This window comes from Caretta caretta, chromosome 26, assembly GCF_965140235.1.
Source record: "Caretta caretta isolate rCarCar2 chromosome 26, rCarCar1.hap1, whole genome shotgun sequence".
In the NCBI taxonomy this organism is placed as follows: domain Eukaryota; kingdom Metazoa; phylum Chordata; order Testudines; family Cheloniidae; genus Caretta; species Caretta caretta.
This window is the reverse complement of record NC_134231.1, coordinates 15,024,253-15,077,804: the sequence shown is the minus strand read 5'-3', so window position 1 is coordinate 15,077,804 and position 53,552 is coordinate 15,024,253. Positions and strand designations below refer to the sequence as shown.

Below are 53,552 nucleotides of genomic sequence, written 5' to 3'. Positions count from 1 at the left end.
TACACATAGGTATTAGATATTAGTTATTGGTCATAAATCAAATTGTGTTATAATAAATGTGACGTCTTGTCTTGTCCCCTGAAACGATCCTGTGTAGTTTTGTCTGCATAACAATCCGCCCCACAGCACTCGCTGGTGGTGCGGCTGGGAGCTAGGGAAATGGAGCAGGCTGGGGCCGGTCCGGGCCTGGCTACAATCTTCGGGCCTGGGGCAGAGCAGGGGCGGGGGCTGGAGCAGCACGCAGCTGCTCAGGGCACCAGGAAATTTGGTACCCCAAATTTCCTGGTGCCCTACGCAGCTGCGTGCTTTGTGTATGGGTAAGGACGGCCCTGGGCAAGCAGCAGCAGGAGGCTGAGCCGCAGCATAGAAGGTCAGCATTAAGGCTGAAGCACCTGTGTACCAAGCAACATACTCCGGAAGCTGGAAAATTCAAAATGGGGAACCAATCCAGCAACACTAAGAGCCACCCTCCTTGCACTTTGCTATTTGATGGCTGAATATGCATGGCCGGTGGGGGAAAGGTCGGTTCACACAAAGCAGCTGGCTTGTGTGCTGAATGGACAGCTGCCGGTCCGTCCTAGGATGTCTAAAACCAACAGATGTGAGCAGCCTGTAGTGGCTTGCTGGAATTGCTCCACCAGACATTAGCAGAGTGGTCACTAGCAAGATGGAATGATTAGGACGAGTTGAAGATGCCAGACAACATGGCCACACTATGGCAGTTTGCCACCTGAAATAGCAAAAAGCTTCCTAGTTGCAATGAAACTGCTCAAAAAAAAAAAAAATCAGACAGGTGCATGGCTGGAAATGTGATGCCCACCGCTCAAAATACTCACCAAGGACATCAAAATGCACATGGACTTTACCTTCCCGCAGGTGCGGAGAAGCATTAGTTGACCTGGAGATGTTTAAATTGCCGCTGAACAAGAGTTAGCAGGCCAAAAGCCAATATCCGGCAGTGGGATTATTCCAACAACTCACACACTTGTGACTGTGGTGAAACACAGACCTTGGAACATCTGTTGGTCTGCTAGTTCCTGGAGGAACCGTACACCATGGGAGATCTCACTAGGGCTACAGACCAGGACGTATCATGTGCCCAACACTGGGATATCAGCCAGTGGTTTTACCTGCAATGGAATTGCCTCCCTCTGCAGTCTGCTCCCATCAGAAATAAGCTTGGCCATGTTTAGAAAGATGGATTGATACAGCTGTTTGCCTACCACTGCTTTGTGTGACTGGCAAGGTCTCTCTCCTTTCTCTGTATTTATAACTGCAGGGGAGCGTCATGGTTTTGCTTCTCAAACTCAAATGTTAAATATCAAAATTTAAGCAATGCCATGAAATGTGGGTACATGATAACAGGCCCCTTAAAGGTATGCAATGGTCCACAATAAAATAAGCTTGGCAGAAGCATGAAGGAGAAATTGACTGTCAAATATTTTTGTTGGAAACCTGTGTTTCGAAATAATGTCCTGTCTGCCTTAGAGAACTGCTTGGGATCAGAAAGTTCCTATTTATTTTTTAATACAAAAGTAATCTGTTCTCTTGTTTCCACCAAGAGCAGTTGCTATCCTACTGCCCCACTTACTGGCCTCCAACTGCATCAGCACCACAGGGTCCGATTGCCAGCTAGTGTAAATCAGCGGACTTCAGCAGAACTATGGCAAGGTACAGCAGCTGGCCTGGTGCTCTCAGATGAGAAGGAAAAGAAAATAGTTCTGATTCTCTAGTGCCCTGCACCTTGGCCCCACTTTTCAGAAGGGCTTTCTCAGCACCCATTTATGCCCCTAAATTGGTAGCCAGATTTTCAAGCTCACTTGTTGAGCACTGAGCTCTTTTGAAAAATCTGACCATGTGTGTCAAAATAGAGGTGCTAAATGCAGGCTCTTTTGAAGATCTGACCCCTTGCATGGTCATTACCACCCGTGGAAAAAGCAGAGATTCAGCTTCAGCAGCATTTTGCATCCACTCTGCACTTGTGTAAATGCCTGCACATGGGACGTGGCAACGGAGATTCAGACTCAGTGACCTGGTGCCTAAACATTCCCTGGCATGTTTTTAAAGACAGAGCAGCTCTCCCATCCCAAATTCCAACGTGAGTAATATATCTTGCCCCTACACTCTATCATCCCAGCTGAAAGAAGTGCTTTCGGTTCCTATTCCAAACATGATGGGAGCTGTTACACATCTCCTGCGGTTTAGTGGTGCATGAAGTGATTACTGTATATAGCAGTTTGCAAAGAACTTTGGTAAGGCAGTGTTAATTATTATACATAGACCAACAAAAACAACATTTCACAATTGCAGTAAGACTTACACTTCATTATATGCATTCGCACTGCACTTCCCTGCTGCCAGGAGACTTCAGTAACACATTACAATTCATGCCTCGTCACACCTGTTAGTGTTTCCTAAATGAGACCCTTAAGTAGATCTAAAGGAGCCAACGTGTTTGCCCATTTAGCCAACACTGAGACGATATTTAATAGATACTTTCTAAGGCTATAAACCTCTAGTCCAATGGAATAGGAAGCACCTTAGACAAATACATAGGAAGAAAGCACGTGTCCCCAGGTTCACATTTTTATTTTCACGTGATCCTCAGCCTCTCGATTTATACAGCACCAAGGGACATTTCATCACAGCACTGTGCACCTTTCCCTTGGTGGGCTCAGAGCGAGTGAATGACAGAGTAAAACAGCCTGCCTCCATGAGGCTAAGATTTCCAGGGGCTGACTGTTTACTTGCTAATGCCAGACTCATAAAGCTGCCAGATTTTACCTGCTTCTCCACTGGACACTGATGGCAGCTAGTCTCTGCCAAGGAAATCCTACCATGCAGGTGGGTAAGGTTGCATGTCAGCGTGAAACTGGCATCTCCAGCGCTCCCCACCTCACTGAGCAAACACACAACTCCAACATCTTCGACAGGAACCAGCTCCTGATGCAATGGGTTTACCAGAACAATGGGCCAGGGCATGTGATTTGCCAACAGAGGTCAGCAAATGAAAAAAGGGGAAAGATTAGAAAAAGCGTTTGGAATGGAGGAATACCCACCTCACCCCACCACAGCTAACAAACACCACCACCAAGGATTATGACTGGTGTGACTTGGGTACTGGAGCAAAGGTTTGGAAGACGAGAGAGTAAAACCAAAGCTGTAAGTGAGAAAATTAACATTCTCACCTTGGATACAAGAGAACAAGCTGGGTCAGAGCTAGAGCACACATTCAGCAAACCAGTGAGCCCAAAACTGCAACAGAGAAATTAGATGATATGGATAATCAGACATACATAAGAACACCTCGATCTCCAAGCAGACAGCCAGGGAAACTCCTGTACATATCTTGCACAGTGGATGCTCAGAAACCAGAGAATGAGACAATTCAAACTGAAAGGACACACTGGCAAAAACAAGTGTGAGACTACATAACTCCCTCGACTAAGAGCGGGTTCTGGTGCCACTGTTCCAGTCTCTGCCTGAATCCTCTTTCCATGCAGTATATGTATATATATATTTATTTGAGAAGGGATCCCAAGGAGAAGAGCAGAGCTTAGTATGCAATGCTTGCCTTCCTACACGACTCCTGTGAAGGCCACAGAGGAAGAAGCAAGAGCAGGATTTGTTGGCGCTGGAAACCAAGGCATGGCAGCAGCTGGAAAAGTAACTCGTGTCCTTTGATGGAGTCGTTAGGCTCTTGTAATGAATTTGCATACCAGGATGTGGCAGTAACATAATTCAGTAGTAAGCTTCAGAACAAGAAGTTGTTACTCCTGACTAGCCACTTGGGGGCGTTGAACACCTGCAGGTGTTTCAGAACACACCTGATGGGATTTTCATCTAGGCTGACCAGTGACCAGACAGCAAGTGTGAAAAATCGGGACAGGAGGTGGGGGATAATAGGAGCTTATATAAGAAAAAGACCCCAAAATCGAGACTGTCCCTATAAAATCGGGACATCTGGTCACCTTAACCATAACATACTTGCAGAAGGTTTCTTTTTAACCCGGTTATGTCAGGATTCTGCCAGGAGAGAGACCCCATTACAAGTGGGATTCCTCAGGTTAGAGTAGTGGTTTGTAGTAACTCTGCCAAACTAAGCCCGTGCTAGATGATGTAGCATTCACCACCTCCCATTCACGTCACCTGAGGCTGTTCTGAGCCCCAGCTAAGACCCTCGGTAAATCGGAGCATGCATGTGTAGAGCTGGTGGCCAGAGAGAGACACTGACCTACTACATGAGGGTCACTGGTGTAGCACTTACAGCAGCAAAATCAGTGAGCATCCCTGCACTGATCTTCAGTGCTTAGCGAACTGGCCTCATGTTGTCCAGCTGCAGGGCTATTGGAAACCTAACCCTGAACTGCAGTTAAATACATTCATTCAAAATAATAGCTTGACAAGGAACCTTAAATACTGCACTGGGGGACTGAAAACAGACAAGTCATTTTCAAGTAACTTCTAAGAACAGCCTAAAAAACAAGTCTAAAGCCCTCTCAGCCAGTCACAAGTTCCTCAAAATAGCATGTTATTCTACAGTCTCTAACATCATGCTAACTCACAAGACAACTCTCACCTTTGTGCCCAATTTTCTCCACCTTCATAGCCCTCAGCAACTCCCATTAGCAGAGCACGTGAGTGAGCAGGAACGCTGGCCACAGGTCTGGGTGAAGCTTGCCCAGGGCTCTGAACAGTAACCGCTGTATACTTTGACCCATACCTAATTATACAGTGGCCATAAATAGATCCAGTGCTGGAGCCTTCGAATTCCACCTGTCCTGCTGGGAGGGAGCTCTCTGGTTTGTTTTCACAGGGCCTCAGGGCTGCATGGGGAAGTTTAGAACTTGTAGTGCTGTAATGGGATGTCTATATGGAAATTTGTCTACAGCGCCCTCTCAAGGAAAGCATCTTGAGCTACTTCAGTGCATCTACACTTCACCAGCGGGTGTGCTGGCACCCAACAGTTACAGTCAACTCTTCTGGAGCTAGAGCATGTGGGTCTGGCCATGAGAAGTTGTGGATAGGCTCGAGACTAGTCTGTTTTCCAACTTGTGTTCTTTTCAGCTCCAGAAGAGGTGCGTCAAACCCAGCAGAGAAAGCAGCACCGTGGAGCAGGAATTAGACCCAAGGCCAGGAGAAAGCACATGAGAATGGAGCAGCTTTCTCTGAAACACATGGGGCTCACCTGAATAAGGCACTTGTTTAGGATGACCACAGGGCCCCTTAGGGTGGAGGCCACCAGGGCTCCTTGGACTCAGGGTGGGAAGCATGCCACTCAGCCAAAGGCTGCCCAGTCTATTCTCCCGGCAGAGAAAAGGCTGATTTGCAATGAGGTGAAGGCCCCTGTTCAGTGGAATTAGCAGATAGCTCTAAATGGGTAAGAAAGTGGATAAAACAGTGACCATGCCCCCTTATGCAGTGAGAGCCAGCTTCCCCAAAGGTCAAGGGACATTTGGGTCCATATCTAGTTTAGACATGACCCCTTGAGTGCACGCAAGGCATAGTTCAGAGTCCTAGAAGCGCTGCGCTGTGCCTCAGGCAGCATGGTATTTGTGCAGAAATAAAGGAGGGGGCAATGCAGGCAGCATTCCTGCAGCAGGAATGCTTCACAGGAGACACTTGGGGGCCGACCAGGGGAAGGAATGCCTTTCATCTTTAGGGATTTAGGCCAGTCTGCTGGTAACACGATCCTGCAGAATCGGATGAGCCTGAGAAGGCTGAATACAAGGCCGAGTAAGAGACAAATAGAGCTTGTCTCTTTTGGGAATGCGTGGCTAGGTCACCTGTCCATCTGGACACAATTTCTCTATCCCTTACCTACAGCAGCATTTGTTAACACTCCCATCTCTACCCACTCCTGATCTGGAAGGCTCAGATCCCACAGAGACTGTGCTGCTAAAATAGTCACCAAAATTGCCAGTCCCATTCCCTGTTTCCTATCACAATATGCAACAATGACCTGCCTGCTTTGAGAACCCTGCAGTGAAAAGCTGCGCTCTTCTGTTACCACCCCAGGAACGGGCAGTGCTGGCATGGTCAGCGCGAGAGAAGCAGCCTGTAAGCCTGAGCTTAGCCCCTTCAGTCCCAACTCTAGTGGGGGGGGAAAACAGAGCCTGAATTCAGATATTTTTTTTAAAATAAAAACCAAAAAGCAAAAAAAGCAATGGCTGCAGTCGAGAGAGGATGGAAGTTGGAATCCCTGGGCTTGATACTCCTCTTACAACAGTGACTAGTGTTACTAACCAACACAGGGGTAAGGTCCAAGTCTGGTTTAACTTGTACTCCCATAACAACTTGGTACATGTATCTACTGTCCCATCAAAGGACCGGAGAGAAGGGTGAAGTAAAATGGCAGGTGATTCTCTCTGCCACCTTTGTGTTGATGCTTTTCTTGCTTCCTTCCTCTTTTCTAGTCTCTGGCCACACGAGCCACAGCATCTTAGACTCAGGCCTGGCCTAGCCTAGGATTTAAAGGGGTGCTGTTAGCTAGATGGGAGCCAAGACCTAGGTCATGTGAAGGTACAACTTGCCTGGTCTTGATTAGGCTTTCAAAGATGCTGGTTAGTCCGAGCCAGCTGACACGATCTGATACGGCACCTTTAAATCCTGGTCTAGCTGAAGCCTTGTGGGGACAGATGCAGATGAGCTGCGTGAGGTGAGCTGCGTAAGTTACATGTTGGCAAGCGGCTGTTTGAACTAGTGCAACACACACAAATGGAACGGAAAGTATCAGTCACACCGCTTCAGACTCTTGGACACTCTCACCTCCGAAGTTGTCCCTGCACTCCCGAGAGCTCTGTGGGCTGCAAAATCCCCAAAGGCAGAAGTTAGGCAGCACAGGACACTAGCCAGAGTTCCGGGGGCGGGGAGGGGTGTCACTGAATTAGAGAAGAGGGTTTGTTCGAGGAAGCTGAACCAAGGATTAGAAGGAGAGTCCAGATATGCCCTTCACCAACACTACACAAGGGAAGGATGGCCAGAGGGGCAGGCAGAAATTCCCATTTCTAACATGCAGGAGGCATTGCAGTCGGAGCAGTAGTTTTGAACGCGGCAGCACTTGCAGAAGCTGAGCAACTCCCAAGATCCCACAGCTGAGGTGGCAAAAAGTCTTAGTTTCCTGCCAACTTTAAGATTCTGCATCTTTAACTCTTTCAAGGCCTTGAACTTGCTCCCACTGAAGTCAGTGGACAGGTTTGGCATTGAAACAGACAGGAGCAGGAGTCAGAATTCACATCTAGTCCCACCAGTGTGATTAACCCCGCTGAAGTCAGTGGAGTTGTACCAGTGCTTACACCCTATGTGAGGACAGGCAGTACCGTTTGCTGCTCACTCCTGCAGCAGCATCCAACCACCTTCTTGCAAGGTGGTGCCAGCCTGTTCCCAAGAGAGCTATTCCTCACCAGCCCTGGACATAGTGCTGGGTCAGCAGGTCCCCATCACATGTGCTTCCTTAAGTGACAATGCAATCATCACAAAGCATACGCACCGCACACACTATTTGCTTAGTATTGACCACTCTTGATGGGTCTCTTCCTCCTCCCGCCACAGTCCCAGAGATCACACAGACCCCAAACACTCTACCCATTTTGCACCATCTTGGGCAGTTTTATTGTAGACCACCTAGATGCTTCCAATCAGACCAACGCAGCCTTTGGAGAGATCCACAGGAGCTTCCACAGACAGTGTCACGTTGGGATGGGAGTAGCTTGGGAACGTCTCAAAGCATTTCAGGGCTCTGCAAAACCAATGGGTGTTTTAACTCCCTTCCCCCAAGCCTCTGGAAATTTAAACCCATGATTCCTGTCCTTGAGGCAACTCAACTGAAATAAACTCGCACTGTTTTAGATCAGAAGAGCTAGTGCTCTGTAACATGGATCATAGAGCACCCCAAAAACTCAGCTGGCAAACTGGGATACTCTAGAAACAGTACTGGTTAGTTCATTTGAATTTTTCTTCTCTCCCTGTCTTTACACTCCTATTTTCAGTCCTGCTATTAAGGATCATGGACTGACAACATCCACGTTCGCGCTGCACTTTGGAACCTACTTGTCTGAGCGATTACAAGATGGATGGGGTCACCTCTGGCATTAAGAGGAATCTCCAGAACCTATTTTGCTCCCGTTTTTTTTTTTTTTTTAAAAACCCACAACACGTGTGTGTTGAAGTCCCCAGCGTACGATGTCAGTTACAAATAAAGCTCAAAGATCAAGAGTAAAAATGATGTGGTCCACACTGTCCATATATTCTCTGATTGCTTTGCAATACAAGGCCACGGGACTGAGGCAGCTCCAAAGGCGAGATGCAGCACAGCTGCAGTGTTACTGAGTGTCCTACTCCTGCACCATGGCTGGCTGGGACCCACTCCCATCAGTAGAAACCTCTCTCTCCACAAGTGACAGGGTCCATGCCAGTGGCTACAGCTTGTTGTTCCGGTGAAAGGTGGTCCCGTGAGGGGAGGCGTACGTTGGCTGATTGTGCCACGTCGACACAGGGTACAGCCTCTGGCGCAGTGAGCTGTCGTAAGACGTAGGGTAGTGCACTAGGCTGGCAGCCAGCGGCCGGCAGAGGTCTGAGGATTGAGTGGAGGCAGCTAATAAGTGGCCTGGAAACGCAGGGATGACAAATGGGCTGACAGAGAGCGAAGGAATCAGTGAAGAGGACTGGCCCTTTAAATGGTCCGCGGGGGTGCCAAAGTTCACCGGGAACCTCAGCATCGTCCCTTTGTAACTATCCTGCCCTGCAGCAGAGGGGAGCGGTGCTGGGAAGCTGGGGCTTGGCACCACGGCCTGGGGCTTGGCCAGGCCCTGCTGGAAGCTCGGCGACTCGCCGCGTTTGTCCTTTGGCTCCACTCCCTTGATGAGAGGCGAGACAGCCTTTAGCTTCTTCCCATGAACAAAGCCCTCCTCCTCCAGACTGCGCTTGCTCCTCGGCCCGTGGCCCAGGGCAGGGCTGCCCACCTGGTTCTGTGGGATGGGCTGGACGAGCCCGCCATTCTTGGGCAGCGGGGGACTGGCCTTGGCAAAGCTGGCCATGGGTGGGACCCAGCAGGCTTTCACACTGGCAAAGGGAGAACCTCTGCTCCCCGCAGAGCTGCCTTTATAGAAAGCAGAGGGTCCCTGGCTGTCTCTGCTCCAGGAGGGCGGGGCCTGGCTCGCTTTGCTGCGCAGATCTTCTGGCTGCTCCACACAACCCTCCGTACCCTCCTGCCTCTTCCGAGTGAGGTTGGCTGGCTGCAGGTCCTTGCCTGGCTGCTGATAGATGGAGAGAGACTCTGGGAAATCCTTGAAGCCCCGAAAATACTCCATCGGGCCTCGTAGGGGGTGGCAGCTCACAGGTTTCAGAACCTCACTTCTGTACGCATGGAAGTGGCCAGTGAAGATGGCAGGAGCAGGGGAGAGGTGGCGCCCTGAACTCCCGTCCTCTGTCCTCGGAAATATCTGGCTGCCTCTGGGGCTCAGAGATCCCTTTGGGCACGGTGCCCCCTCCCCTTTGTTAGGGGGGAGGCACGCTTGGGCTGGGTCATTGGCATCATCCCCCTCTGGCACAGGGCTCCTTCCCTCTTTGCTCTGATGAATGACTGATGGCCTGTTGGAGTCGAGCTCTGGGCTGGGGCAGGGGAGCCCTGCAGACCTGGATTTCTTGCCTTCTGGGCAATGGCTCAGATGTCTCTCATGACAGTGCAAGGATTCAGCCTTGCTCACTTGAGCCAGCAGCTTCTTCTTGGCCAAGGGAGACATGATGCCATGGTTCCCCTTGAAGTAAAAGCTGGAGAAGAGCCGTTTGTAGGCCTCCGAGCAGCCGTGGGCCCTGCAGTTGCTGTGGCAGCTCATGGATGGCTGGCTCTTGGCCAAGTCCTTGGTGTTCGAAAGGGGGAGCCCCTCAGCTCGGTCTCCTGGTCGGCTCTGCTCGGGGCCATCTGTCACAGTCTCCCTGCCCCGTTTTGGAATGGCAGAGGTATCCGGCTTCACCTTCTCAGGCAAAACCTGCAACCCAAGGGATGGGACCATGAGCGCTGGGAAAGGGCTGAGCACACTCCTGTGAGCAGAGCCAGGGTAGGGTCAGAGGGGACACAGGACACAGCGCCCACTCATCTGCTAAATGCAGAGGGGCGCTCCCAGGCCAACCCCTGACCTGGGTGAGCAGCTCCCACTCCTCCTCAGCCACTATAGTAAGAGCTCCCCATTCTAACCTGAACTTCTAACTACAGCTGTCCACATCCACCAACCAGTTGGAGTCCCCCCTGAAAGCCATGGGGGGCCAGCTCTCCAGCTCCCACACTTGCCCACTCCTTTGTTCTCTTCCCCCAGGCGTCCAGTCACAGCCTCCTCCTCCTCCCTGCTGCTCCACAGCCCATTGCAGTTCTGTTCTCTCAGAAGCTTTTCTCCCTGCCCAGTCCCTCGCCCCAGCATAGCCCCCAGTATCTCTCCTTGCAGCATGAGCACTGTCAGGAGCAATGGTCTGGAGACTGCTGTTGAGAGACCCTGAGGAGGGGTTGGCCCAGCTTGGCCCAGTCCTGCACCTGATCTCCGCTTTTCTCCTTCTTGACTCTCTTGCTCTTTTCAGCTGCGTCATCGCCCTGCTCCCCACGGGGCTCCCTGGAGACCTTGTACTGCTTCCGGGGCTTGGCAGGGGGCAGGGGCTTGTCATCCTCGCCCTTCAGGTGTCGCACATACGGGAGGACCAGCCTGCAGGACAGAGAGGCCAAGTGCATGAATCAGGGACAGTGGCCCAGAGGAGCCCAGTTCCACTGAGACAGGCAGGCCCTCCCCACCCTAACCATGACCCACTGCAGAGGACTTGGCTGGGCTCGGGCAGAGCACAGCAATGGCACTAGGCCTACGCAGCAGTACCTGTGTTCCTAGGAGGAAGCACCAGATTCCGGCACTGCTACACCCTAGCAGGTGCAACCAGCATCCTCAGGGACCTGTATGTCCGCCAACAATTGGGCTGCTCCCCCCACCCCACTCTTCTCTGGTCCCTTCCATTGGAGGATCCGCAAATACCTCAAACATGGTTGGGTGCATCCCTGCCACAACCTTCAGAGTAAGGGTGGTACCACACACCATTTTACAGATGGGGAAACTGAGGCACAGAGCAAAGGGGCAGGACTTGCCGGGGTACCCAGTTTACACGTAGGGTGGGCACAAGGCGGGAAGCAGCAGATGTAGGGTGATGTTAACTGGAAGCTACTGATCTGGGGACCCAGGAGTGGAAGAGTGACCTCAGCAGGGGTCAGACCTGGGACCACTGGATTGAGGAGCAGGAGTTTCTGCTGCCTGCACGAGAGGCACAGTAACCAGCTCAAACCTCATGTGCCGCAGAGGGAGCAAGCCCCCTGCTGTGTTAGTGTGGGCTCAGCACCACAGACAGTGCCGGTCTCCAGGACAGACCTCACAGCCTGGCTGGCAGGGCGGACACTCAAACCAAGGCCTCAAGGGCAGCCGTCCGTGGCTGCTCCTGGTGACACTGGCAGCTAGCTGAGGTGAGGCACTCCAGGAGGGCTGGCTGCTCTTCCAGTTTGTGCCTCCAGGGCTGTGGCATGGGCAGGAGGGCCAGTACCTCTCGTAGTGCCTCCGGGTGCAGGTGGCCGCGCTGGTGCTTCCAGGGCTGCCCCCCAGCTCATCATACACGTTCTTCCAGAGGCGTCTTCCTGTGACCTGCAAAAGGAGGGGAGAATGAGACCTACTGGGGACGCTGTGTCCACAGCATCCAGGAGCACCTTGCACAGCCTGCCTTACCCCAGCGATGTGCCCTGCTGCAGAGCAGGGAGAGGCCCTGCCAGCACAGGAATCTGGGGTGCCTGGGCAGGGCTGGGATGGCGACAGCAGCTCCCCTCCAAAGCTCAGGGTTGGGGAGCACCCAAGGAGCTGACCGCAGGTTCTGTGTTAGAGCTGGCATCCTTGGGCCTAGGTTCTGGGACCTGCTGATGGATGCTCATTGCACTAACGCCTGAGACTACATCCAGCCCTCCATGGAGCCTCACAACAGGGCCATGGCTGAGGACAGGATACCAGCACACAGATCACGGGACACCTGTTGGGATCCAGCCTAAGGCTGTGACCGTCATGTTTTACAGCAGGGGAAACCGAGCCACAGAGCAACAACGGCACAGCTAGAACAGAACCCAGGCTTTCCAGTTCCAGCGCAGTACTGGTGTACAGAGGCACAACCTGTCAGCACCAGTGCAGGCCCTATTGCTTATGCTGGGACCTCCTGCTGTCCTGCTTTGACCCCCAAGCCATCCTTCCCCTGAGCAGCAATCAGCACCGTGCTGCACTGGGAGCCAGGAAAGAGTTAAGTGATGGGCGCTAATTAGATCCATTCCCCTCACCCCAGGGTGGGTCATCTGCAGGTGGCAGGGCTTTTGGTCAACTTGCTGAAAACACCACATGCTCCATCCCACTGGTGTCTGGAGCTGGAGAGCCCCCTTGCGGGCTCCAGGCAGCCTCCCCTCCCCATAGCGCTCCACACAGGTGCTGGCGCCAGCAACTCTCATTGCTGCCGTTCGCAGGAACAGATGGGGCGACGGGGAGGAAATTAGCTGAGCCAAGCAAAGTGCCAACATGAAGGAAAACGTTCATTCTGCAGCAAAGTCCCCTCCCCCTTCTGCCCGTTAAATCCACCAGGGACAGGAAGAGGCAGCAGGAGATGCCAGCGCTGCTCTGCTCAGACAGATAAATCACCAGGTGCCTGGTTAACTCTCTCATGCCCACCAGCCTCAGCAGGGCAGGGCCTTTAAAAGGCCAGCTCCAGGACTCTGCACACCGCTCTAGCTCTACGGGGCTGAGCAGGGTACCTTTCCCTTTCCCCCAAACTCTCTTGCCCTGGCTGCCAATGTCCCATGGACTAGGTTCTCCACCCCTCTCCCTCCAGGTCCAGCACTGTGCTTTGCTTATTGCACTGCACTGTCTGTCCCAATCAGCAGCTGTGTGCGCTGTCCCTTGCTCCAGGACCTGAACCATGAGCTTCACCAAGACGCCCCTGTCCCTCCCCCTCTAACGCAGTGGATTTGCTTGTTGCAGGGAGGCATGAATCAGCTGGGACACCCCAGCGATACCATCTTTGCAGTTCTGCTGCAAAAGAGCCCGAAGGGAAGTCTACACCAGCTTCTGAGCCCCTTCCCTTCGTTCCGAGTGGGGTCACTGGGGCCGAGATCAGCACTAACAGCACGGATTGGCCACCACAGCTTTGTGCACCAGGGACTACCTTCAGCCCTCCGGGCATGATTCTGGCTGGAAGCAATGGCAGTTCCACCTCAGCTGAGAGACTCTGGGAGGTCTCTTCCATGCCAAGAAGCCTTGCCCCAGTGCTGCAGCATTGCAGCTGAGACCTGTTTGAACAGGAGTTTGGCCACAGGCTAGGACAGTCCGCCATGATCCTCTAAACCCTGTCCTGCTCCCAGCTGCTGCACATAGCAACAGATTTAGGCTCCAGAGGAAGTTGTGTCCCACTTTGCTAAAGAGATGACCCTGCAACAGGGCAGCATAAGGGTGATGGCAGCGGGGTCCCTGCCCCAGTAATTCAGTTCCACGCTTCTTACCAGCTCATATGCTCCCAGCTTCTCCACAGCTTTGTAGATCTTCCACAGGTTAACTAGACAAAGACAAGGAATGGGCAAGGAGTGAGGACAGGTCAGTGGGCTAATGTTTCATGACACCTGTCCCAAGGCACTACTCACCCTTCATCACCAGCAGTCCTGTCAGTTAAACTCTTGGAGGTTGTGTGAGAGCAGCCCCCATTGACTTTAATGGGAGCTACAAGATGGGCCATTAGCAACATGACGCAGGGTCGTCAGCCAGGGCAGGGTTCCGTACACAGGATGTATAGGGAGCACCGCAGCGTGTCATGCCTGGAGACCAGCTGCTGTGCTGCCTTTTGGGGAGAGGTTAGTGCTGGGACACTGGGTGGCTTGGGCAGGGCACTGCCACAAGGAAGATTAGCAGACTGTTATGGTCCCAGAGAGCACAGAGGCACTGTCGCAAGGAAGCTGCCCGCCTGGCCGGCATGGCCAAGGCACTGACAGAGATCAGAGCAGTAAGCTTCACCACATACGATGGCTTTCTCCTTTCGCTCTCTGCCATTAGCACCCCCCCACACCCTGCTCCAGAGGGCGCAGCATAGATAACACCCCCATCCATGCAGGACCTGGGATGGGGAGTTCTGGTCACTCAAAAAGCCACCCTTGAATTGTTGTGAGCCACCTGCACAAGGATCTCACGAGCAGCAACAGTTTGCTTCCTTTGGGCCACTGAGTGGTGCTCGTTGCTCGTGGTGCTGGCAGGTTACTCAGCCAACAGGCCTGGGCCTGCCAGTCGTGGAGGGGGAATCACTGGCACTTGTCCTGGGGTAGCCCCACTTCCTGCCCCCAGTCTATGGCTGGCTGTTACATGGATGTGTCAGCCTCTCATAGGCCGGCCCTGAAGAGGTGGCTGGCATGTCACTCCTAAACCCACTCCTGCAGTGCCACCTGGGCTGGGAACCAGCAAAGGATTCTGGAATTCTCCCCCCAAGACACAGTTATGAGAAGCTGGGCAGTAAGCTGTGACAGGAGAAATGAGTGGACGCATGCAAGGTAAATGGACGCACTCTGCTTGAAGCCAAGATGAGGCACTCTCTCGATGGGCGTGTGACGGTCCTTCATGAACTTGTAGAGATTGACCAGGAAGGCCTGCTCCTCTTCCTTCTCCCTGCTCAATGCCTGTTCATCCCCCATCTCCTCCACCAGCCTCTTCTGCTCCTCTTCGGAGCTGCTGTCTGGCTTCAGCGCTGGCGAGTCCTGCAGAGAAACACAGCCAGGCAATCACCAACTGAGGTGGGGAAGCCAAAGGACAGAGAGGGAGGGGACCTGCCTCAGCTCACACAGAGAGTCCATGGCAGAGCCAGGAATAGAACCCGGGAGTCCTGGCTCCCAGCCCACACCCTACTCACTGGACCATGCTTCCTATCAGAGCCAGGAATTGTACCAGGAGTCCTGACTGCCAGGCCATTGCCACTAGGTCACCCAACTTGCATGCGTTTGCCACATAGAGCCGGCTAAAGCCATCCTGAATCCAGAGAAGACTGCATTTGTGTGTGTGTGAGGGGGGGACGGACGGACGGGGGGACTGTATTAATTCCTTAACCCTCCTAGATATGCACAGCTGAGGAGCAGCAGCAGCTCCCACGACCTAGCTCATGTTTGCTTCAGAACAGCTGTGCAGGCTGGAGGGCCAGGATCCAGGACCAGTTGCCCCCAGAGTCCCTCAGCAAGGAGGGGAACAATGCAAGGCAACTTACAGAATGGCAGGGATGATAAGAGAGTTACTGAAGCTTCACATCTTCTTGCCTCTTTTCAACCTAATCTTGGACACCCCCAAACACATCTGCACGACTCTGCCTGCTGGATACACACTTGCAGCAGTGAACTGGGAGTCAGGACTCCTGGGTTCTATTCCCACCAGTGGGGTTTTCACCGAATGCCATGCTGCATTGTACACTGCTCTAAATACCATCGAGAGGCGTTTTGCGGTTGGAGGCATTTTATTAGCTCCGGAGAGTAACAGACTTGTGCAACTAAAGAGTGAGAGCCAGAGTTTATTATTCTCCCGGCTGGGAAGGCAGCCAAGTTGGTCAGAGCACTGGAGCTGTGTGAGAACACGAGGAACAGCTTCCAGGAAAACAGAAGGGCAGAAATACTCGCTCTCATCCTCTCTCTCTCTCTCGGCTAAAAATGTTTCTCGTTTGTTTGTTCTACATTTTCCAGAGTTATAAAACTTGTTGCTATTTTTGGGCAAAGCAGCTGCTCAGCTCCCAGCACTTTTTCTTCTTTCTATTCTTTTAACTGCTTGTGACAGTGGTGTTATTTTAGCTGCTGAGCTATTTCTGGGCCTCCTTTTCCTTTTTTAAACCGCAGTGAATTCAGTGCGGGGGACTGGTGCATGAGCGAGAGTCCTGGCAATTCAAGGCCTCTGCCACAGGGCAAGTTTCTCAAACCCACTCAGCACCACCACAACCCACTCAGGCCTGCCCTGATGGGACAGGCCTCTCCTCTAGGGCACGAGACATGCTTTGTACACCATCCGGTCCTCGCCCGCTCTCCTAAGCCTACCCACTCAAGTTGGCTGTGGCAGTGGTTTCGGTGAAGCAGCCACCTGTCTGTTGGAAACCAGACTGAGTGAATGAACCACTTCACCAAACTCCTTTCACCAGAACAACTCTCAGCGAGGAACAATTTTTCCTAGATTGGATCAACACTGGTGGCCCACAGAGCGAGAGGCATGGTCTGCCATTATTGGTCACCTAAGACACCCAGTGCCATTTAATGGGAGCAGGGTTATGGTGTGTCCTGCCATGGCTGTCACAGCAGCTAGGCCCACGGCAGGGGACTGCTGGGGACACTTTGTCTCTAGTCCCATCTTTAGCAATCACACCAGCCACCCAGTGCTGAGGACTCACGCAGTCTACACCCCTCACTCTCAGCACCAAGGGGTAGGTCTCTTTCGTATCCATCCCATCTCTCTCCCCACCACGATGGAAGTGGCAGGTGCCCCTTAAATGTGTCCACAAAGGCACAAGGCATCATATGTGAGTTTCCATAGTGCTTGGGGAGATAATGGATTGACAAGAACCAGTGTAACCCAACACTCGACCCAGGGAGGCTGTACGACTTACACCCACCCCATGGCTGCAACCTAGGAGGACTTTAAATTGACAGCGGAAGTGGATGAGGAGGGACACATCAGTCTCACGCGACAGTCCTGTGGAAGGTTCTGTGGCCAGGAGCCATGGAACAGGCCCCGCAGGCAGGCAGATGCCTACAAGCAACAGGAGGAACAGAACTCACAACCTTCCACAATGGAGAAGCCACAGGCCTCTGGTAAAGTAAGGGGGCATCTCCCCCAAAAGAGAGAACGGACACGTTTCCTACGGCCCACATGCTCCATGCAGTGACCTCCACTGGGCTGGGTGCACTCCCGCAGGCCTTTCACAGAGCAGCATGGGGCCACGTGCACCCAGCAGCATACATAACTATGCAACATGCTCCATGCAGCAAGGGCAGCAATGCTCAGAGAGAGACAAAGGTGGACATGACTTTCCCGACTGCCCTTCACCCATTTCCCCCTCACTAGTTCCTTGGCCCTGTGGCTCCCCTCTCAGTTTCACGTGATGCAGACGGACAATCTGAGCATCTGCTTTCTCTTTTGGGTTGTCACCATTCCTGGAAATGGTCTCAATTCCATAACTGCACCGATTATTCCAGAGGCCTGTAATGTGCCTTGCCCCAAAACACTCTCAGTGTCTCAGTCACAGCCTGGCTTCCGACTCCCTGCTGCAGATGGTGCACACCTGTGTGTGCACAAACTGAGCACTGGGCAGGTTTGCACACCTAGGAGTGCAGCAGCATCAGTAGTCTGTTGCACAACTGCTTCAGCAGCACAGGTTGCACTTGTCTGGAAGTTCAGGAGAACCCCTGAGTCTTATCTGCATCCAGCAGCCTCAATCGATCATCCCCTCATCGATCATCCCCTTCTATTTATAAAAACCAAGTTCTGGGTCTTCTCTATGGTAAGGGACACGCCTTTGCTGCATGTTGCAGGTGCAAATAAGGGACTGATGCAGGTGCAAGTCAGCCCTGCCCAGGCAAACAGGCCCCATGCAGAATTCCGTAGCCACTCTATGGAATGGCTCTGCATCCAAGGAGCCTGGCTTCAGGGGGAGCTGGCGACGGAGGCCAAGCTGAGACAGCAGGTTATAAAAGCGATGCACACAGTCTCCCCCATAGTCCCTTCATCTCCGTGTCACTTCACATCTGCCCCTCCAACCCTCTCCCCCTCATCCCTGTCCCTTTTCTTTCCCTTTAGCTGATCTTAAGAAAAAAAATCCTGGCACTAACTTGCCATTTGCTTGCATCCCATGGTTCACTCTGCTGGTGCGTTCTGCCCCTTTCCCCACCCTGTGTCTGCCCTGCCCAGGTAGACAACACTGTCTCATTGCTTCCTTGTGCTCTGCCTCTGCCTGTCAGCTCTCATCATGTACTTTGGTGCAGGTACCCTCTCTCTGTTCGGGGGCTGTACAGCACCCAGCCCAACAAGGTCCCAGGCCAGGACTGGGTCACCTACGATAATACAAATAAAACAACCCTCTCTTCCCTGGAAGCTTCACTTTACAATTTGTTGTTTTCCCTTCATCTAGAATAAGAGTGAGACCAACCCAAAGTCCAGGGCTGTCTTTTCATACAGACACCTATCGGGGTATGCTGGAACAGCGATGAAACAGCCTTTAACAACTGTTTGCCGCCAAGGGGAAGAAGAGAGATTCCCCCTGCGCTAGGCTGCACAGGAATTTCAGCTGTTGTTCCCAGAGCATTGCTGTCAGTTGCTGCCTGTCGAACAGCAATGCAGCTATGGACACAGGTACCCAAATAACAAAATAACAGCATCCTTTACACACCTCCCTCAGAGGTTTCAAGCTCCCCATTCTCATCTCACGGAGAAGGCTGAGTGACTCAAGAAACTCCAATGGGAGACGAGGAGAGAACTTCATGCTGTTTCTCACTCACCACCTGGTCCAGTGGGTCCACAGTGCTCTGGCTCCCCTCGGGTCCAGGCTTCACAGCATCAGCCTCTTCCACAGGTCCTGGCCCAGCAGCCTCCATTGTGGATGTCTTCTTCTTCCTCTTCCCTTTGAAGCTGAGTGCTGTGGCCAAAGAAGAAGATGGAGAAACCACTGAGAAGCAAAAGGCCCAAACAACCATGCAAATCAAGGGGAGGTTCTCTCCATACTCTGTGCACACACACAGCAGAGTGAGACACCAGACAGATAGATACATGTACTAGGGAATACATGTGATCAGTCCCTCAAATGCTGCAGGGCCCCAGTTTCCAGCATCAGTAACCCAGGATCCAACCTTCCTTCCCCTCAAACGCAGGGTGCAGAGCTGGATCTGGATCCAGACTTCCCAGTCCAGACTTCCCAGGACTCTCCAATGGATGGAGACCCGGATGCCCAGATCTGCACAGCCCTGAACTCAGGGAACAGTTGGGTCTCTCAGGATTTCATGCGTGGACCCATGGTTCATTGCTACACGCCACCCTTTCTGAGGGAGGTCCCAGCTCTGCACAGGGGGCCAGCCCCCAGCTGAACCCAGTCAGAACTCCAGAGAGGGACACTCTTCAGCCTCAGACATGCCAGAGGGACCCACTGCCCCGGACTTGGCCCAAGGACAGGCAGGCTTTCCAAGAACAGAGACCTCTGTGACGCAGGTATCTGCCTTGCTTCCTGTTCAGAGATATGCATGTTTGTCAACAGCTCCTGATGGTGGGCTGTCTGGCCACTGCTTTCGCTTTCAGGGTGGCTTCCTGGAGCCGTGGGAGCCAGTGCAGAGCTGTGAACGCTTCCCCACCTCAGCCACATCCGTTCCTGCCAGACGCTCGGCTAACTGCCTCTGGCAGGTGGCTCACTCTCCCTTCAGTTGCTGAGGAGGGATGGGAAACCACCCCCCAGCCCCAGCGAGCAAGTGGAGAGACCCTTCCACTTCCCCAGTCATTTCCTGAGACAACGCAAGACACGGAGACCTGCCTTAGGTCTCCTGCAGCCCCTAACCACTCCTGCTAGTTCTGCCCTGTCAAACGTCCTATCCTTCACCCCTCAAGCTCTTCAACAAGAGCCCATAGACAGTGAGAGCGGAGTAGAGGCCACCTCCCTCTACCGCCCAGCAGTTAAATAATCCTCACCAGTTCCCACCTGGCTCATAGAAGAATCCCAACCCCTCCAAGTTAGTAGGGGGGTAGAGCTGGGCAGACTGCCCTGCAGTGTCCGCATTAGGCCTAAAGCAAGTATTTGGGTCTGTGCTGCTGCCAATGCAGCCCGAAAGTAACTGACAATTGAATAATTACAAAAAAGTATGCCCACCCCTGACCAGAGAACCAGCAGGAAACTCCTGCCCAAGGGCCAGGCCAAGGGAAGCACAGCCGGGACACTGTAAGAGGTGTATTACTGTAGCGTCTAGAGGCCACACTGAGATCAGGGCCCCGCTGTGCTGGGTGCTACACAGACGCCTACCTGCCCTGAAGAGTTTACAATCTAAATTGAAAGAGGGGAAACTGAGGCACTGAGCAGAGCTGTGACTTGGCTAAGATCACATAGCAGGACAGTGGCAGAGCAAGGTTCCAGTGCCCAATTCCTGTCCTGAGGCCTCTCCTGAGGAGGGCCCCTGATTGCCATAGTGGGGAGCCACCCCCAGTCAGAACCTGGGACATAGCTTGTCTTTGGCTGTGGTCCAGCAAGCAACCTTGCTGAGCGACTCCCACACAACACAACGTTTCTGGAAATAAGGGGCTTGGAATGGTACATGATCTGCTGTGAATTCAGGGCAGAGGCCCCGCCCCATCCTTCTTCACTTGTGGGATTCATTACATGTTGCATAACTGCTTAATATAGATTCTGTTTACACAACAAGGAAGGAAGAGAAACAAACAAACAAAAAACCCCTCCTACTCTGCACTTTTGCTGGTGCCAGAGCCTGAGCGAGCAACATCTGCCGGGCTGAGGTCACCTACTACTCCAACAACCCCTGTTTCCAAACTGAGGGGAGGGCAGATCGGAACCAGAGCCAGTGGATCAGAACCAGGTCACATCAGTCTCTCCTTCTGACGCTAGTGAAATATCCACCTCTCCTTCTGGAGCCCTTCGAATAACAAGCACTGATCTGTTCCCAAGGCTCGGACGCCCAGCCTACTCCAGTTCGTGTTTGCTGTGTCGTTCTCAGCCCCACAGGGTCAGCGAGCTCATAAAACGCTTTCACATACTGTACAAAGGGGAGAGAAAACTGGCCGGTTTAATGTTCTCTGGGCATGAGATCACCACGCACGGCAGCCAAAACAAGCCCGGCTTCTGAGAGGATTACTGGACATGATGACAACTTTGGGAAACAGAGCAGAGAACAGCTTGAGTCTTTTACCCAGCTTATGGCAGGAGCTACTATGGGGGAGGGAGGAAGGCGGCGAGTCAATTCTTCCCCCCCTCCCCTCAACTGCCTGGGCTCATCAACATGGCACAGAGAACAGGCAGGGAGAGGAAGGGACAAAGACACCTGAACCCCTCACTGAGGCAAGAGCACAACTCCCAATAAACAAAGGAGTCAAGTGCAGGTGTTTTTGTTAATTACAACGCAAGCCGAACACCATTAATTAGGGAGTTCTCCTAACAGTTATACTGGATGGATCACGGCTTGTTGACAAGCTGTGCCCTCCTCTCCTTATATAAACAGGGAAGACCCCTGCCTGTGCTGACATTGGAGACATGGGGGGGGAGGGGGGTTGCATATGGAGGAGTGAGAGCACAACTTGGCTCTCCTCACATGTAGGAATCTGCCCCTCTGCTCTGCGGAGTCCTGCTGCTCCCGCTTCATTCTTCCTATGCAGATCCCAGCAGTTGTTCCTTCCCCCCACCCTCATTTCCTATCCTGAGGATCCAGTATTATACTGTTCTTTGTTTCATGCCAGTTGGGATGCGTCTTATCTGGGTTGCAACACTGAAAAGCACCTGTTTATTTGCAAGGCAGCTGCGCGCAGGACCCTGCTTGGCAGTTTTACTGGGATGGCAAAGTGCCTGTTTCGGGGCTGCCCTTCTGCACAGTTGGGGGCTCACACAGTTTATGGTGGTGTCCCTTCCTCTGCCAGCACTCTCCTTTCACCAGTCCAGAGAGAAGAGCTGGACATGCTGCTTTAAACCAGTTCTTTATCCTCCCATCATTAGTGGATTAATGTTGATACCACAGCATCAAATGTGATGGGGCAATATCATAACCATCATTTTACAGGTGGGGAAACTGAGGCACAGAATGGGGAAGGGCGGGACTAACCCAAGGTCACACAATGGCAGAGCAAGGAATAGAAGCCAGTTTTCCAGGCTCCGACCCTTGTGCTTCAGCCATGAGATTACCCTGCTACAAAAGAAACCTTAAAACAAAAGCACCCCAACCTTGCTAACAAATCAGTACAAACAAGAGTGAGAGAGAGGAACCAGTAGGGTGCCAATGCCAGCAAGGAAGAAAGTGCAGCAAATCCATTCCCAAACTTCAGGGAATCACAGAAATTAGAGATGCCAATGACCCACGAGCTCATCTAAACCCTACCCAAAAGGGCAGCGGGAGGGGAGGGGGGTGCTCAACCTCATACATATTCCAGCGCACAGAGAAAGGGAGAGTGCGATTTAACGAAGCCCCCAAGGAAGGACGACTCCAATCTCATCTGGAACAGCAGAGCATTTTGGATTTTTGGTTCTGCCTTTGCCAACCATGACAGTAGATGTTTGTATTTCACAGCAGCAATCTGCAATTTCCAGAGTCACTCACGCACACGCATCCCCCCCACCCCCTCCCCGCCCACTACTGAACATGTATCTTGTTCACACTACCAAGGCGCGGGAGCGTGCTCGGGTGAGCAGGGGGGCAAATGGGAATAGCTCAGCTTCGTTCCTCTCCGCGGCCGTAGGGGGGTGAAAAAAAGAAAGAAAGAAAGAAAGAAAGAAAAAAAAGTGTTCTTGAAAAGGTCAAACCATTTCTTGGCTCGGAAGGAGGGGCCGTTAGCATCTTCAAAGGAGGAGAGCGAGCCGCTTTCGGGAAATGACAGAGTACAATGGAACCCGAATTCTGCGTACACACTGCACCGTACCTCCGCTTAACCCTTTGGGGGCCGCGGCGGGGAAGGGGAAAAACAGGCAGATTCTTCTGGGAACCAGCGAGAGGGAGGGAGGGAGGGAGGCCGGCTCTTGCTGACAGCTGTCACAACAAATTAGCTGCGAACTGCTACAGATCGCAAACCGCAACAGGAAGTGGGATGCCAGAGCCCGACGCGGCGCTGAAATTTACCAACTAGAAAGAAAAGTGCACTGCGAGATAAAAAGTGACTGGGAAGCCCCCGGCAGCCAGAAACTTTTGAGAGAAGGAGAAAAAAAACTCCCCCCCCCCCCCGCCGCCGCCGCCGCCGCCGCCGCCGCCTCGCCTCGCCTGAAGAACCTGCCGCCGAGGACAACTGCGGCCCGGCCGCCGGGCAGGAGCGGGAGGTTTTACCGTCACCGGGGTCGGAAGCCGGCTCCCGCCCCAACCCCGAACCGGTCGCAGCTCCCGGGGCGCGGGCCCGTAACTTGCCCCCCCCCCCCCCCCGACTCTCCCCCTCAACTTACCCCCCCCCCCCGGCCCGCCCCGCGCGGGGACACGCTGCCCGGCCAAGACCCGGCAGGGCTGTTTCTTACCCATCGCCCGCAGCGCCGAGGCCTCAGCGCCCGCCCGGCCCCCACGCCGCCGCCCGCCCCATGCGAGACTCCGGAGTGTCCGGGCTGAGAAGGCAGCAACTCGCTCCCCTCGCCGGCCTGGCGCCCCGCCCCGTCCCGCCGATTGGGCAGCGGTGGCCGGTGGGCGCGGCCGATAGGAGAAGGGCGCAGTCAGTTAAGGGCTGGACCCGCCCCGCGCAGCTCGGGCCCCTGGGAGTTGTAGTTGGCCCGGGGTGCGCGGCCGCTGTGCCGCGCGCCGCTCTCCCCTCAGCCCGCCAGGCCCGCGCGCCGCTCTCCCCTCGGCCCGCGCGCGCCGCTCTCCCCTCAGCCCGGCAGGCCCCCGCGCGCCGCTCTCCCCTCAGCCCGCGCGCGCCGCTCTCCCCTCAGCCCGCCAGGCCCGCGCGCTGCTCTCCCCTCAGCCCGCCCGGCCCGCGCGCGCCGCTCTCCCCTCAGACTCCTTTCTTAGTCCGGAGTGACACCGGTGTAACCCGTTCACATCACTAGGGGTTTGACGCCGGTGTAACCGGGGAGGCGCTGTGGCCCTCTGGGCACGTGAGCCGGGCACAGGGCAGCGGAGAGCCGGCTAACGCGTACCCGCGCCAGCACCCTGGAGGGACAGGCGGCACCCCAGAGAGAGACCCTCCCCTGAGAGGGGTCCTGGGGCCCTCCCCGGCCTGCGGGCAGGGTACATGCCCTGTGGGCGGGGGAGGGAAGTCCGGGACCCTGGTGGCTTTGCCGGGTGGAGACGTGCCATGCCAGGCTCATTCATAGACTATCAGGGTGGGAAGGGACCTCAGGAGGTATCTCGTCCAACCCCCTGCTCAAAGCAGGACCGATCCCCAATTTTTGCCCCAGATCCCTAAATGGCCCCCTCAAGGATTGAACTCACAACCCTGGGTTTAGCAGGCCCACGCTCAAACCACTGAGCGATCCCTCCCCCCTATCCGGGCATGACCGGCCGGTGGGACGGAGTTACCGAACCAGAGGCTTTTCTGGTCGGCTCCTTTAAAGTCCAGCTGACACCAGTGCAAGCCCTGGCGGTGACTTCAGCGGGCTTTGGCTCCGGCCCCACGGGCAGGGCTGTGTTCACAGCGCAGCCCCCTCTGGGCGTGAGATGTCTGTCCCTCCAGAAGCACTGGTTTTAACATTGGCGTGTTACTGTTATTCAACCCTCTTTCCAGGCTCCAGGCTCTAGTTCCAGGGGCCTGTGCATGGCCCATCGGTCACGTTACATTCTGCACATAAATTTGCCCTTTTTCCCCCCCCTCTGGCTTCTGCTGCCTTGTGGCGAGGACTTAATTTAAAATAAAGCCGTGATCTGCAGTCGTGGGGAATAGGGCTTAATAGGGCAGCTTTTGAATCAAATGGCAACTAGTGAGGAGCACGTAACCCTGAAAAATTGGAAGACTTAAAATAAGGGTTCATTGGGTGGAAACAAAAAACTAATTGATTTTAGCCTGTGCTGAGGATCCACTAAACTGCCTGGCCCAGCCAGTGGAGTGACCAGGGGGGTCTCAGGTTGCCAGAGCCTGTTATATACAGTGTTGCTAAAATGCTCTGTAACATTCTGGAGTTTTGCAATGATCTTTAAATTGTCTTGGAATCTCTGTTATGAAAGAACATGGCAATTCTCCACATAGGCTTCATTGCCTTCACAGTGGTAGCTGCTGCAGTTAAAAAAAAAACAAAGTACATTTCAAAATAAAAAAAATCTAAGCAGTAATGATGCAGCTAGGTTTGAGGCTAGGTCTCCACTTCAAAGTTTTGCCAGCAGAGCTATTTGAGTTTTCATGACATTGCTGTGCCAACCAAAGCCCGAGTATCGTCACAGTTATACTGGCAAAAAGTGCTTTTGCCACTGAAGCTTATTTTGCTCAGGGAACTGGTATAATCTATGCCACCGAAACACCCCCCCCCCTTTTGTTTTTGGCCAGCATAAACTAAGAGGGGGGCTGGTGGTCTGCCTATACCAGCCACGCTTTGAAATGTGGACAAGTCCTGAACAAGTACCTGGCTGACTCAGGGCCGTAGTAGAGAGGAGTCTGGGGAAGGGAAGGGTAAGGTGAGTGTCACGGTCAGAGATAAACTGGAAGAGGCTGTGATGATGAGGTGAAGCCGGGGGAGGCCAGCTGGCTTTATATAACATTCCAGCTATGATTGCACTGTTGTCTCACATTTTGTTGTGTTACTGTCATTGCAAAAACTTAAAAGGAAAGGGTTGCATTATTTCCTTTCTTTTGTGAAAAAACAGGAAACTGGAGTTGTGCTCCTCTCAGTGCCATAGCACAGGAGAGGAGGGGGAGGCTGGAAAAATATTCTACTATATTGTTGTAACTGATCAGAGAGAAAGGACAGCACAGGAAGGGCTGTGGTGTAAGGTACATTGAGTGATTCATACTTTTTATGACTTCCTTCTCTTGGTTCAAATAATCTCTTCCAAGAAACTTTCCTACAATAATCCCCCAAAGAGTTGATAAGATAGATAGACAGAGCTAGAGACAGAGACAGAGAGATGGGGCTTGATTTTCTGTGGTGCTGCACACCTGAAGTTCCAAATGAAACCAATAGGAGAGGTGTCTGCTCCATGCTACTGAACATCTGGTCCATAGATGACCTAGATAGTACATGATGGGTCATGTGGGATACAGGTTTTGTTGGACTGAGGTTGGCCACATTACTCATGTGAGGCAATGCAGCTGAATACAATGGTTCTGCAATTCATTACATGGTTCCTCAATTTATTATGAGTCCAGTCCTGCTGTGTGACCTCAATTCGTATTGATATTTCTGGGAGTTAAGGCAGTCAGTACCTTGCAGGATTGGGCATTACAGTATGTGAGTATCATCCACATGTATGAGATTAGATAGAGAAAGAGAGGATGAGTGAGGTCCCAGTCCCTAGAAAAGCCACATAGAGTTAACTATCTAGCCATGTGGGGACTCAAGCTAAGGATTTACTGGAAATCGATCTCTGACTGGCACAGAAGGCACTATCAGTAAAATATTGCTCGGTGTTATACATAGTTCTTGTGACTGTATGTATTGCCCAGAGCCATAGCTATTCAAAAAATATAATCATGGACAGTTTTATTTGGCTTCATAAGGCAGTGGGATGTAAAACTGAATTAGCAGAGATTTCTGTCTGAGGAAGGGATGTGGGGTAAGAGTGGGATAATGTAATAAGTTAACTGTTAGAAATGGATGAACTTACTCTGAATACTGTGTAGGCCTTGAACTGAGAGCTACGTTGTCTGAGATATAGTCTGTATTGTCAGATGGAGACGATGATGGTTTCATGCCTGAGTGTTAACTATTCTATTAATATAATAAAAATTAATGAACCCTGGTGCTTACATGGGGTTTACAGCTTGCAAAGGATGTGGAGCTGTAAATTAATTGGAGACACTGTGGTAAGAAAGCTAATATAGGTCTTGATCCAAACACACTGAAGTCAATTGATTGACTCTCACTCATTTAATTGGACTTTGGATCTAGGCCATATTGGATAATTGTATCTTTCACTCTGTATTCTGTCCTTCTGCCTGGAATAGCTGGATTGGTTTCCAGGCCACAAAATAGCTCTTTATGGGCTTCTGTGATCACAATCAGTGTTGTTTAATCTCAGCCAAGCACTGAGATTTTAGAGCAGAGGGGATGATTTCCCATGCCTAAACCTCAACTTTGAAATACCTGGACTCCTAGGAATTTCAGGCTTGAATACCAGAGGGACTGAGTCACCCTTTCCTCCTACATGTGTGAATTTCCTTTCCATTTGTTATGCGAGTGTGTTTAGGACAATGGTTCAGTGGCTCTTTTCAGTAATAACCTAACTCAGTATTTATATTGTGCTTGTTGCTGTAGTATCTGAACAAATAATAACAATGCGGCTTGGCATGGGTAGAGCGCCCTTTATCCAAACAAAATTGAACCAAGCCAGTCTCAGGGTGTGGGGAGCCCCTGGATGAAGTACCTTTTTGTATGGTGTGAAAGAAGATGTGAGGGGCTAGCAGTTACAGTCATGCTGTAAACCACCAACTGCAGCCTATATTTCTGCCCAGATGGACTGAGCCCTTGTTATGCTCCTGAAAAGGGTTCCTGCAAAGTGCTGATCTTAAGAACAGTCCCCCCACCCAAGTCCCTGCATGATGTTTTCCTACTCCTGGGGTTTTGTGTTGTCATTTCTGTTTGAGGTTAAAGCTCCACCGAGAATATTATTTAAATGCATCTCCTGTGCAATCAGAGGCTAAACCAGCCCCCTCCTCTGCACCCCTGGAGACGCCTCTGCTGCTGTTCTCCTGCAAAGGTGCTGTGATTGGGGTGCATAACCCTTGCATGGCACAGAGCCCAACTTCACAGGGAGTCTGCACAGCAGTTGGCAGAGAGAGGGGCAGCACCAGAGTGTCCATAGGGGCATGGATTGTTTATCCATCCATCCACAGGAGGATCCTTCCTTCCATCCATAGGAAGATGGATGTATGTATCTATCCATCCCACACAGCAGCATGGTATCTGAATGCATCACAAGAAAATTAACTGGTAATGGTAATTAACTCCCTCTGCTAAGATCACATTAGGGGGCTCAGGAAAGCTTCTGTAGCTGGCGTAAAGAAGCCTTCATGCAAAGGATTCATCCTTCTCTTTCTCCCTCTTCCCCATTATGTATCTGCTCAGCACCTGGCACAGCTACTTGTGGTGGGTGCTGGATGGAGGATGTAGCTCTCAATACTCAGAAGTGTGCAGTTTGCTTTTCAGAGCTGCCCTGTTACTTTAATGCAGATATACTACATTTCCCAGAATGCAGTGCTCATAAAAGGGGAGGAGTCAGCCTTTGAAAAACACACGAGTGTAATTTCTCGTTAAAAAAAGAAGAAGAATCAAAGCATCAAGCGTCATGTCTAGGAATAGAACGGGAGCATTGCCAAGTTATTACAGAAGATGAGTAATCCACTTAAGTCATTCCTCTAAACACCATTCCTTGTAAGAGAATTAAAATATCAGCTTACATCACCAAGTGCAGCTCTTAGCCTGGATGAGATGTGCATACACAATGTGAAAACGTTACACTGGGATTGCAAATCATGAGTAAGATCTGGAGGACAAATGAATGGCTCATTCAGGGTACAGATTTCAGAGCAAAATATGTGCTCGCTTCCAAGCAGCAACAGCTGGACATAAAACACAGATGAAAGATCCACAACTCAGGGAAAAATTAGACTGGGGCTTAAAATAATTAAAAATACGTTTATATTGCCCCTTCTCTTGGCATTTTGGAGACCTGCACCAGGTTTTGTAATTAACAAGGACAAAGTCCACAAGAAGCTGAGGCTGAGTTGGCTCAGAGGCAATAATAACTTTTAGAATTTACATAGCACTTTTCATCGCTAACCTAAAGCATTTCATCAAGGTCAGTTTCATCATTAGTCCCAACTTTACAGATGGGGAAACCAAGTCATAGAACACAGAAATATTTTACCCCAGGTCAAAAATCAGCAGAGCCAGGACTAGAACTCACACCTTCCAACCCCTGTTTGGTGCCTCATGCATTAACTCATGTTTCTTCTTACAGTGTAGCTGTAGAGCAAAGGAAGTCTTTGTGGATATTCTTGGGATTCAAGCTCTTTGCTATGCACCTCACTGGTGTGCACTAGTGTCCATAAGTCACAAATGTTCAGGCCAGCAAGTCTCACTCTCATCCCTGTTGTCAGAAAGCAAAAGCCTTGTGAATACTAGTGCAATGGTTATCGTGATCAGGAACTGAACCAGTAAGCTCCAGGGCTAAAAGCACAGGGCACGACAGTTTGACGACTTTTGACCTGAGGTTATGGCTCCTATAGCTAACAGCTATAACAGAACTCATCCTCTCTGGATTTGGCACAGAGGGTGACAACCCACTCAATAGTGACTTACACTGGTATGTATATCCCAAATGTATATATGCTGGATATGCCCAACGCAGCTCCCTCCAAAATCTCTTCTTATTGCCTGCGTAATAGATTAATTGAAAAGCTACCAATTTTCATGGATGAATTGCAAAACAGACCAAAAGAGCCACCTCCCATTTAATAAAGCTGCCTTAGATCACCCAGTCAGAACCCAGAAACAATGCCTTGTGACTCAGCTCGCCGAAGATACCATGCAAATAGCAAATATTGGTAACCACTGGCTGGTGTACTAACCATCCTGTGATCAAAAAGTAATTTTTGCAAAGACTAGAATTGCTTGAGATGCGCGAGTGACCTTTTCACTCATGTCACGTACCCCACCGCTGGGACTGCACTCATACAAGAATCCACACAGGCCCTGGAGGAAGCACAAACTCAGCAGGCCAAAGCTACCTTCAGTTACACCCAGGCAATTTCACTGACGGCAATTGTGCAGGCCCAGGGGATGCTGCCAAATTCTGGCCCTGTGATTCTATAACCCACAGGTCAGTGTGTGACAACTCCTCATCAGAGCTTAATCCACAGAAGACGTGAGCCTGCTACAGTCCCAGCTGTAAAGACTCCTGCATCTAACTGAGGAGTTGTCTAATGCTGGAGTCCCTGCTTGGCCAAGATGGTGCCCATTACACATCTGTTTAGGAAGTGACTCTTCCCTTTATGGCTGGGCTGCAGATGCTGTTGTTTAGTCAGGGGCGGCTCTACCAATTTTGCCGCCCCAAGCAGTCGCTGCCGAATTGCCACCACCGCAAGAGCGGCGGAGCTGCCGCCGCAAGCTGCCACAGCGGGAAGAGCGGTGGAGCTGCCGCCGAATTGCAGCGGCGGGACACGGACGGCCGCCCCATTCTAGATGCCACCCCAAGCACCTGCTTGGAAAGCTGGTGCCTGAAGCCAGCCCTGTGTTTAGTTAACAGCATAAATTGTTAACCAGGTACCAGAGGAGAGGACAGACACGGCCTGATTTTCAAAGCTCAACACCATTAAAAACCAGACAGTCAACTCCTCATTCTCCTGTTCTCAGTGCTCAGCTGCCACGCACACCCCTGGCACCATCTCTGCCAAGGCCTTAAGAACATAAGAACGGCCATATTGGGTCAGACCAAAGGCCCATCCAGCCCAGTATCCTGTCTACCGACAGTGGCCAATGCCAGGTGCCCCAGAGGGAGTGAACCTAACAGGTAATGATCAAGTGATCTCTCTCCTGCCATCCATCTCCACCCTCTGACTTAACCTCCAAGAGCATCACTACTAATCTCACTACTGCACAGAGGGCTTATGCCTCATACAGGTCAACCCCTTGTTCTGTTCAAGGATCTTAGTGCTCCTGACAAACATATATGAACTAAACCTCACAGCAGGCAGGAAAGAACCACTATCCCCACCTTAGAGATGGGGAAAGGAGGCACAGGAAGATGAAAGGACTTGCCCAAGGCGACTCAAAGAATTATTAGAGAGATGAGAATAGAGCTCAGGAGTCTGGACACCTGGTAAGAGCCGTGCTGTAGATTTGCATGTCTTACATTGTACTTCTCTGAATGTCAATGGCATTCAAGGCCGAGCCTTGTTCAACCAGACTATTTCTATCGTATTGAAACAGGAAAAGTTACCGTTTCGGCCACAAACGACCTTCTAGACACACTGAAGTAGGGCTCTGTCCTCGAAGGAGGGCTCAGAGTTCAGCTGGACGGTCCTGCTACAGATGTTCCACTGAGCTGGCTGTCCATGCTTAGCCCAGATGGTCTTCGCGGTCCAATCAATGGACACTTGCTGTGTTTTTCCAATAGGTGCCTTAGCTGGTTAAGCTGGGTCCAGAATGCAAGCAGAAGATGGAGGAGAGTGGTGGTAAATACCGGTTCATCTCTGAGTCCAGAGGAAGAGCTCTGTGGTTGCTTGTGTTAATTCTACCAGCGGACAGAGTGGTGGGTTGTGAGTCATCCCAAGACTCAGGGAAGTGGCTTGTGTGTGTATATATATGTGTGTGTGATTAACTCTTTCATTACTGGAACACCTGGGCTTTTTGGGGCTGTTGTAACTGTGGCTCGGGGTGGCTCGCTGAATGAGTGTGCCGTACTTTCCAATAGCAGAATAAAAGCTTCCTCTCCAGCGAGCTGGGTGTGGTATCAGCACCGCTGCACCAGTGAGAGCTTGGGAAGCGGACAGGCAGGGCAACCAGCAATCTGAACTCCGCCCTCCGATGGTCCCTGCCCTCCGTGATGGGACACTGAACCATTCATCCTCCAAAAACACTAGCTCTAGCTGGTAGGCACCAAATGATTTCACCACCTGTTCGCTGCTTTGTGCCTGATACAGGTTTGGTGGGTCTCAGCCTAGGGGTCATGTGGACTAGTTGGCCCCTTGCTGGAAGTCTGAGCCGAGAAGCCCATGAGACTGAATGCCCCCTCTTCCTGCCCAGAGCAGTGGGAATAGAGGAATTTCTCTGCTGGGTCTGTCCCAGGATCCTGCATTTGGCAGTGATGAATGCCTGATACTTCAGATGAAGGCCAAAGCCACCATGTGCCCTGGCCAGTGGTGCATCACTCTGAGGGGGAAACCTCAGCAACAGAGCAGCCTACCACCCAAATTCCACGCAGAAATGAGTGGGTCCAGTTCCGCCCCGCCTCCTGCCAGTGCAGGACTGTTCCCTACCGCACATTGCGAGGACAGTGGTTTTCAACCTGTGGTACACAGACCGCTGGGGATCTGCAGAGTATGACTAAGATTTCCAAAGGGGTCCACACCTCCATTTGAGATTTTTGAGGGGTCTGCAAATAAAAAGAGGTTGAAAACCACTGTGCTAGGGCTTTGTGAGGCCAGAGCTCTCCCCCTTCCCACAGCAGATGGTTTTACAGCCTCAGAGACCTCACTCTGAGGCAGTTTTCTCTGATAGTTTCAGGTCCCTTTATTTAAATCTCTCTCTCCTATTTACACTCCTTGGTGCCCTCTTCAGTGAACCCTCTCTCCCTCTCCTCGGCTATCTGCGGCTGCTATCACAATGCCCTGTCTCAGCACTTAGCCAGCCTGGTCGTTTAGTTCTTTTAATCTTCTTCCACAGGTCAATCCGCACTGACTGCTCATGTTGCTCTTCTTTTAATGGCCTCCAGTTCACCAGGATCCTGCTGGTACCCAGGGACCCAGACCTGAATGGAGCATTCTAGGAATGGCTGCACCAGGGCCAGAGAGTGGGGGACTTTCACATGCCTGTTTCATGCTGAGGCTGATGAGCAGGGAATAGATAATTTCATTAGCCTTTTTTCCTTCCCTCTTGCATTGCAAACTTATGCCTTTCGTGCTATCCACTCTCACTTCCATGTCTGTTGGAATTCCTACTTCCCCATTGCCTCTTCCCCACGGTGCATTTGCGACTGTGTCTACATTGGTGCTATGGGATGTTATTCCCAGCTCACATAGATGTATACATGGTAGCTGTGCTCGAGCTAGTGTGCTAAAAATAACAGTGTAACCAGGTAGCGTGGGTAGTGCCTCGGCTGCATGAGGATGTGCCAGGGGGTCTGGGAGGATATGTACTTGGGTGGCTAGTCCAAGCCGCTACCAGTGCTTCTCCAGCTATGCTGCTATTTTTAGCCTGTTAGCTCGATCAGAGCTAGCATAGGTACATCTACACAACCTGGGATTCACACCTCCCAGCTACAATGTAAACATAGCCTGGGTTTCAGATTATTGCATATTACCTGCACTTTTCCACACTGAAGCTCAGATTGTTATTTTTCTGCTCAGTTCTCTGTGTATATATCTTCCTACTGTATTTTCCACTCCATGCATCTGATGAAGTGGGCTTTAGCCCACGAAAGCTTATGCTCAAATAAATTTGTTAGTCTCTAAAGTGCCACAAGTACTCCTCGTTCTTAGTCTATCCAGGTGATTTCTCTACCCTCACAGATGTTGGCAACTCCTCCCAATTTAGTGTCATCTGCAGAGCTGATTGAAACTCAGAATCCCCATTCCATATGTCCTTCCCACATTTCAAATTTGTTTTCATTCCGCTTCCAAATTTCCTGTGAAACCAATTTTTCATAAATATTTTCTTTTGGGTCAATTGCAATGTTTCATTTTGATAAAATCCAAAGGTTTTATTCCAATTCTGACTTTTAAAATATTTTAGATTATACCATAATTTATAATATACTATCAAATACAATATATTTCAAAACAAAAAAATTGCTTTGAAACAAAAAATGGAAACATTCCCTTCCAATAAGGTCAAAATGTCCTGTCCCCTCCCCGCCTGAAATCACTATATTTCCATGCAAAGGTTCCATTTCAACACAACAGCATTTGCTGATGGAAAAATGTTTTGTCAGAAAAGTTCTGTCCAGCTCTAGCTGTTTGAGCATTTCAGGAACATGCCGAGTGCTCTCTTCTCTGAGACATGCCATGAAGCACCGTGTCTAACAACCCTTCTCACACTCTTGGCTTGCTCAGCTCCACATGATGACACAATGGTTGCTCCCACAATTCGCTTGGTTTTAGCAGCTCCAGAGATTATGTCATTTCCACAGAGCTGCCCCGAAAAGCACAGAGGATTGTGGATAACACTATGCATTGGGGACACAGGGAGATTCTTTGCCTTAGCCAGGCCCCCTCGCTTTACCAGTCTTTCGCCACTCTAATCCAGGACTGCAGGGATATTATCCTCCTCTCCTTCGTCGGTGCCTCTGCGCCCAATTCTCAGAATGCACCAGAGGACACTTTCAGGAATGTATGAGTCAATACACATCGCAGATGAGAGCAACAACAGAAGGGGTTGACGACCAGCAAACCGCAGTATTCGACACATAGAGCAGCCAGAAACTTCCTATGTGCTTCTAAGCTGCTGCATCATGTTGGGAGGAGAAGACCCTAGAGCAAAAGGTCTTAGCCACTTAGTTTCCCTCAAAGCTGGTTTTGATAACAAATTCTGGCAGGGATATTAAACCTCACGCTTCAGTGTTTAAGCCAGTCTCCGACGATTAGGATGTGTCTACACAGCAAACCCCCCCTGGCAGAGAGTCTCAGAGCCTGGGTCAACTGACTCATGGGGCTCCTGCTACAGGGCTAAAAATAGCTGGCTGGAGCGCAGGATCTGAAACCCAGCGAGGGGGGAGGGTTTCAAGTGGAACGTGACTATTTTTAGCCCTGTACCGTGAGCTTGAGTGTTTTGACCTAGACTCTGAGACCTGCTGCCAAATGGCTTTTTTTGTTGTGTAGACATACCTTCAGAGCCCAGAATGGGACCTACATGGGGACCAGGTTATCCCCACATCTGCTACTGCAGAGTTCTCACACCATCTAGTGCTAGCCCCTGTTAAAGATCTTGGGATACTGGGCTAGACGGACCTTGGGGTTGAGCCAGTCTGGCCATTCTTATGTTCCTGATACTATTCTATTCTGTTGTAGGCATTTCTAATGTGCCCATCACTGGGATGTTCCCCGTTCACACATGTCACAAACCACCAAAAATTTAGCACGGCTGGTACTCTGAGAAGACTACAGGGCTGGAATAGCAGGGAACCTGCAGGCTGTGATTGAGGGATGGACAGACAGCAACGGCAGTAGGTATCCCTCCCTGCACTGGTCCCACAATTCTGTATGTGGGGAGCCCAGGGCTGGAATAGCAGGGGGCTGCAGGTCAGGATTGAGTCGCACTGGCAGAGCAACATGGGTGGAGAGTAAGGCCTGTTCTACACCTGCTGATTGTTCCAAGTTAACTATGTTGGTTAGGGGTGTGATTTTGTACTGATATAGTGTTACCACTACAACCCCTACTGTGGAACCAGTTTTACCAGTGTAAGGTGCCATATACCTGTAGCCTATTCTCCTATATTTACCATTATACCAGTAAACCTAGGTCCACACTAGGGGCTAGCATCAGTTTAAATTATAGCAGTACAAACCCTGTGCAGAGGCAAGTGGAGAATGAGCTGTACTGTTCGACTGGTTTAACTCATCCACGCTGGGGCTGTAGCCTTGGACTGTACTCGTTTCAGACGGATAAAGTGGCAAATAGCCTGTGTCTGGAGCGGCTCCCACTGCACTAGCAGGAGCCCTTCACTTTTACTCACACTAGATTTACTCACAAACTTAAAAAAGCTAGAGAGAACTTTCCTGGCCCCTTTTGGGTTGCCTTATGAAGCCCCCTCCACTCACTCCTTCAAGCCCCATTAACCCTTTCGGGGTGGGGGGAGTGGGGAGAGAGAAGCTTCTGACATGTCTCCAGAGAGCTCTGTTCTTTTTATAGCCATGAATCTGCTAATATTCTGGTAGAAGTTTTGAAACAGCTCAAAAATCCCCCCTTGTGACTCAGCCAAAGCCAGCAGCAGGAGCAGCAAAAAAGCAGAACTGGTATGTGATAGGCAGCAAAACATAGGCCCAGTAACAGCAGGCTGAGAAAGGAATGACGAAAGGGAGTTGAAATGGGAGTTCTGAGATTATTGTCTTACTCCCATAACAGGAACAGAGGAATTGCCTGACCTGCTCAGACCTGGGTCTATCCAGCCCAGCCGCTGACTTGAGCCAGCACCAGCAGCTTCTGGGCATAAAAGTAGGAGAACCCTTCTAATTGGCAATTCTGGAATAACCTGGCCCCATGGGGAGTTCCTTCTTGACCCTGTCACTTGAGGGGGTTGCTCATGCCCTGACGCAGGAAAGTTACTATCCTCTCCAGTGTGACTGTGTGGCTGTTCTCATTCACAAGGCCAGGGGGGAAAAGGGAGAGATGAAAAGAGAAGAGAGGAAAGGTGCAGGGTCTGTTTCTCCCAGTGAAGTGCCAGAGGAGAGAGAGCTGGTAGGGCCAGGCAGGGGCACTCCCCCTGTGTGGGAAGGCAGGGGGCTATGCGACACTGTGCCAGGGGCCCTTAGGGAGCTTGGCCATGGAACCAGAGAACATGGGATGACTCAGGAGAGTTTCTGTGGTGAGATTAACCCTTTCATTACAGGAAAGCTCTTTCCACGCCCCACAGGGTCTGACTCAAAGCAGGGTCTCCAGTCATAGTGAAAGAGAAATCCCACTTGCAAAGGGCTTTGAATTTCTCCTCTGTTATGAAATTATTAAAGGAAACAGGAATAGCAGGGTTTGCTGAGGCCGCCAAGTGAATGGGCTGAGGGGGGTCGGGGGCTGTTGGGAACCTTGTGGCTCAGCTACGGGCAAGCCCGAGCACCAGCAGGAAGGGGAGGAGGTATGAGGGAGGAGAGGGGAATTTTACACACTTGCTACAAAACAGTAAATATAGTTTAGGTTCTTTTTCTAAAAAATTCTTGGTAAATTTAGTCCTTGTGAAAGTGAGTTAAAGGCAGGCATAGCTTGGGGTCCCCCTGCCAATGCCCCTCATTCCCAATCTCCAGACTCCTGCTATCTCAGCTCTTGACTTCCCTACAGTTCTGCTGGTGCCCCTCAATCCCACCCCAGAGCCCCCTGCTATCCAGCCCTGCATCTCTCCAGAACGAGGATGGCCTGCCATTCTAAACTGTGACAAACTGTGTGAAGAGTTAACAACATGGACATCAGGGTCCCTGGGAGAAAATCACCCAAGTCATTTCATCTTGAGGCCTTGCGATGGTAACAGTATCACCATGGTTCCCCAAAGGCCATGTGGCACCTGAGCCAGGCGTCGCGTGTGAGAGAACGTGAATGCACAGAACCCTCCTAGTATCTCTCTCTCTGTGCCAACAGCAAATCACGCTGGCTGGTCTACTCAAACTGCGAAGAGAAGCAAAGCACCCCAAGCTGATTAATCACGGTAGTCGATACACAAAATCAAAGGCAGCAGAGGTGTGTGTTAGCCTTTTCCGGACTGGGAACGTGATGAGCCTGTTTGGGTCCCGCACGCAAGCTAGAGGGAGTGAGCTGGCTTGCTGCACAGTGCTCGTGGAGATGGTGCACTCGCAATCCTGCTGCTGCAAAGAAACCTCAGCAGGACGAGGCTTTGCTCAGCACCATCTCCATGGAAGGCTAAGAGCGTTGGGGACAGTGTAAATCAACCGAGGCCATGGGTTTGAACTGCTGCTGTCCTGCACCTTGTGCAGTCCTCTCTGTCATGCAAGGTGTGTGTGAAATGCAAATCAGAATGGGAACACTTGGCATTAGAGTCAATGAATGCGACTAGGCTTGTGCTATCATTGCATTGTTTCCTTTGCACCCCCTGACCACCCTAAACTGGCCAGGCCCTGGGGAGCAGCAGCCTCCATTAATTCCCATTGTCAGTATTTTTACTGCACTAGGTCTGGACACACATAGGAAGCCCCTGCCTGGCAGAGTGGACAGCCTCCCCACACCAGGGAGGGGCTATTTTCACCATTGCAGAGATGGGGAGCTGAAGGGATTGGGCTAGGGTCACACTATTGCAGTGCCAGACATTGAACCTAGCTCTCCTGAGCGCCAGCCCAGATTCAGGGGTTGGGTTTAGTGTACAGGTGTGGGGAGTTGGGGGCCTGGGATAAACAGGGGGTCAGACCAACAACCTGGAGGTCCCTTCTGGCATTAAACTCTGTGACTCTATGATTCGTGGCTCCAGCACAAAGTCTCACGTCTGGCAGGATTCTCACCACTATTCGTAACTCCTCGGACACTGAGGTTAAAACCCTTCTCCCAGAGGGCTGGCTGCCTGTTCTGCGGCGGGCGAGATGGGAATGGCCAGTATTAATTTTATTGCTTCAGCACTGAGAGAGGAAATTCTGCTAAGAAGCAATAGCTTCAGGGGGAGCTTTGAGCCCCAGAGAGAAGCTGGGGAATGGGGGGACACAGCTAGGGTTGTACCAGCCACAGAGGGGCTTTAAGGCCTTCTGCTGGTGCACTCAATGGCCCTTAGTAACAGGATTCGCCTTGGACCTCATCTGCAGATTTCAAATTGCTTTACCAAGGCAGAGCAGTGTGATTGCCCCGAGTGTCCAGGTGGGAAACTGAGGCACAAAGGGGTAGGGATTCATTCCAAGCACACATGCTTACACACATATGCTCACATGCACACTCACTATGCACACACGGCACACTCCCACACAACTACTCAGCTCCCAGCCACCCACTGCCATTCACACACACACACACACAGTCCTTCATTCACATCCACCCGTGTAGCCAGCCTACGTATTGTCTCGTATTATGCAGTCCCTTTCTCAGCTCACTGTAACCTCACCCAAAGGGGAAGTGGTGACAAGCTGTGTGTTGAACCTGGAGGCAGCGATGCTCACACTGAGTACGTTCCGGCTGATACTGTACTGGCTGGGACCACAGGAAGGAAGCTCAGAGCAGCAATAGACTAATAATATGCATTGTTATAAAGAGAAAGAAACAAAACCACCCTGCTTTCTATTTTTGACTCTGGTTTCTATTAAAGCAGATCAGGGACTTTCTTAAGAACATGAAGAAGATAGTTAATTAGCGGCAGTCAAGCTGCAAACAGGCCCAGATTCCAGGAATGGTGCCATGAGCAGGACACCAGCCTGGGATTCAGGGACCTGGATGCAATTCCCAACTCCACTGCAGACTCCCCACTTCACTTAGAACCAGTTTCACACGGGGCATGTAAATGCCAAAATCACCCTGTAGACACCACTGACATTCACAAAATCACTGCTCAGCTGCTGCTGATCCCTGTAAGTGTCTACATTTCTGCTCGGGAAGGGCAGGGGCACAGATCAATGTATTAAAGATTGTGAGGCGCGGAGATACGACAGTGATGTGGGCCCAGACAGATTTATCGTCTCTTGCCGTCACCTCAAAGTTAAATGGGGCCTTCCCCATGGCCTTAGTCCCAGACAGTATTACCAAGTGGCTGGAGTGTACCTGGCAGGACTGGCTCCGAGCTGTGTTTCTGTCTCCCGTGGCCGGGCTCTGCACAGCGGATAAGCCTTGTTATAGCTACTGCTCAGGGGCGTTCTCCTCTTGCTCCGGGCTTGGAATTCCATGGGCAGGGAAACAGGTTGGCTCGTATGGGATGGGAGGGGCGTCAGGCAGTAGCTATGAATGACATCACAACGTCTGGGCCTGAGCCAGTTTGGGATCCATGGGCTGAGCCAGGTCAAGGCCCCACGTATTGGAGGACCCCAGTCCCAGGTGCTCACACAGCAGAGCAAAAGGAAAATACAGACAGCTAACAGACGGCTAGAGAATCCAGCAGACTGGCAGGGGCATTCGTGGCATGTCTCTGTGTGACCCTCATGTCCCTGGGTTAGGAGCAGGATTTGAACCCAAGGCCTTCAGCACCCAGTGTAGACCTTGGCCTGGTAACTCTATTGTAGCAGGCCATTTTCTTCATATACCAGGCCCTATAAGGGGCCATGACACACCCTGTAAACATATTACGGAGGCCCCATGGGTACCTCTACGCTGCAGTGAAAGACCTGCAGCATGGGCGTGGCTGGCCTGGGTCAGCTGACTTGGGTTGCGGGGGAGGCGATACAATTGCAGTGTAGACATGAGGGGATTGGGCCTCCTAGCCCTGACTCCAGCCCAAGCCGAACATCTGCACTGCAGTTTTTAGCCCCGCGGCCTGTGAGCCTCAGTCAATTGACCCAGGCTCTGAGGCTTGGTGCCCCGAGTTTTTTATTGCAGTGTAGATGTGAGCCATAGCAGCAGACCCTCCAGCCCCACGTCATTCGGGGGGATCTGGACAGAGCCCCTGGCCCTGTTTCGCCAGAGCTGCCTTGGATTGCCATGGTGCTGAGCCTCCTCAGCTGCTGTGATTCATCTCCCGACTACAGTCACTCAGAGCTGAGTGAAAATGGAACGTCCCGCAAGCTACAGCTCTGACCCTCGGCATTTCCCCCGCAGCCCGGCCCCACTGCACTGAAGGGAGGCAGTTATCAGAAGCCGAGGCTCTGAGTCATCTCACCTCACACTGTGGTTTGCAAAGATTCTTTACATCAAATTATGTGAAATTGTTTCATGATATTTTGGTCTTTGACGCAGTCAGGGGCACGACAGAGCGGGGAGGCTGGGGCTTCCAGCCCATCGCGGGGCACCGTTCATCCAGGGGTCTTTGGAACCCTGCACACAGCTCAGAAATCTCCCAGGCTCCAGGAACAAAACTTCTGTTGCAGATATAAACATCCAGGCCTAAACAGACAGACACACAGCTACACGCCCACACTCTGTGCACCCATTGACACACGAACAGGCACAGCAGGAAGTGAATGGTTAACTGGTCGGAGGAACAGGACGGCTGAAAGTCCAGGATCCCACCCCCAGCCGGGCTGCCCCCGCATGCAGCAAAAGACCAGGATGATGGGGCCCTCTGCTGTGCGATGTCATAGTGCAGATCTGTCGTGCTGCCATGGGCTATAGGGATTGACTGGAACTGCAGCGTGGTGATCAGACTGATGGAATGGCTCATCCAGGCTTTGGCTTACGTGGACCTATGTCAGTGTCTACACTGCAGCCTTGCTCCCGCCGAGGTAAGAGCCCCACTACACTGACGTAACGACGAGAGGCGTAGGACTTATGTTGGCGCAGTTAGGGCGGTGCAGTTTCCCTGTAGACCCTGTTCCTTACATCGCTGCCACTGTTCCCTCTAAGCTGTGGGCGTGCGCACACAGATCCTAAATCCCGCGTACATGGTGAAACACTGTGCGCACAAAAATTTGCACAGAAGAAATTTTTTGCGCACACAGCCTGTCAAAAATGAGAGGGAACATTGATTGCTGCTGGCTAAAATTCTTGTCAGTTTCAGGGCTCTAGCAGGGAGCCCTGAAATTGACAGGAAAGGTTGGTAGGTTCCCTGCTGTGAACCCTGCACCTGGCTCACAGCTTGGGCTGTCACTCTGGGCACATGGGGGGCTCCAGCTGTGAGTGCCCCACAATGCCCCACTTCAGTCGGTGGAAGTGCTCCTGCTGAGCACACGCTCCACCGGCAGAAGGAGGGTAGTGTGGACACCAACGGCTGATTGAATTACTACAGTGGCTGTAGGTCTACCTAAATTAAGTCGACCTAATTTTGTAGTGTAGACAAGCCCGAAACAGAGCTGCTCCCCCAGAGGATCGCTTGGTCTGGATTTGCACGAGGGAGCAGTCACAGGAGTGACTCATAGCATGAGCGCACTAAGGCTTCATTGCAATGAACCTGGTCACACTTTCTAGTGAGGACCCACTTATAAAGAGTTTAAAAAAGGTTAATAAATTATTCATAGACATGTTAATAAGCCGTTAATAGATTATAATAAATTCTCTGCAGAGTCCAACGTGGCAGATAACCATGTACAACACACCCGCCTCCTGGCGGTGTCCTGCTTGTAACGGCTATTAATCATTGTGCAGCCCTTTATAAACCATGTAGAAATATAAAGGGGAAAGCAGTGGACGTGTTGTTCCTTGACTTTAGCAAAGCTTTTGACATGGTCTCCCACAGTATTCTTGCCAGCAAGTTAAAGAAGTATGGGCTGGATGAATGGACTATAAGGTGGATAGAAAGTTAGAATCATAGAATATCAGAGTTGGAAGGGACCTCAGGAGGTCATCTAGTCCAACCCCCTGCTCAAAGCAGGACCAACCGCAACTAAATCATCCCAGCCAGGGCTTTGTCAAGCCTGACCTTAAAAACTTCTAGGGAAGGAGATTCTACCACCTCCCTAGGTAACGCATTCCAGTGTTTCACCACCCTCCTAGTGAAAAAGGTTTTTCCTAATATCCAACCTAAATCTCCCCCACTGCAACTTGAGACCATTACTCCTCGTTCTGTCATCTACTATCACTGATAATAGTCTAGATCCAGCCTCTTTGATCCACCTTTCAGGTAGTTAAAAGCAGCTATCAAATCCCACCTCATTCTTCTCTTCCGTAGCCTAAACAATCCCAGTTCCCTCAGCCTCTCCTCATAAGTCATGTGTTCCAGACCCCTAATCATTTTTGTTGCCCTTCGCTGGACTCTCTCCAATTTCTCCACATCCTTCTTGTAGTGTGGGGCCCAAAACTGGACACAGTACTCCAGATGAGGCCTCAGGAACGTTGAATAGAGGGGAACGATCACGTCCCTCGATCTACTAGCAATGCCCCTACTTATACACCCCAAAATGCCATTGGCCTTCTTGGCAACAAGGGCACACTGTTGACTCCAATCCAGCTTCTCGTCCACTGTCACCCCTAGGTCCTTTTCTGCAGAACTGCTGCTGAGCCATTCGGTCCCTAGTCTGTAGCGGTGCATTGGATTCTTCCGTCCTAAGTGCAGGACTCTGCACTTGTCCTTGTTGAACCTCATCAGATTTCTTTTGGCCCAATCTTCTCATTTGTCTAGGTCCCTCTGTATCCTATCCCTACCCTCCAGCGTATCTACCTCTCCTCCCAGTTTAGTGTCATCTGCAAACTTGCTGAGGGTGCAATCCACACCATCCTCCAGATCATTAACGAAGATATTGAACAAAATATCCCTTGGGGCTCTCCACTTGATACCGGCTGCCAACTAGACATGGAGCCATTGATCACTACCCGTTGAGCCTGACAATCTAACCAACTTTCTACCCACCTTGTAGTGCATCCATCCAGCCCATACTTCTTTAACTTGTTGACAAGAATACTGTGGGAAAAGCTTTGCTAAAGTCGAGGAATAACACATCCACTGCTTTCCCTTCATCCACAGAACCAGTTATCTCATCATAGAAGGCAATTAGATTAGTCAGGCATGACTTTCCCTTGGTGAATCCATGCTGACTGTTCCTGATCACTTTCCTCTCGTCTAAGTGCTTCAGAATTGATTCCTTGAGGACATGCTCCATGATTTTTCCGGGGACTGAGGTGAGGCTGACTGGCCTGTAGTTCCCAGGATCCTCCTTCTTCCCTTTTTAAAAGATGGGCACTACATTAGCCTTTTTCCAGTTGTCCGGGACCTCCCCCGATCGCCATGAGTTTTCAAAGATAATGGCCAATGGCTTTGCAATCACATCCGCCAACTCCTTTAGCACTCTCCGATGCAACGCATTCGGCCCCATGGACTTGTGCACGTCCAGTTTTTCTAAACAGTTCCGAACCACTTCTTCCTTCACAGAGGGCTGGCCACCTCCTCCCCATGCTGTGCTGCCCACTGCAGTAGTCTGGGAGCTGACCTTCTTCGTGAAGACAGAGGCAAATAAAGCATTGAGTACATTAGCTTTTCCCACATCCTCTGTCACTAGGTTGCCTCCCTCATTCAGTAAGGGGCCCACACTTTCCTTGGCTTTCTTCTTGTTGCCAACATACCTGAAGAAACCCTTCTTGTTACTCTTAACATCCCTCGCTAGCTGCAACTCCAGGTGTTATTTAGCCTTCCTGATTTCATTCCTACATGCCCGAGCAATATTTATATACCCATCCCTGGTCATTTGTCCAATCTTCCACTTCTTTTAAGCCTCTTTTTTGTGTTTAAGATCAGCAAGGATTTCACTGTTAAGCCAAGCTGGTCGCCTGCCATATTTACTATTCTTTCTACACATCGGGATGGTTTGGCCCTGTAACCACAATAAGGATTCTTTAAAATACAAACAGCTCTCCTGGACTCCTTTCCCCTTCATGTTATTCTCCCAGGGGATCCTGCCCATCAGTTCCCGGAGGGAGTCAAAGTCTGCTTTTCTGAAGTCCAGGGTCCGTATTCTGCTGTTTTCCTTTCTTTCCTGTGTCAGGATCCTGAACTCGACCAACTCATGGTCACTGCCTCCCAGGTTCCCATCCACTTTTGCTTCCCCTACTAATTCTTCCCGGTTTGTGAGCCGCAGGTCAAGAAGAGCTCTGCCCCTAGTTGGTTCCTCCAGCACTTGCACCAGGAAATTGTCCCCTACAGTTTCCAAAAACTTCCTGGATTGTCTGTGCACTGCTGTATTGCTCCCCAGCAGATATCAGGATGACTGAAGTCACCCATGAGAACCAGCATGTGTGATCTAGTAGCTTCTGCGAATTGCCGGAAGAAAGCCTCATCCACCTCATCCCCCTGGTCCAGTGGTCTATAGCAGTTGGCTTGATTGTCGGGCTCAACGGGTAGTGATCAATGGCTCCATGTCTAGTTGGCAGCCGGTATCAAGTGGAGTGCCCCAAGGGATATTTTGTTCAATATCTTCGTTAATGATCTGGAGGATGGTGTGGATTGCACCCTCAGCAAGTTTGCAGATGACACTAAACTGGGAGGAGAGGTAGATACGCTGGAGGGTAGGGATAGGATACAGAGGGCCCTAGACAAATTGGAGGATTGGGCCAAAAGAAATCTGATGAGGTTCAACAAGGACAAGTGCAGAGTCCTGCACTTAGGACGGAAGAACCCAATGCACCGCTACAGACTAGGGACCGAATGGCTAGGCAGCAGTTCTGCGGAAAAGGACCTAGGGGTGACAGTGGACGAGAAGCTGGATATGAGTCAGCAGTGTGCCCTTGTTGCCAAGAAGGCCAATGGCATTTTGGGATGTATACGTAGGGGCATGGCCAGCAGATCGAGGGACGTGATCGTTCCCCTCTATTCAACATTGAGGAGGCCTCATCTGGAGTACTGTGTCCAGTTTTGGGCTCCACACTACAAGAAGGATGTGGAGAAATTGGAAAACGTCCAGCGGAGGGCAACAAAAATGATTAGGGGACTGGAACACATGACTTATGAGGAGAGGCTGAGGGAACTGGGATCGTTTAGTCTGCGGAAGAGAAGAATGAGGTGGGATTTGATAGCTGCTTTCAACTACCTGAAAGGGGGTTCCAAAGAGGATGGAGCTAGACTATTCTCAGTGGTGGCTGATGACAGAACGAGGAGTAATGGTCTCAAGTTGCAGTGGGGGAGATTTAGATTGGATATTAGGAAAAACTTTTTCACTAGGAGGGCGGTGAAACACTGGAATGTGTTACCTAGGGAGGTGGTGGAATCTCCTTCCTTAGATATTTTGAAGGTCAGGCTTGACATAGCCCTGGCTGGGATGATTTAGTCGGGGATTGGTCCTGCTTTGAGCAGGGGGGTTGGACTAGATGACCTCCTGAGGTCCCTTCCAACCCTGATATTCTATGATTCTATAGACCTGTCAAGGAGATGCTGACTATCAGGAATGGTGGTCGTTGGTTCCTTACGGGCATTTTTAGCGGTACACTGAAGATGTTGTCTGAGCACAGGCCTGGAATGCCTGGGATCAAGCCCCAGCTCTCTCGCTATGTGATCTTGGGTGAGTCCCTTCCCCTCCCCATGCCTCAGTTTCCCCATCTGTACAATGGGATTAAAGAGGCTTTCCCACCTCCTGGGGTGTTGTAAGAGGGAATTGATTGACTCATGTTTGTGCAGCGTTGTGAAAATGAACAACTTTGTGGATGCTAAGTATGACAGTCCCTCGTGCGTGTCACTTGTCAAACCAGCGGGGGAAGAGTTTGACTTTTCAGCTTCCCCGGCACCATGGGAGAACATGAGACCCCCAGGTGCCCTAGTCCTGATCGAGGATATGAATCACTTCTGCTGAAACTGGGCCCCAGGAATCCTGCCCCAGCATCCTCTTTGCCCTGGGACTTTCGTCCTAGTTTGAGGCACAGAGCAGGAAGACAGCGGGGCATGCTCACCCCAACAGGGGAAGGAATGAGCCCCCCTGGCATGGAGAAAAATGGCTCTGAACATGTAACTCTGACTTGGAGAGCTCAGCTCCTAAATCTGTCTGTTTGCTGCCCCCACCGTCACCACTCTAACACTTAGCTGACATTTAAAGGTTAACCCCAGCATGTTGTCACTTCCCCACCAGGCCTCCCTCTCTGGTAACATTTCCAGGATGTCACGAGACACTATGACCCACAGGAGGGGGCCTCTGTGCCTCCTTTAACCCCCAACCAAGAGCTGGGCCTCTGCACTGCTCCCTGACGGGCATTGGCAGTGATGCCCTCTGGAAGCGTCCACAGTGTTGGCACTGGGACCATTGAGCTCCTCTGGATGGCGCCGTGCAAAGGGGCTGCCATCCTCACAAGGTTGCAGCGTGGCACCAACGGCCTGGCTCCTCGCTGCCAGGCCTTCCCCACATCCCAACAGGGGCCCCAAGCCCACAAGACCGGAGTGGTGCTGATGGATCCATCCTACTCCAGACAAACCTGGCTTGCGGGGCAGCTTAGGGTATGTCTACACGGCAACGTGAGCCCAGGCTAGGTTTGAGCCTCAAGCCCTGTTCCGTCTACAAACACATCTGACTTGCATCAATAGGACCCAGGTCTGAGCCGAGTCCCACTGGGTCTATCATTTTGCAATGTGGATGTAGACTGAGAGTCTAGGTCCCAGCCTCATGTGCTGAGAGGCTGCTAACACTCTCTCACGGTCCCAGGGACCCATGTTCTTGGCCTTTCTAATCCAGGACGGGCTAAGTGACTCCTAGGAAACCGCCAGGTTCAAACAGAGCTGCTCAGCATTTAACCCTTCCATTCCATTCTGACCACTGACTTGGAACCCGAATCAGACTTACTTGTCTCCTGCACTAGCTAGACGTCCTTTGCCAAGCACGCTGCTCCCTGGCCATGGGACCACAGTCAGCTTCGAGTAAATCGCTGCTGTGAGGTGAGCAAGACAGTTGACTACAGTACCAGAATGACCATGTGTCCCAGGAAAAATATCAGGTAAGCTGGCAGCGTTGGCTTTCAACAGACCAGTGGCAAATGGAGAGAGCGGCTCAGACCTGACCGTCAGAAAGCCAGGGATGAGAGCCGTATCTCTGGGAACTCCCTGTCATCCTGGCTCTTCTGCAAAGTCCTGTGCTGAGCACTGAGCCTCCAGCAGCTCATGACAGTCTGATCAGCAGGGACAGCCACCTTCTAATCCCCGAACCTAAGCACCGGAGTGGAGCCAGCAGCTGGCTGCATCAGGCTTGCAAAGTGACTCGTGTTCACACGGGTCCCCAAGGAGGTTTTGTTCCTGGAGCAGCTGTTGCCTGGCCTGGGTCCATACTTGGAGGAGCTGTTTGATGCCCCTGAGGGTAGCAGCCTGCTGCAGAACCGGCCACAGAACGAGAAGAGGCAGAAGTAGCCCTGGTGCTTGGGAAATTTCTGTTTGTTGGTTGATACACAAATGGGACTCGGGATTTCTGGTTTATGACCCAATTAAATCATTATTCCAAGCCGCAGGCTGTGACCCCTAACGGTGGAACGTACGACACTGCTGGGCACCCCCACATGGAATTCAAAACAGGTACCAGGAAGCACACACGAGGGAAACAAGCAGGTTGATTAAATTCACACATGGTTACAAAGACACGTGGGGCTGTCCCAAGTCAGAGCCTTTGTAACGCGGCCCCGACTCTGTGCCTCCCGCTGGCTTGCTCTGGGAAATTAGCTCATTCAGCTGTGGAGAGTCCCCTGCAGGTGGTGTCTTGCCTGTTGTCTGCTCGGCTATGTTGTCTCCACCTCCGGGACATGTGTTGCTCTCTGGTCCGCAGTGTCCTCTTCAGGACACTGCCCTTCAGCAGTGGCCACTACACCATTCTCACCCCCTTCCGGGGCAGAGGGGAAGTCACAGCAGTCCTTCGGCTTGCCCCTGCCTCAGTGGCCAACCACAACGCAAACTCTAGCCACTCACCTCGGGAAAAGTTGCAGTCTGCATCGGCCATGCTCCTCCACGGCCAGGAGTGGTGGAAGGGCGGGGGGAGAACCCAGGCCCACTCACTACTCTGGGTCCCGACACAGGGAACCACTAGCAGCAGCCTCTCTGCCCTCCTTCTCTCCCCTTGTCCAACTATAGTCCCTGAGCCACTTCCCCTTGCACCTTCTCGGCCGTTCTTAGCAGGGGCCGCAGCCTGGCAGGAGCCCTCTCTCTGCCTCCCCCCGGCCCTTTCTCCCAGGAGCCAGTCCTCCTCCCTTGCTAGTCAGGGAGAGACTGCGCTCTCCTCTCTGCTGCAGCCTTTATATAGGGCTCAGCCTGGTCCTGATTGGCTGCCTCTTTCTTGGCCCTGATTGGCTCCCCACAGGCCCTTGCTGATTGGCTGCTGGTCTGCGCAGCCTGTTCCAGCCTTTTTCTCATGGAGTGGGGCAGCTGCCCCACGACAGCCTTAAACTTGCGTTCCCTGACACTGAGCCTCCTTTAAAACTGTACCGGGGGGGGACACATTAACTGTCTGTAATGCACTAGCGGGCGGTGTGTAGTCCAGAAACGTGCCAGGGGTGGGCGGTGCTTGGTAGTTCCTTGTTACAGAAGTATGCTTTGGGCGTGGCGGAGGGAAGGGAATTTCGGCGCTGCATTCCCGGTTAGGAGTCCAGGCAGTCCCTGTGGTGCGTATGGTCCATACTGTCTGGGCGTGTTTGCATGTAGCCCACAGACAGGTGTAGTCCATGCAGGCTGCGTCCTAAGCTGTAGCAGCGCCCAGAGAACTACGACGGCAGAGACCTTGCAGCTGCTGACAGGGAGGCAGCAAGCCACGTGGAAGCCTGGTGGTTTCCCCAGGAATTTTGATCCAATCCTGGGTGCTGAGAGCTGCAAACTTTCCCCAGGGTCGGGACTCCAGCGGGGTGGGCACATCTTGGGGCAGGGAGTACTTTCGGGGCCCTCCTCCGTAGGCCGCCAGCTCAGTGCATTCGTAGCGGTGCGGCTCGGTCACCGGAGCCGGCACAGCTGGCTGTCCGGCCCACGAGAGCTCGGCACAGACCCTCCCTTTGCCAGGCAGGAGTCTCCAGAATTGCAAAGGCCTCCAGAAGGCTGAATGCCTGAAAGGACCGGGGAAACAGAGGTGGCAAAGCACAGCGAGTGGCAGGGGTGGCAGGTTTGTAGAAATTTTGGTGGTGGCCAGAACCCGCCCCCGCCCAAACTCCACCCCCCCCAAACTCCGCCCCACACCTGCCCAAGGCTCTGGGAGGGCGTTTGGGTGGGGGAGGAGGTCTGGGGTGCAGGCCCTAGGCTGGGGCAGGGGATTGGGGTGCAGGCTCTGAGAGGGAGTTTGGGGATGGGAGGGGGTGCAGAGGGAGGGGGTGCAGGTTCTGGGAGGGAGTTTGGGGATGGGAGGGGGTGCAGAGGGAGGGGGTGCAGGGTGAGGGCTGTGGGGTGTGGCTGCAGATGAGGGGTTTGGGGTGTGGGAGGGGCTCAGGGTGAGAGTAGTAGTGTGGGGGGTGAGGGCTCTGTCTGGGGCTGGGGGGGTTGGGGGATTAGAGAGGCTCAGGGCTGGGGCAGATGGTTGGAGTGCGGGGGGATGAGGGCTCTGGCTGGGGCTGGAGATGAGGGGTTTCTGGTGTTGGAGGGGGCTCGGGCAGAGGGTTAGGTTATAGGGGGATGAGGGCTCTGGCTGGGGCTGGAGATGAGGGGTTTGGGGTATGGGAGGGGGCTCCGGGCTGGGGCAGAGGGTTGGGGTGCGGGGGGGATGAGGGCTCTGGCTGGTGCTGGGGATGAGGGGTTTGGGAGGGGGCTCAGGGCTGGGGCAGAGGGTTGGGGTGCGGGGGGATGAGGGCTCTGGCTGCGGCTGGAGATGAGGGGTTTGGGGTATGGGAGGGGGATCAGGGCTGGGGCAGAGGGTTGGGGTGCGAGGGGATGAGGGCTCTGGCTGAGGCTGGAGATGAGGGGTTTGGGGTATGGGAGGGGGCTCAGTGCTGGGGCAGAGGGTTGGGGTGCGGGGGGGATGAGGGCTCTGGCTGGGGCTGGAGATGAGGGGTTTGGGGTATGGGAGGGGGCTCAGTGCTGGGGCAGAGGGTTAGGGTGCGGGGGCACGAGGGCTCTGGCTGGGGCTGGGGATGAGGGGTTTGGGGTGTTGGAGGGCCTCAGGGCGCAGAGGGTTGAAGGTGCGGTGCGGGGGGTGAAAGCTCTGTCTGGGGGTGTGGGCTCTGGGGTGGGGCAGGGCTGGGGATGAGGAGTTTGGGGTGCAGGCAGGCCGCTCCGGGACAGGGGCCAGAGAGGAGGACTCCCACAGCCCTTTCCCTGCCGGCAGCAGCGAGCTTTGGGGGAGGAGCCCCCCTTTCCCGCCCCCCCAGCAGCACACTCGCCCCCACCACTGTCAGTTCACGTGCTCCTAGGGCCCCTCTCAGGCCCAGGAATCTCCCTCGCCTCCCCGTGGTGGGTGCCGGGGGGAGCTGCCTGCGCCTCCCCCTTGCTGTTGCCCCTGACTGTGGCCTCACTGGGGGCGAGGGATGGGGCTGCCCCTTGCCCGGCATGGGGCAGGAGCGGTGACTGCGGGCGGGGGGCCCCCTGTGCGGGTGGAGGGTCCCGCCGGAAAGGGAAGGGTCCGAGGTGGAAGGGCTGGCTCAGGCAGTCTGCCCCGGCAGTTGAGATGGGGGGCAGCAGGGCTGCAGGGAGGCAGCATGGAGCTGCACGGAAGAGGCAGAGGCAGGGATGCTCTGCTCCGGGGCCTGGGGAGGCATGCGGGGGCTGGGGGCAGCAAGCGGGGGTTGGGGGACACTCGGGGGAGGCGCGGGGGGGGGGGCGGCAGATGGGGCCACCCGGCCCCAAATATGAGTGAGGCTGGGCCCCTGGGCTCTCAATATCGCTGGTGCCAAGGCCCCACGTGGAGATAGACCTGGCGAGTGGGTGTCCGAGCCTCAGCAGAACGTGGCTTTGGTTAGCCCCCAGCCGAGCCCTGGGAGCCCTGTCAGCTTGCCGGGCTCTGAGGCTCGTGGTCACTGGGTTTCCTTTGACTCCTCTTAGAGTCCGGGAGTCATGAAACCCTGACTCCAGTGTGATCAGCTCCCGCCACTCGCTATTGCCCCCTTCTGACCAGCATGGGCATGGCCGGGACGACGGCATGGCTGGATGAAACCCACCAGCCTCTAGGAGAGGGAGGGGCCAGAGGGCTGCCAGATATCCCCCCCCCCCCGGCCCGCGTGCCCCAGCTCCATATACCTTGAAACCCTGCAGCTGCCTTATGCCACCGCCCCAGAACCGCTGTCCTGCGGGGGGTCAGGGAGAGGGAAGAGCTCAGGGAGAATTATTACAATTCATCCTCTACTTCACTGGGACAGGGACAGTGCTGGACTGAGTGCCCCCTTGCACCCCACCCCCGCGGTATTCTCAGTCCCCTGGCTCCCGCCTCCACAGCCCCCCGCCATGCTCAGGGCACCGCCCTCCATTACATACGCCCCGTGAAGGCACCACAAAACTCCTGGGCAAAGCGGGTCCCTTGGGATTAGGAGATCCTACAAGGCCCGGTGAATCCCCCCGCGATGGGATCCTGCAGCGCCGCCTGCGGATCGCAGATGAGTCGTGCTGGGTGGACACGGCCTCCAGCCTGGATTCCTGGGTCCCTTCCCCGCTCGCTGTGCCCGCCCCCTCCTCAGATCGGGAGTCTCATGCTGCCTGTTTATCTTGCACGCTGACAAGGCCCTGACCAAGCCACACCCCAGCACAGCCCCGGAGATGGGGGTGCTGAGCCCCAGCTGCAGCTGAGTGAGTTTCCAAAGAGCTGAAATAGTCCATTAGAGAGAGAGAGAGCGTTCAGGAGCTGTGGGCAGAGGAGCCAGAAGCTGCACCTCCATCTTTCACCCACCCCACTGGCCAATGCCAACGACCTTTTTCATTCCACCCCCCAGGGGAGGGCAGGCGTGGTCCAGCACATGCATGTGACAGTTGCTGTCATCATGGGGGTGCCCCCGTCTCAACGCTGCCAGTTATCTCCATCACAGCCCAAGGAGAACAGAGAAAGCCAGGGTAAACCCCTCTTTATTCCCCGCTGTGGCTTTTACTTTGTGTTCTTCGCCTCCCCACTAGTGATGCCTAAGGAGGGGTTAAAAGTGATTTGTGCTGGAGGGAGGGGTAGGAGTGACAGGCACCCCAGGGAAACCGACTGCACGTTACATAAATAGAGAGCACAGTTAGGCTGGGCCTGATTTGAACCTGATCGGCTCATGCTCCCGAGGGCTCAGGCTCTTTGGCCCGTGCAGCCTTTTCACGTCCTCCCAAGTCCTGCGGCTGAATTCATTTTCTGGGAATAATTTTCCTCAATAATCGAGCCTGAGAGCAGCAAAAACCCGCGTGGTCCGGAGAGTAAAGTATAGACAGCCCTCCCTCGCTCCCTGGTGGAGTGCAGGGTACAGCAGGGACTGGGCTTCACACGGCACAGGGAGTCCACAAGGACTCCTTTTCTTCTTACCGCACAGGGGGAAGCTCCTCACTGGACTCGGCAGAGTGTGGGCCTTTACCACTCATGGTGGAGTCTCCATCGCTGACCATTCGTAAATCAAGGCGCGATGTTTTTCTCACGGAGATCTGCTCTAGGAATGACGGTGGGCAGATCTCTGGCCTGTGCTATGCAGGAGCTCAGACTGATGATCACAATGGTCCCTTCTGGCTTTGGACGCTATGAACATGCTGTAATCTGACCTCAATGTCCCTGCAAGGCGCTTGGGGGCGGGGGCTGCAGGGCTGCTGGAGGGGTCATCTTCTGGTGTCATCTCATAAAGCCAAGCTCCTGGGCACATTCATAGATTCATAGATATTTAGGCCAGAAGGGACCATTATGATCATCTAGTCTGACCTCCTGCACAATGCAGGCCACAGAATTTCACCCACCACTCCTAAAAAAGACCTCACATCTATATCTGTGCTATTGAAGTCCTCAAATTGTAGTTTGAAGACCTCAAGGAGCAGAGAATCCTCCAGCAAGTGACCCGTGCCCCATGCTACAGAGGAAGGCGAAAAACCTCCAGGGCCTTCCAATCTGCCCTGGAGGAAAATTCCTTCCCGACCCCAAATATGGCGATCAGCTAAACCCTGAGCATATGGGCAAGATTCATCAGCCAGATACTACAGAAAATTCTTTCCCGGGTAACTTGGATCTTACCCCATCTAAAAACCCATCACAGGCCATTGGGCCTATTTACCATGAATATTTAATTACCAAAACCATGTTATCCCATCATACCATCTCCTCCATAAACTTATCGAGTTTAATCTTAAAGCAAGATAGATCTTTTGCCCCCACTACTTCCCTCGGAAGGCTATTCCAAAACTTCACTCCTCTGATGGTTAGAAACCTTCGTCTAATTTCTAATCTAAATTTCCTAGTGGCCAGTTTATATCCATTTGTTCTTGTGTCCACATTGGTACTGAGTTTAAATAATTCCTCTCCCTCTCTGGTATTTATCCCTCTGATATATTTCCACATGTGTTCTGGGGAGGTCCCAGTGTGCCGTGTGCTTGAGAAGGGTCGTGAATCCTAGTGCCCTGGGCAATTCCAGTCCCTACATTCCCCCATGGGACATGGGAGTTTTCTTCACTTCCTGTTTTAAACAGCCCCAGTCCAAGAGGGGCCTGGCTGAGCCCTGACATCCCACGGAATTGCCATTGTAATACTCGCTTACAGAATCACAGGGATGGATGGGACACTGCTCGTCCCAACTCCAGCACACACACGCAGGACTGAACTTGCTGCTAACTCCCCCCACTCAGGTCAGATCAACAACATCATAGTGTTAAGCTGTTGTATGTTGTATAACATCTACAGGTGGAGATGCTGCCTACTCTAATCTTTACAATTCCCCTCCACCCCCCGGTTAAACCGTAACTCCTAGGA

The 53,552-nt window shown here is 52.4% G+C and overlaps 1 protein-coding gene across 2 annotated transcripts; it reads right to left on the bottom strand.

Annotated features, from left to right (window-relative positions):
• Positions 1-2,573: 2,573 nt before the first annotated feature.
• Positions 2,574-23,338, bottom strand: ARID5A (AT-rich interaction domain 5A). 2 transcript variants are annotated; one of them, XM_048829382.2, is made up of 7 exons: positions 23,236-23,338; positions 18,542-18,678; positions 14,590-14,779; positions 13,544-13,596; positions 11,563-11,660; positions 10,523-10,688; positions 2,574-9,986 (listed from the first exon to the last, which is right to left on the bottom strand). In XM_048829382.2, exons 1-7 carry the CDS (start codon positions 23,237-23,239, stop codon positions 8,418-8,420), a joined length of 2,217 nt encoding a protein of 738 aa, XP_048685339.2. In that variant the 5' UTR covers positions 23,240-23,338; the 3' UTR covers positions 2,574-8,417. The 2 variants fall into 2 exon arrangements, with proteins under 2 accessions (XP_048685339.2, XP_074979610.1); XM_075123509.1 differs by lacking the exon at positions 23,236-23,338 and adding an exon at positions 22,540-22,612.
• Between the last annotated feature and the right edge of the window lie 30,214 nt (positions 23,339-53,552).

What these genes read in the sequence shown, in the direction of transcription:
- ARID5A (XM_075123509.1), bottom strand. Translation starts at nt 22,573, where the DNA reads ATGCTAACGGCCCCTCCTTCCGAGCCAAGAAATG. An exon ending in ACCCGGAGGCACTACGAGAG is followed by an intron (nt 10,689 to 11,562) that starts GTACTGGCCCTC and finishes TCTGTCCTGCAG; the next exon opens with GCTGGTCCTCCCGTATGTGC. An exon ending in AGGAGAAAAGCGGAGATCAG is followed by an intron (nt 9,987 to 10,522) that starts GTGCAGGACTGG and finishes CTTGGGTTGCAG; the next exon opens with GTTTTGCCTGAGAAGGTGAA.